At 39.5% G+C, this 72,089-nt stretch overlaps 2 protein-coding genes across 2 annotated transcripts in view; one reads left to right on the top strand and one right to left on the bottom strand.

Moving 5' to 3' along the window:
• kdelr3.S (KDEL endoplasmic reticulum protein retention receptor 3 S homeolog) overlaps window positions 1-145 on the bottom strand; it is a 9,514-nt gene extending 9,369 nt beyond the window's left edge. Inside the window, exon 1 of the mRNA XM_018261260.2 lies at window positions 1-145. This exon is cut by the window's left edge and continues 438 nt beyond it. The gene's annotated coding sequence lies outside the window, so the exon portion shown is untranslated.
• Window positions 146-21,631: 21,486 nt separating this feature from the next.
• On the top strand, window positions 21,632-59,638 carry kcnj4.S (potassium inwardly rectifying channel subfamily J member 4 S homeolog). The gene is made up of 3 exons (XM_018261259.2): window positions 21,632-22,118; window positions 48,750-49,354; window positions 58,220-59,638. The coding sequence occupies exons 2-3, from the start codon at window positions 49,335-49,337 to the stop codon at window positions 59,526-59,528; spliced, it is 1,329 nt and encodes a 442-aa protein (XP_018116748.2). The 5' UTR covers window positions 21,632-22,118; window positions 48,750-49,334; the 3' UTR covers window positions 59,529-59,638.
• Window positions 59,639-72,089: the final 12,451 nt, after the last annotated feature.

Genomic DNA, 72,089 nt, shown 5'->3' with positions numbered 1-72,089 from the left:
GGCGTGGGCGGGGCTTATTATACAGGGAAGCTGCAAATTGGGAGAGGGGTGCGGAAGAGTAAATGTGCCCACAGGAATCGTGGCACGAGCCATAGGTGGGTATATGTAGTTGCAGGGACTCCAGCAGCGTCTCCCCGCAGATGTTTTGCTTTGGTATTTCCTATAGGGACCCTAATCCTCTACGTCCCGCCCCCAACCAAACCCTCTGCATGTCGGGACTGACACAACTCGGATGATGTGGAGAAATTACAGTAACAACTGTATTCATATCAGCTTGTCACTTCACTTGTCTGCAGCCCCGGGCCTCTCGCTGACTCACAGGCTCATCGTGTATAGCCGTAACACACTTACACGTTCCTATATATATTTATCTACCCCCATTCTTCACTTTATACCCTGACTGATCCCCCCAAATAAGCCTATAGGTCTGCCCCACAATTGGTGCTGTCCCGTGGTCACGTGATGCTGTGCGGCTGATAAGCAGGGTTGCTAGGTTTCAAAACCAGCCCAAGACTATCTAAAAAAAAAAAAAAGTAGCCGACGTCCATTTTGAAAGTACCCCAAAAATGGCATAATTTGTGCACTGAAAAATCTTAAAATAATGATGCAGACTGACTGCAGTCAGGGAAGAACGATTTCCGTTTGCTTCTGTCGGATCCGACGCCGGGCGACAAAACGCTTGCGTCAAGTCGGATGCGATGGGAAACAAGATAAGTCATACAAAAGGCGGATTGTGTTGCATCGTTCGTGACACGACTGTCGGATGCAGACGCAGCGCCCAGCGTTGGATCCGACAGAAGCACGGGCGGAAATCGTCTATAAAGGTGGCCATACACCTGCTCGTTTTGCCCATGTTTGTATCGGGTGCAGCAGGACACATAGCGGCCCAATCAAGTGCTCAGCAGCTCCACCGCCCCTTACTAGCCCAGCAATAGCCACGCTGAATCCTACCTGCACCAAGCAGTGCCCACTGGACCCTGTTAAAGGAGACATTTTGTGTACCAGTGCATTATACTCAATTAGATATAGAAGAATTGTGCTTAAAAAAGTAGTGTTTCAGGCTGATTTATTAAATATTTCTGCAAATATCCTTATAATCCCTCCCTTCTCTTCCACTTCCTGCTCTCTGAATTCCCAGGCTGTGCAGGCACAGCTCACTGCACTGTAGGACAGGAACCAGCAGCTAGAAGGACCTGATACCCCTCCTACTGACAGGGCTGTATTCATGTTCGATGCCACCCTAGGCATCAGACCTAAACACCCCCCTATGTCGTGCGCGCTGATGTCACACTACTTATGCAGTGGAAATGACGTCAGTGCGCCATGTGCGTGACGTCACTCCCGCATTCTTCCTCGGCCCCCTACCCCTCACCCCCTCAGCTCCATCACCGGATTTCCTATGGAAATCCGTGAGGGAAGGTGGGGAGGTTTTTTTTAAAAAAAAAAATAGGCACCCCCCCAAAAACCGTGGGGCCTATGTATAAATAAGGCCCTGCCTACTGTGCTTCTTGTACGGACCGTTAGGGTTTAATTAAGGGTTTGGTTCTCCTTTAAACTGCTACACGCAGATCCTTTCTTTTCCTCGCCCCCAGAGCGTCCCACCGGTTGACGATAATGACGCTGGCATTTAAATAACCTTGGAGGGCCGTATCTGGCCCACGGGCCGTAGTTTGATGACCCCTGGCATAACTGAATGTGGTTACTTTATATAAATAAATAATTTATTTATTCCATAATCAGAGCAAGTGTACAAGTGGCAGGAGACAGTATTTACATGGAAGCAGGAATGAGTTTGTTCACTGCACTCAGTTCATTAAATTCAGTGTTTGAAAGTGCCCGCTGTTTGTATATTTGTACAGGTCGGCACTTAGGCAGTTGATCACTACTTGCTGCTCGTGCCATGGCAAGAATGTGTCATCTGTGGAGCCAAACTGAATGATACGACCACACGGCTGAAATATCCTGTGTATACAGGGAAAAAACATCTGAATTGTATTTCCTTTAGAAATTTGTGCATCAAAAATAAAAAGCCGAGAAAGTACATGTATAGGATACATTATCTGGAAACCAATTATCTCAAAGAGCTCCAAATTGCAGGAACACCATCTCCCACAGACGTTATTTGAATCAAATAATTACAATTTTTAAAAACAATTTTTTTAAAATCTCTTTGATAATAAAACAGTACCTTGTACCTGAACTCGATCCCGAGGCAAAAAATCCTATTGTATAATGTTTAAATGATTTTTTTAGTAGACAAAGTATGGTGATTCAAATTACAGAAAGACCCGTTATCCGGAAATTCCCAGGTTCTGAGCTTTCTGGATAATAGATTTCATACCTGTAATTTGATTAGGGACAACATCCAGGATTCAGTTGCCTGGTTGCACCAAATCCTTAAAATCATAAGACTTTTCATCACACTAATAAGGATATTGTGGGAGGTTGTTCAACATTGTGTGTGCAGTTCTTTTTAACCCTTCCTTTCACTAATTGCAAATTAAGGTTTGAATTTGGCTGAATACTTCGTGAAAGATTCAGGATTTGTCCAAATCCCAAAATAGAGGATTCAGTGAATCCCTAAATTAGATATCAAGCATGCAAAGACAGCCATGTTAGCAATTTCTAAACAAGTCCTGCAGTATACATCAGCTCAGTCAGAACTTGGCCAAAGTCAATTAACAGCAACGGCCATTGTTTCTACATACAGTATTCTCCTGTAAAATGCAAATAGAAAAATCTGCTTATTGCCATGGTGCAAGTGCCTACATATATTAAACTAGTCTGCCGTGTTGGCTGCACCGTGTGAAACAAGGATGGATGATGACAGACAATGCTGCAAGTCTCTGTCTTATAGTAAACTATCAAGAGACCATGTTGTTGTGTATCTATACCATCTGTTGTACGAAACAGAACAAAGCAATACAACTGGAAAGCACCTTCAGTTTATAATGGATCTTACCTCCTTGGTAGAAATGGAAGGTTGAGGCTAGAAGTTAAAGGGATTCTGTCATTATTTTTATTGTGTCGTTTTTATTTCAAAATTACACTGTTTCCATTGCAAATAATTCACTCTACAATATAAAATTTCATTCCTGAACCAGCAAGTGTATATTTTTTAGTTATTGGTGTGTAGGCAGCCATCTCAGGTCATTTTGCCAGGTCATGTGCTTTCAGAAACAACCAGCACTTTAGGATGGAGCTGCTTGTTTCTCCTACTCAATTTAACTGAATGTGTCTCAGTGGGACTTGGCTTTTACTATTGAGTGCTGTTCTTATATCTACCAGGCAGCTGTTATCTTGTGTTAGGGAGCTGCTATCTGGTTACCTTCCCATTGTTCTGTTGTTAGGCTGCATGGGAATAAAGGGAGGTTAGTGATATCACTCCAACTTGCAGTACAGCAGTAAACAGTGACTGAATTTTATCAGAGCACAAGTCACATGACTGGGGGCAGCTGGGAAACAGCCTTATGTCATATTTCAGAATTAAATATAAATAAATCTGTTTGCTCTTTTGAGACACAGATTTCAGTGCAGAACTCTGCTGGAACAGCACCATTAACTGATGCATTTAAAAAAAAAACATGTTTTCAATGACAGTATCCCTTTAAATATCACCAACTGACAGATTGCTATGGGCAAGGCCTCTTGTGAGTGAAAAAAAAACTAGCATTGCTCAGTACTGAATATGCACGGAGGAAAATATTAGATATACCTACCTCATAGCTGCAGTGGCTCCAGAGCTGTGTCCAATTATTATGGTTTTGTCGTCGCACCTAGAGTTGCCACTGTCAGGGGGCCTATCGGAAGTCTGGACCAAGGAGGAAGCTTAGGGTTTAAGTCCAAGTTTGCAGTATCCAAAAGTGTCAGGGTAAGCGTAGTCAAGTTCAGGCAAGAGTTCAGTAGGCAGGCAGCAAGAATCAGAATCGGGGTCAATGCAGAGGTCAGGAATCCAGGAAACAGCAGAATAGGAATTTAGGGAACCCAGGAACACAAGTCAGGAATTTCTATATTCGGGCGTAAGGGTGCCGGCATCGACCCACTAGGAACATGGGCGCCGTCATCTTGCATGTGGCGGCGCCAGAGACGGGAGCGCCATCGGGCACTCCTGACAGCCACCTTTTCTCAAAGTTTTCACCGTTCGGTGGGGGAACAAAAGGGGTGTTCTGTGATGCAGAAGGGGTGGAGCCACGACACGCGGTAGCCAGAAGGCCGGAAAAAAAGGTAAGTTCTAAGTGAATTGGGGATTCTTTTTGAAGCGTATTACAAATTTACCGGCGACCATCAAGGTAATAAACATGTTGAAAATGTCTTCTGGAGCCTAGGCTGTATGTTATCCAAGTTCTGTGACATCTAAGCAATGAATCCTTCCTTATCTATTACTGAATAAAGTCAATGCAGCAGAGTGGCAAAGGTAGGCTCATTACCATTCCTGCGACTGGCACGGATAATGACACTAAAGGGGGTAACAAATTTTCTACTTACCTAGTATCCCATAGAAACCAACTAGCAGGTAGCATTTACAGACAGAAGTAGATGCACAATTCCCAGGCACACCTTAGACTTCCACAGACTTGATGTGATTGAGTTTGACTCAGGAAAGCTTGCAGTATGCACGAGTAATTAGATACTAGCTGGAACATCTTGACGAGACCTGATCTTATTTGTATTACTTACATGGATCCGGCATGTTTTTAAGCAAACACCTAAAACTTGGAATCTGCGGAGAGAAAGAAATAGCCATTAAATCACCAAACTTGGTTGAAATCTGCTTTTCATAATCAAACACTTTATTTGAGCATTACATTAAGGGTATGGTTCACCTTTAAGTTAACTTATAAAGGAACATTTATCAAAGGTCGAATTTCAAATTCATGTGAGTTTTTTTAAACTCCTTTAAATTCGAATATGCTCGAAATTCGATTGGGGGGTTATGTAATTTAAAAAATTGAATATCTAAAACTCCTAAAAATTTTACCGACTCAAAAACTCAAATCGATTTTGACTAAATTCAGAGAAAAAAACTTGAATGTCAGGAAGGCTAATAACATGTCCAAATTGGTCCCTAGACCTCTCTCACTGACTTATACATAAACTTGGCAGGTTTTAGGTGGTGAATAGCCGAATTCTACGTTTTAAAGGGCCAGAATATGATAAATCTCGAAAATTCGAATTAAAACTCGAATCAAGTTTGGATAATTCACAATTCGATTTTGAGAGTTTTGACCAAAAAAAAAATTAACAAATTTTCAATTCGACCCTTAATAAATCTGCCCCGTAGTATGTGCTAGCAACTTTGCAACCAGTTTCCATTTTTTATTCTTTTATATAGTTTTTTCTACCTCTTTACAGCTTTTAAAATGGGGGGTAGCCATAAAACTATTGCTCTGTGAGACTACACTTTTTGGTATTGTTACTTTTTTTATTAGTTATCTCCCATTCACCTCCTCTCCTATACTTAATCCAGTCGCTCACTCAAACCAGTGCCTGGTTCAGGGGAAAATAAGACCATGACAAACAGCTGCTAATATACCAAACTGGAGAACAAAAGGCTAAATAACTTACAAACCACAAAAATTAAAAATCACTGTCTACATCATGATAAAACTTAATCTAAAGGTGAACTGCTCCTTTAAACTAGGACCAGGATGAGATTGTCTTAAAAAGCAAAACAAAAACTCCAAGAGCTTAACAGAGGTTGGGCACTATTGTTGTACGATCCAGCCTGACTCACCGCCATTTCAATTCACCCCATAAGTATTGGGTTGAGGTCACGGCTCAGGGCTAAACTTTCCAAAATAACTGTAGATAATTACCAAAGCTGTGTCCTCCTATGATCAGTGGGTTTGAATATTTAGGTCATTTATTGAGAGCCTATCATGTCTTATGACACACCCAAAGGTCAAGACTTTCCGTGTTTTTGGGGGAGTTAGCACAATTTTGCTAAACCTGTTGTATCAGAAATCCAGTCCCCAGTGGCCTAACTAGATTGTACTGGGGCTCACAGTAGATTATTTTCTTGGCCCCCAAACCTTGGGCAAAGTATCCTTTGACAAACATATACAGAAACCATAACTAGTTTCTGCCCACCCCTGCTACCATAATTGCTCCATTGGCCTCAAGGGTAACCCCATTGGTGGCCGTTTCCCCCCCCCCTACAAGTTAAAACAACCCACTGGTGGCAGGGTCTCCCTACAAGTTAAAAAATCATTGGTGTTCAGGCTTCCCATAAAAAAGTCAGGATCCCCCTACAAATAAAAAAAAAACATTGGTGATTGCCCCCCTACAAGTTAAAAAAAACTTGAGTCTCTTCAGTGGTTTTGGCTGCCTTAGGCGGCTCCTGCTCCCTCCGGCTCCTTTCAGTAGCTTCGGCTCTGGCTACCTTTGGCCCTTGATTGTCTTCCTAGGCCCCCCTTAAAAAACAAAATACATCAGGCCCAGTATGACTGGGCAACCCTGTGATGGCGGCCATGCTCTAGCTCATTGTCATCACACCAGCTGGATGTATTACCGCTTGTCCCTTTAAAGTCCAATTTAGCTGCTGGATCTAGTGATACAGTTACACTGACATTTAATTGCATGCAATTTTCAGTTTGACAGAGGCAGCAAAAAAGCCAAAGCCAAAACATTACAGTTACAGTGTTTGTCATGCAAACCTTGAAAACAGGGTCACACTGTGTGAATTGGCCACTTGCTGAAACTCACTTTAGGAAAAGTAGAAAAAGGCAGGCAAAGATCTCCATCCCCTTTCCCTAATGCTCAGCCTCTCAAGAGTCTGGCTATCCTGTCAATCTACAGGATAGCCCCTAAACACATGCATTTTTTTCTGTTCAGTAATCTCTATTGAAAAGTTTAAGTGACAATTGTATGTTGTAATATGCGACTCAGCTGATATAGTTAACAATATTGGTATGGAACTCCCAGGCAGACTATTACCCCCCTCTTCTTCCTTCCTCCCTTTCCATTAAAATAAAAATAAATGTTTATAAAAGATCCTGGCATGACGTGCATCCTTTTTCTATTACTTTCCATGTTCTTATTTGAATAAACATAAACATGAAATCTTACTTGTGACTTCTAATTTTGTGACTCATTTTTTGTGATTTCTATTGTGTGATTTAATAATTTTTCCAGGTGAAATTGGGGAATAATTCATGTATCACACTTTCATGTTTATTTATGATGTGTTTACAGCCTCCTACATACCCTGTTATACATGTAAATGCCATTACAATAGGAACAAATTAGACTTGGAGGTAGACTGACCCTCCAAAATGCATTAGGGCTATCATAAGCTGTGTTTGGGTCCAGTGCAAACGTATTTGACTTTAAAAAATTCTTGAGTCGTAAATTTGTATCCTAATTAGTACATAATGCAAAAAACAACTTGATCAAACCAATTAAGAAGGACAAATAAATGGTAGGATGCACCAAATTCCACTTTTATGAATGGAGGTGGCTTATTTGCCTCCTGAGATGAATTCATCTATTTCATTCATTTAAGAGAGACTTTCCTACTGCAAAATACAGCTTAACAGACATGGCCCTATTTGCAGAGGATTATGTGCTGAAGGGTCATTTATACATTTCAAACTTAGGAAGGTATGGGGGGAGAGAAGTTGACAACATTTTCTCCCGATCTATATTGGTCCTCTCTCCCCACCACGCAGCGCCTTCGTTTCCACGGAAACTGGGCCCTGCTTTAGAATTATTTCCACAGTGACCGAATTTGGCAAAAGATCTTGTTTTTTTCAGTATTTTATTTTTTTCCTGAGATGCTAAATTTATCTTTTTTTTTTAACTGAGTTGATATGTAAAAGAAAAAAATAATCATCTTTTCTGTGGGAGTCATATTGCCTCTAACATTGTTCATTTTCCCAACACACTGCGTATATAGCAAATAATAAAAAGATATAAAGATAGATCTTTTCTTATTGATGCTAGCCAATAATAATTCTTTAGTGAGGCTAAATATTTCGCTTAACTGGCCAATGACGTTTAGAACCCACAACACACTGACTTTTATTTTACAACCATAGGTGCAAAACTGCACCATCACCATGACCAACAGCAACCCAGGCTTAGAGCTGCAAAATATTAGGGGTGGCATGCCACCCAGCCACTTTTCCGGGGAGTGCAGCTCCCCAGTGCTCCTGTGCTGGCGCACATGCGTGTTTGCAGGTAGGGGAGTATGCGGGCAGGCACTAGGACCGCATGATCGGCACTGACATCAACCAGTTAGGTGGCTTATTGATTGGTGTTTTGCAATTAGAATTATGAAGGCAAACAGGTTGCAGCTCTAGTGCAAACCACTCGCTTCAACAGTTCCTTTCTTCCTCAGAAATAAAATAATCATACATACTTTACAAAGGGAATAATGTACCCCCTATTGTAAAAATTTTAATTCACCAAGGAGTTCCGTGAACATATAAAATCAGGAGACTGGTGCCTTCTAATAGGGTCACAGTTTTGCAGTGGGGGTCCATTATTTTTTTATATAATAAACACGTTTCAGTGAATTAGAGACACAACCTAAATCCGTGAGCACCATTTATAAGGATATAATTTATAGGATATTCATGTGTTTTATATACATTTTATAACTACTTCTCGCCAGATTCTCAGCACTGTACAAAGACAGCCTCACTTACTGTTATGTTTTGGTTAGCCGAGGAGGAGTAGAGTATAACAGTGCTTTATTAGCAGGCTCATGCAGCCATTACACAACAGTAAGCAACTCTAACACCACAAGCTGCATAGAAAGTATGCACAGTATAAGTCTTTAGCACAGTGACACCTTCAGGCCATTTGTATAAACACCACACTTACCCCATAAAGGTTATTTAGAAGCCCAGTACTGCCCTGCAGTCAGAATATTTTATTATTATTAATGAGCTCTTTCTCTATCTGTCCTTCAGATTATGCAATGACTCTGTCACCCTGCATTACAAAGGAAGCCAGCACTTTTCTATGCGGCAGAAAAAGTAAGCATATATATTATTCTAGCCCCCTGCAAAACTTTGCCATAGCTAAACCTGCTCTGCTCCTGCCCTCAGTAATGAGCTCATTGCTCTACAAAGCCATGAAGGTGACTCTACAAAGCCGTAGGTTTATTATTAGGGCAACACCTGCCTCCTGTAATAAATGATCCCTTGTTTTTATTTCTAACGTAATACATGTGTTCAAACATTAAAAGGGCTGTTCAGATTAATTTTAGTATGTTATAGAATGGCCTATTCCTAACAATTTTGCAAATGATCTACATTATTTATTTTTTTATTGTTTTTTTAATTATTTGCCTTCTTACTTTGCAGCTTTCAAAAGGGGGTCACTGACCCCAGCAGCCAAAAAACGATTGCTCTGCTAGGCTACAAATGTGTGTTATTGTTACTTTTTATTACTTGTCTTTCTGTTTGTTCTTTTCTATTTATATTTCTGTCTCTCTTTCAAACCACTGCCTGGTTGCTAGGTTAAATTGGACCTGAGCAACCATATAGCTGCTGAAATGCCAAACTGAAGAAAGAGCTAAGTAATTCAAAACTGCAAATAATCAAAAACGAAATCCAATCGGAAACTGCCACAGAATAACATTCTTTATAGCATACTAAGTTAATTTAAAAGTGAACCACCCCTTTAAGTGAATAGTATCACCAACAAGTGTTTTAAAGTAATTAAAATATAGTGTACTATTGCCCTGCACTGGCAAAACTGATGTTTTTGATTCAGAAACTCTACTTTGGTTTATATAACCAATCTGGGGGGTAGCTGTGGGGGCATCCATTCAAAGCTGAAAAAGGAGAAAAGGCACAGGTTACACAGCAGATAACAGATAAGCCTTGTAGTATACAATGGGATTCTACATAGCGTATCTGTTATCTACCATGTGTCTTGTGCTTGAATGGCTGCCCCCATGGCTACACAGCAGCTTGATTATATAAACTATAGTAGTCTCTCTGAAGCAAACACCCCAGTTTTACCAGTGCAGGGCAGCACTACATTATCTATTTATTCTATTAAAACACTTTAATTTCTTTATGTTTCTGTGCCTTTTAGACTGTAAGCTTATAAGGTCTGACTGAGAAAGGCTAAGAACCACTCGTCTAGCCTATAACGTAGGCCCTCAGCTGACAAGGTGGAAGGAGGTCTATATAAACAACTCGATGCTCACAGAGGGAAACAAAAAAGAGAGGAGTATATGGTGTCGCACTATCTATTTGTGAATTTAAGTAAGTAATTGTGTGTTCAAAAATAATGATCAGCTAGTTGATCATGGACAAAGAGTAAATTGATTATGTTAATTGGTGAAATGTACTTGTGTAATAAATAAAGTTAAATAAATAAAGTGGAAAATCTTCGGAAATTCATTGTGAAGTGAGAACTATTAAAGTCCAAAGTGCTTATTGTGGACAAGATAGGACCCACGACTAGTAACCCATAGATGGAGAACCTGATAAAATATAACTTTTATTAACTCCTAAAATTCATCAGTAGTGAGAGGGAAAAATTCATAAAATCACTTAAAAACACTTAAGAAAAGGGTGGGAATTCGATCTGAATTATGTATAAATAGGGGTTGCAGCGTAATTAATTCATTAGACTGTTCCCTTCTAGATCTTGCGTCACCCAGTATCCCTATAGTGAATCGATGGGGTATATTGAGAACAATGCTCAGCGTTCGTGATGATGGTGGATGAGAGGAGAATGGGGGTTCAGTAATATAGTGAGAGTTAACTTTTGGGTCAAGCCCTTAAACTCTCTCCTGGGGGTGAGTTTGAGAATGGAACTGTTTAATGACAGTATTAAGTGAGCACAACTGTGATCCAAACTGCGCTGTGTATACACTCAGGACACAAACGCCCTGTATAAGATGTAGGTGAAAATGATCCACCACTGTACAGTATGGTGTGCAAAAATTAGTTTTAAACTACCACTGTGTCCTCTCAGAGGCACCTATAAGGTATGGCCTATTCCCTAGACGCTAAGAAAAGCAACACCTTGTACCGACAGAGTGGCTAAACAAGTGCTTCATTGAAGTTCCAGACCCCCGTTAGTAACAAGTTTCCTCCATTCCACCTCCCCACATTTTAAAACCCACTAATGAGCTTTCGTTGCGGTTCTCTTTTTCCCTGTCTAAACCGCTAAAGAACTTAGCGGCGGAGCTGCAGTGCCTGACGCACGTTTCGCCGAGTATAGGCTTTTTCAAACAACTACTATAAACAACTATAAACAACTATATAAACAACTGCTGCAGTGGCATAACTAGAGGACACCGGGCCACCCTACAAAAAAATTTTCAGAGGATCCCCATCCTCCCGCCCAATTCCTGCCCAGACTCCTCCCCACCAGACTCCACCCACTACAGTGCCTAGACTCTGCCCACTATTCGCCAGCGCCAGTTCTTGTTGGCTTCTGAGGAAGCAGACCCTGCAGTCCGGGCCTCCCCTTTTCCCTGGGCCCCCCTCAGTGGTGGAACTACCGGGGGAGCAGGGGGTGCGAGCGGGCCAGGGCCCGCACCCCCTCAGGGCCCACCCCCCTCTAGGATCGCTACTGGCCCCCTGTAATTGTGGAGTCTGCTTGCTCTATAGTTACGCCACTGAACTGCTGGTTTGTATCTTGTTGTTTTCATTGCCCTTAAACACAGGAGCCAAAACCTGCAGCCTTAAAATACAAGAAGGCCAAGGGCCCAATCAAATAAGTAAAAGGCATTATCTGCCCTCTACATCAGGGTAGTAACTACATAGGAAGCAGACCTGTGGCTGCAGGGGGGTCCTAATTAATGAGGAATTTCAATACATATTGGTCAAACAGGAAAACCTCTGGATATCTTGGGGCCCCTAAAATTAATTTGCTGTGGGGCCCAGTAACATCTAGTTACGCCACTGCTCTACATGATCCTACATGATTAATCTTTGGTAAAACTGAACTTTGCATAGGCACATAGACAGCCTGTTGTGTGTCTGTCTGTATATCACTGTGTGTCATATGTTTCTTTCTCCAAATGAGAGGTTATTTTTCAACTTTGGCCTTATTAAAAAATTATTCCAATCATTTTAGGAGAATATGTTTAGACATGAAGCAGCTTTCTGGCAGTAATTAACAGAGCAATGAGAAAGAACAGTATTGTACGGTGATTGTATTTTATTCTTTCATAACTCTAGCAACTGGTAATTGGTTACTAATTATATAGTAACAGGTGTGTGTGAGGAGGAGGTTGGATATGTATGTGCATCTGTATACACTCACACACATACACACATTAGCATTAAAGTGCAGTTATACATGTAGATAATAGCACTAATTAATGTAATTGCCATAGCCAACATACCTTTGGTAAGAGACACTTTACAATGGCACATGGCCTATTTTGGGCAATAGGACCAGGACTGGTGCCTGGCAAACAAAGGAAAGTTATTTACTGCAGTGTTTCTGGTGTTGCTAAAATGTCTGAATAACAATTTCCAGTTTTGCTACCAGATGTCAAACAATGGGAACAGATCATGTTTTTTTTTTTTTTTTTTAAAAAAACATCTTTTTTTATTGATGAACAGACATTATTACATGTCTCAGGCATGAAGTTATTAGTACAGTATTTTTACATGTCACTTTAATTCTTAATCTCTGTATACAGTTTTGAGATTGCATATATGTATTATTGATATACATTGTCATTACTACAAACTTTTGGATCCTGAGTTAAGGTGGCCATACATGGAGAGATCCGCTCGATGTCGCCAAACGAGCGGATCTCCCTCCGATATGCCCACCTTGAGGTGGGCAATATCAGGCTGATCCGATAGTGGTCCCTAGGGCCCAACGATCGGATCCTAACGATGCCCAAACGGGCGGTCGGATCGCGGGACCGCATCAACGAATAGATGCGGCCGCGATCCGACGGGATTTTCTGTCCCCCCGTCGGGGGGCCCCATACACGGGCCAATAAGCTGCCGACACGGTCTGTCGGCAGCTTTTATCAGCCCGTGTATGGCCACCTTAAGGATAAGGTAGTGCATATCTATTATGGAGCAATATACTATTTCATGCAATATTAATTGTATATGTCTAAAACTTCCTCCTTTCTTCACTAACAATGCTTAGTATTGATTATTGTAATACTATTGGGGGATCTTGAAGAATTATTTTCTGTGTATACCAGGAAGTTCCTTGGAAGCACTGCGCTAAAGCGTGTTGTTTTTCATTTGGTAGTGTAGTAATATAGCTCTCCCATGTTTCAAAGAACTGTTCAACCCTTGTTTCTTTCTGCATAGAGGCTTCAATCAAATCCATATTAAACAAGTGGGACAGTTTTGACCGAAAGAGAGGAATGGATGGAGGTTGTGGTTTGATCCAGTCCTGAAGGATAGGTTTTTTTCACTACCAATGATATAATAATTAGAAGCCTTTTACTACCTTTAGTTAATTTGGATGGGAGGCATGTTGTGAGACCTAGAGTGGCTCATTCTGGAGATATCGGGGTATAATTTAGGAGGTTTGCATTAAAAAATCTCTCCCTCCAGAATTCCTTGATGATTGGGCAATTCCAGAGAGCGTGGAACATATCTGCGTCCTTTTGGTTGCGTTTCGGGTATTTGCTATCTTGCCATAATTTTAATTTTTATAATCTTAGAAAGGAATAATAGAAACAATGGAATATTCAAAAACATTTCTCTATAAGAAGGTATGGGTAGTGTCTTTATGCAGCTGCACAGTGCTTCCAGGATGTCTGCCATATGTAGATCAGGTAACCATTGTATCCATTCCCCTCCTTTCCTTTGGTATAGTCGTATAGTCCAATGTTTCTCTTATAGTATTGAGAGATTGCTCCCTTACCTATGCCCCCCTTTTCCAAGAATCTGTCTAGGGAGTTGTCCCAATCTGAATCTGATATGTATGTGCAAACCTTGTTTTGCGTAGCTTTGTAATTGCATGAATGCGATATTGTGTGAGTGCACAATTAGGAATTTTGGAACAGTTCTTATTTATAGGAAAAATTATCTTCCATCAGTTTGCCCTTTGCTTATATGGTGGGGCTTCTGTACGGCTCATCCCAGGCAATGGCTGAAAACATGAGGTTCAAGCAAAGTGCTCCAGTTCAGTTCTGGCATGTTGAAGTGGACAGTCTAGGGGGCGAATTTACTAAAGTGCGAAGTGGCTAACGCTGGCGAAAATTATGCTAGTGAGGGAGATAGACTCTGGCGCAACTTCGTACTCTAATGCCAGGCGAATTTTTGCTCTGGCGAAAGAGCGTTACTTTGCAAATTCACTAAGTTTTTGATTTTACTGAACGTTACCTCTTTCGCCAGACTTGCCTTCGCCACCTCAGACCAGGCGAAATAGAATAGAGTAGATAGGACTTGGTCCAAAAAAAGTTTAAATTTTTTCTAAGTCCCGAAAAACGCTGGCATCTTTTCCTTTTTATAGGGTGATAAGCTGAAAAAGATTGAAAATATTTTTTGGGGTACCCTCCTTCCCCCCTACATTTGATAACATATGGCACCTGAACTATACTGTGGGCACATGTGTACGGCATTATAACAACTCTATATAATTTTATTAAAGTTCCCTGGCCTTATGTAGTGTAATGTATTTGCTGCAGCATATACGGCCATTATATTTTAACCGCAAGATGTATCAAGATAACTTCCATTGAATTTATGCAGCACATAAATATTGGTTGAATTATTCAGGTGAGGATCTCCTTTCATAGCAAGTATATAAAGTAGGGATACACCTAATCAAATCTAAGATTTGGCTGCGGATTTTACCAAATCCTAAAATTATTTGCATGATTCAGCCAAATCCTAGACAGGATAATTTATTAAACCACGCCTTTTTCAGAAGGGCTTTTTGATGGGATTTATTATGCGACAAACTGTGACAATTGCAAACACAAACATACTCCAGCTAAAACCTGTTGAAATCATGTAGAAGTCAATGGCAAATGTCATGTTTAGTACTGGAAAAGGTTTTCGAGTGTTTTTAAAACTAGCTTTTGTGCAACAATATGAAAAAGTCCCAGGTTTTCATAACCTTTCTGTGACTTTTCCCATTTGTGCTTTTTCAGTTCAGGTTTTTTAATAAAATTCATGATATTTGTGGTTTTAGAGAAGTGAGTTTAGTCATGGTTTCAAAAACCTCTAAAACCATTAAAATGAGACTGTTGATAAACAGGCTTCCACGTGTTCAACCAAACCAAATCAAGTTCTTGACAACTGAATGACAACTTTGTTTCCAGTTGATGTAGGGTTTTTGTATTGCTCATTTAAATATGCAAATAAGGATTCAGTTTGGGTTCCTGATCTGGCCAAATCTTTTGTACAGGGTTCAGCATTCGTCTAAATCTAAATGTTATGGATTCAGAAATTTCTATATAGGCATCTCCATGAACTCAAAAATAAGGTCGCCCAGCCACTGCACTGTAAGTTACTGCAAAGCATAAGAATAGAACTAAATGGAGCAGAGGGGACATGAAGACAAAAGGGAAGAAAATAAGAAAAATGTGACTGGTGAAAGAAGAGTATAGAGAAGGAAGGAAGAACAACAGAAAAGGGGAAGCATTGACAAAATTATATAACAGAAGAGCTTAAGAAAATAAGTGTATAAGATTACTAGGAAGTGGGAAAGCAAGGATAAATTGGCAGAATAGAGCAAAAAAGAGATCTAGAAAAAAATTAAGAAGTGATCAAAGTCAGAACGCAGCCAGGAGAGAATCAAAGGTGAAGAGAATGTGACAAAGAGAAAGGAAGAGAGAATAAAAAAAAATGTATAAGCAAAATGAGAATGGCAAAATGCCACAAGGGTGAAAGGTGGAGCAGGATAGAAAAGGGGCAAGAAGAGAAGGTTAAAGGGAGAATTAGAGGCAGAGATGAAGAAAAAGGAGGAATGCAGCAGTTCAAATGAAAAATAGAAGGAAAAGAAAATTAGAGATCATGGTGAGAATAAGGAAGTTGTTGCAGAAATACATGCATAATGAATATATGTGCACAGCATTTGATTGTGGGTCTCTGTAGACATATATATATATATATATATATATATATATATATATATATATATATATATATATATATATATATATATATATACAGTATCTATATATATTTATGTAAAAAACAAAAGTTTGCACTCTATTTTGAAAGCAAGAGCCAGGGTGCCAGAATCATTTACAATAAAACAGCATATTGTTCCGCCCCTGGCCCTCCTTAGATCTACCCCTGGTCCACCTCAGTTCTGCCCTGATCTGCCTCAGATCCGCCCCCACAACCCTCTCTCAGCTCCTTCCAACCCTGCCCACTCACCTAATCCAAGTTCCACAGTCCCTTCCTTGCCAAGCGGGCTTTGATTTGATCACGACCCCTCCCCCAAAATGTAGTGACCCCGCCCCCAAAACGTCACAACCCTGCACCAACCCTATCAGCAGGGAGGAGTGGTTCATAGCAGCAGGGCCCTGAAGGTTAGATTCGACATTGGGCCCAAGGGTCTCCAGTCTGATGCTGCATATGAAACAGTCACATATGGTTTGCCCCAGGCCATTGGGTCCAACTTGAACCTGATTTGTCAATATGAAGAAATGCATTTAATCCCAAACCATCACATTCCGATGATTTATCAGTGAAAATAAAAAAAAACTGGATTTTTTTTTTACAAATTGTACAATTATTGGCACGCGAGTGGCTCTTTTAGCTGTGTGTTGCTTAGATGTGACTTATACTCAATAAACCTATTTTGTCTATGAGCAAAAAAAATGTCAAAGCATTAAATGTTTATCAATGTATTCTATAGTAATGTTATAGAAATGATAAAATACTTGTATGGAAGTTTCTACTTTATGTTCTGTGTGGTGGTATGGAGTACTTTGATCCTCAGAAACTTGGCTGATATGTTTTCATGATGTTTATTCATAAACCTAAGTTTATAGCATAAGCACATTTGTCCCTTTGAAAAGGAGTTTTCCATAAGTGGATGGCTCGTAACTAGTTTTTGGCAAATCTGGCTCGTTTTGCTTTGCCGAAAATTCGTGAAAAGGTGAAAATTTGTTAAAATGCATTGAATCTATTGGAGACAAAATAATGTTTTTGTGCGACAAATTTTTTCACCCATTAGTCTATGGGCGTCATTTTGCAGTGAAATTTGCCAAAAAAATTCACTCATCACTACTCTTAACTTTTTTTGTGAAAGTGGAAAAATGTTAGTCCTCTGTCTCCACTCGGTGCCCTAAAGTGTAAAAGGTGTGGGCTTGTATCTGGCATGTCTGAGAATAGACTCCATATGGTATATATTCCCAAACTCCTTCTCATTCTTCCCTCGGATGGAAAAGAAGCTGGCACGCCGCCACTGAAGAGCAGGTGCAGAGCATTTAGTTGACAGGGGAAAGCACCAGACCACAGGGAAATGGGGTTTATCCCTAACACAGAGTATACTGTAGGTGCACTAAGGAAAAAAGTAACATTGAATGGTTCTTATTTGTAATGGTTCTTATAGACATATGATTATGATTCTTAAAGACACATGATTGAAAGCATTACATTTATTTATTTAGTTCTTAATTATTTATATAGAGCCAAAACATTTCTGCAGCACTTCACTGGGATTATACACCATTCACACTGGTCCTGCCCTAGTGGAGTTTACAATCTAAAGTTTCTATTACATATAGTCAATTTAACCAGAGACAATTACCCTGTCTGTATATTGTTGGAAAGCGGGAAGAGACCAGAGTACCTGGAGGAAAGTCATGCAGAAGTACAAGCAAACTCCTTACATTGCCCAAGTCACCCAAGCTACCCTTTAAAATGACCATTCACCTTTTAGAAAATAAACACCATTTTGGGCGGAAATATGTCACTTAAATAAAATGTATACAATAACCAAAAAATGCCCGTTTTTAAGTATATACATTTCTATCCTTCACTGCCTGAAAAGGAAGAATGAACCCACATTTCTGGCTGGTCTAATCTGTAGCACCTCTTGTGTACTAATGAATGTATGACTTGGAGAGTTAATAAATATGTTTTCCATTTTCATGTCATTATTCTACATGCACCAGAGAATGAAAAGCTCACGGCTGGCTGTACGAGGGAAAAACAACAGAAAGTGTTGCTTGCAGTGCTTGTGTGTGAAACTTTGTGGTAGAATGCCAATCAGGTTCCATGGGGTCTGGATTTGTAGTAGAACCTAATCACCCCAAATCAATCCTGTATCCAAACCTTTGTCTGCTATGCCAATCACCTGAATATTTGCCGACCGTCCTTAGTTACGTTACTGCTCTCCTCCCCCATGACATCATCACCCAGCATTAAAATGGCTTGGGGGGAGACAGCACTAGGAACAGGCATTTTGATTAGCCGAATGCAAAAGCCATTTATAAGCTGTGCTTAAGGGGGTGTTACTAAACACTGACTTACAAGGGTCCCAAATGTTGGCACATGCCCCAGTGACTATTATTTCTGTTCCTATGTTTTTCCATATGGGAAAATAAGATGTAACTGTGCATTAATGTTTGCAGACTTTTTTCCTGCATTAACACAAAAAAGTGCAAAAAATTATTATAAATGTGCCTATTCTTTATGAATATAAAATGATAAAAGTATCATTTTGCAACCTTTTACTGCTTGTATTCTAATAGTGGCCTATCCTCTAGTTATCATTCCTCTAGCCTAGCACTGGCCGACTCTTTTCATGTAGTGGGCAAATTAGCTGACATGCAACATGTGAGTGGGCCAGGTTATATAGACGATGAAATAAAGCACAGCAGTGTATGGAGTGTAATGCACAGGGGACAGGGGACCATAAAAATTAATTGGAGGGCCACATCTGGCTCATTTGCCTATATCTCTTGAGGCTCAGTGGTACAGTGGGTACCTACAGTTTTTTTAGGATTTGGGTGAATTTCTAATCTTTTATTAAGGATTCAGCCAAATCCCAATCTATATCAGAATACTAAATTGCACATGCAAATTTGGGTAAGGAAGGATTAAAAAGAAAAAAATTTATTTCCTTGTTCATGTGATGAAAAGTCAGGTGTTTTCAAGGATTTGGATGTGGTTCGGCAAAGCACTTAGATTTGGTCAAATCTGAATCTATCTGAAAAAGGCCAATTCTGGATTCATTGCTTCCCTAGCTTAACTAGGTACTGCTGTGTTTGGAAATCTTCTTCTTACCAGCTGCATAGTGCTGCTTCAGTATCCAAGCATGGCCAGGAGTCCTTTGTATGCTGGGAATACCCTTAAGTAAATAAATCTGTGACTCATGTTAAGTGATACTCTAATATAAAGGCAGCATTAATCACAATTTTTACAGCATTGCGAGATTTCTGTCTCTTGAATGGAGGAGAGTAGATTCAAGCGACGTAGTGACTAGAAGTACAAAGTAACTCATGCATTATCATCCCTATCCTGTTTTTACTGAACATTTCATATCATTTTCCTTCAAACACAAATGGAAACTTGTATTTCTTTTTGTATGGCAATAGTTTCCCTTTATAATATAATACCTTTGGAAAGACTAGTAGATGATTATTCATCTAGACTCTTTTTAACCCTTTTCCCCTCAAACCAAAATTCAAATTAATCACTCTGAGACATGTGACCAGGTTTTCTGTACATGCCTTTCATTTTGTTGGAAGAGCAAACAGGAGTCAGAGCCATTTACCTAAACTATTTTTGGAAAGTCTCCTAGCAACATCTGATATAACTGTCTTGGGTTCTTTTCTACATACTCAGAAAGGTCTTTTATTATCATCAATCTGATCTGAGCGGGGAAGGTAACTTATCCTAATCTTAAACCTGTGTTATTTCTTATCAGATTGTATATAATATTCTGCTTTTAAAACTAGGGCACTTATAGGGAGATCAATATTTCCCATATTCAGGGTAAGTCCACACTTGGGCGTTTTGGAGAGATTTGGTCACCTGGCAACTAACTGCCTCGTCTTTGCGGCGACCAATCTCCCCAAATGCCTTCCCTCACTCTGCGCCAGCTAAAATGAAAAAATGCCGGCGCTAATCAAACCCGGGGTTTCGTTTTCCGAAGTCGCCCAAAGTTTGCCTGAAAAGCCAGAATTTTTCATATTTTTGCATGAAAAGCCCGAAATAGTCCGATTTTCGGGCTAATTCCAGCGCAGAACACAGAAACTTACAAATAGGATAGGGACCCCTCCAATCCTTTTGGATTTTGCAGCATCTGGCTTTAATAAATCCCAAAAAGTTTGAGTTTTTAAAAAAAACATGAAAAATTCTAATTTTGCACCAAAAAGCCAGACCGGAGTTTAGTAAATAACCTCTCCTGAACCACTAAAGTTTTACTGAAACTGTGTCTGGGCCAGTGCTGTAATTTTATTTTAAGATGGGATATTTCATGAACTGAATTCCCTTCTGCAATACGGATTTTTATCATTCTGCACTCATAGCAAGCCCAGAGGCATCATCTATTATTCTGAACAACTGAAAAGCCTGTTCTAAGATCCTTTGTTTCTGGGAACATCTTCTCACAACATAAAAAGTCAAAATGTGAAGATTTTATACAATACGAAGATTTTATATAATACAAGATTTTATATAATGAAACATTATGAAATGATGAAACTGTGTTTTAGAACCACATCACATGAGTCTGACCTAAGACATTAAATCTCTAGTTGGAAACCTGATTCTAGCTCCAAGTTGTTTGAATACAATGGATAAACAGTGGGTTGACTGGCTACACTCACCGTATCTAATACTTTTGTATGGATGCTGGAGACCCAAAGCCCAGGGTTAAGGGAGCAGCAAGAAGACATTGTTTATGTGTAATGTATATTAAATGTATTTTAGTAATGTAAATGTATGTAAGGTAGGTGACCTCCTTAAAGTTGTGAAACAGGTGAAGGCAACATAGCCTAGAATGGGGATCCACAACCTTTTTCACCCGTGAGAAAAATTCAGATGTAAAAAGCACATTTTGGGAGCAAAAAAACGTGTTCCTGGGTGGGACAAATAAGGATATTGCCCATTTAGTGGCCCCTATATGGACTGGTAGCCTAAACAGGAATTAAAAAATATGCACCTGCTTTAAGGCCACTGAGAACAACATGTTGCTCACAAGCTACTGGTTGGGGATCACTGGCCAGGAAGATGGCTTTAGAGATAGATTTTTCAATATAGGCCAGTTGTTTGAGAACCATTATTTGGCCATGGAGAGCCCCTCTTCATATCAGAAAGTAGAAGTATCCAACCAATATATAATACATCATGAATTTCCTTGATTTTACATTTTGTTGGATTTTACATAATTTTTTTTCTGGTCCCCTGAAAAGCTTAAAATATGGGTTCTACTGTAAAAAAAATACATAATCATTATTATTACAGGTAATAATAGTCTTTTAAACAAAATTATAACATGTTCAGTAGAACTTTCAGAAGCTGACTTTGCTCAGGAGTATAAAGGGGTATAGGGAACATGTGTGATCCTGAGCCCATGCAATGCTATTCCTCTCTCTCTGTTCCACCAGGATGCAGTGTGAATACACACTGTGATCACATGTAGAGGGGAGATCATCCAGCCCAGCGTTGTCAGATTCCTGTGCACAATCACAAACTGCTCAGATACAGAGAGAGAGTGGGGCAGAGAGCAGAACAGATTGAATGGGAAACTGAGGCAAAGGGAAGTGTCTAAAGAGGGGGGAAAGAAGAAGAAACACAGATAGAAAGATAGCAAGCATAAGGTCAGAAGCAAAGAGGAAAGAGAAGAGAATAATTGCCAGGGAATTAGAAAGACAATGGAGCCAGATGGACAGACTGGGAAAAGACAAAGGGGACAATTATAAAGAGGCAGAAGAACCAAACGACAGGCAGTAAATAAAATGGTTGGGGATATAGAGAATATTTGCAGGGATCTAAATTTAACTGTGGCCATTTGAGTGGAGAAGTGCAAATAGGGACTTGTTCAACTCTGGGCAAGTGGAAAGCAGACTGAGGTCAGAGTCAGTGAGGAACCTGGAAGGTGATACAACGAGATTCACAGCACATGGAGGCAGACTGAGCCGAGGCACAAGCAGCAAAGTTAGGGAGCAAAAGTCTGAAGAAGAGAGACAGGTTTTAAATAAGGAGTTTTGAGGAGATTGGAGCAGCTCAACCAACAAGCTGGTAAGAAACCTTTTTTTATCTTGGTTAGAATAATTTGTGTATTTTGTGAGACCTTACTAATTTCTATGGAGGGGAGGGTGAAAGGTTTGCTGAGAAGTGTGAAGGCTCAGGGAAGTAATTGTAAAACAGCTTCTATTTTATACTAATGGAAGGATCTTGACATAAGGAGAATTAGATGCAACCCCCAACCCCTCACCTTCACCAGCAGGACAGACTGAACAACAGAAACCTTTGAATAGAAATTATTATACAGGCACAGGATTACATGTTAATAGTTACACATTTGCAAAGCAAGAAGGCAAATGCCTTCATATCTATCGGTGTGAGTATTGCACAGTCTTTACTTGCATAACTGCATCTCTCCCATCTCTCTCCCTTCGCTGGATCCCTACAGAAATCTTCCCACAAGCGATACACAGACAATACTGATATGCCAACTTACTGTGCAGTAATTATACGGATTCCATAGTATCATAAAGAAACAGGTAGAAAGGTACTAATTATATTTCCTTGAAATAGTTATTTTTATACCATGCGGGTAGGCGTGTAATGCTAACCATATACTCAGCTGTACTAGTTACTGCACACAGTGAGCTCTATCAGCTGCCAGGCTCCATACAAGTGCCGTATAGCTGCAGGACAATAGCCCTTATTCAGGCTTACTACTTGTTGTTCTTTTTTATTTTTGCAAATATTTGACGGTGATTTGTTTTCCTGGTTTTCAAAAGGAATTCATTTGACATCCAATATAGGTGTTATTTCTTGAACCTTTTCCTAGATTTTATGATTTTAAAATAAAGAATGAAAAGAATGAAAGTGCAGTACTTCCCTGGACTCTCTAATGTGATTAGTATTTGGTGATGATGAACACATTATATGTAACCAGAACACTGTCACTTACACAGTTAATGAATAACTACAGCTTCACATATTCCTCTGATCAGAAGTTTTAGACATTTTTGGGCTTAGTTCCCCTTTGAGGTCCAGCATTTGTTCCCCATTATGTGGGAATGTTCATATAAGGAAATATTGCTCAAGAAGTCACCCTGCCATAGTTTCCAGAATTCAAATATGTATTTATTCCTCCCTTACTGGCCTTGAAATTAGGCCTCCAGCAGCCGATGCTTTACCAATAGTGATGGGCGAATTTATTCGGCAGGCGCGAATTCGCCCGCAAAATTTCGTTGGTGAAAATTCCGAAAACGGACGCCGGCGTCAGAAAACGGGCGCTGGCGTCAAAAACGAGAAACATTTCACAAATTTTTCGCCGTTTCGTGAATTTCGCAGGAAATTTGTGTTTTTTTTCGGCGAAATGGCGCAAATTCGCCCATCACTATTTACCAACCCCACAGTTTGGGATCCCCTGGTTTAGAAGAAGAATATACTTCTCTCCCTGCTGCTTTCAGACAAGACTGGAGGCATGTGGATTAAACCAAATTCTAGGACAAGGCTGTTTAACCTGCAGCCCGCTAGCAATAAAAAGTTTCCAGTTATGAAATGTAGGAGGAATAAGTAAGAGATAACACAAAAACTGAAAGTGTCATTTGTATCTGACTGCATTACTAAAGATTGGATCTTTATTCCAGCCTTCCCTCCGTGACCTCCCTGTGCTCAAGGGGTTGAGCTAAATACCAAGGCACACAAAAGCAAACCATCTCTCATATATTTCCATAGAAACATAAAAAAACCCTGACAGATGAGAACGAATTTTCACACCCAGCCTGTCCATTTAGCAAAGGGTGTAAAACCCCTAGATTGCAGAACCATAACCTCCTCATTAACATTCTGCATTAATCTTTTCTCTGGCTTCTGTAACACATTGGCTCTCGTTACCATCTCTGTTGGTTGGCTCTGCCCTGCGTTGGTCTCCCTTCTGTAAAGTTTATATATTTGATCATGCCATCTCTCTTCTGTGCAGTATATTAAACATATTTCCCTGTCCCTTAAAGGGACAATATACCTTCCTTATAAGTAGGGATAATGTAGGAATACATTATTGAAGTTCCACAACATCTATTTCTCTATATTTGATTACGAACTATTATTCAGATATAATATATAGTCATATAATTTTAAATGTCAAAGTGGTTCACCACAAAAGATAAAAAGTGTTTTTGAATAGGAGTAGTCCCTCTGATTACTCCTATCAACCGCATTCTCCATAGATACCAATGCAATAACACCTCTAGTGGTCCTATATGACAACTGCATCTTCTATAGGCATACATGGTATATATGGAAGATGCAAAGCATTGCAACTCCCCCACCATATTCCTTATGGTTTGGCAACGGTATAACATGGACACCTGTAAAAGCTCTTAAAGACAGGGTCGGACTGGGCCAGCGGGACACCTGGAAAAAACACCCGCAGGCCCAGTCCCGCGCCCTGCACTCCTTCTCCTAACCAAGACACCAGCAGCACTTGCACTCCGTAAAAAGTTAGATGCGCATGCGGAGGGGGCCATGGATGGACTTTGCGGCTGGGGGACCGGGGGATGGTGTAGGGGGGCCCTAAAGCTGCAGGCCCGGGGGGCCCTGGGCCCCCCAGTCCGACGCTGCTTAAAGAAATCAATAGGCAAAATGACCCTTGTTTAAAAGAATATTTATCTAAAAAAAAAACCACAAAGCATCAGTGCGATACAAACTAAATCAGACCCAGTGATGATCATAGGGCTGCTGAAGGATCTTATAGAAACATAAAGGGGCATATAATAGAAGGTGCAATGTTTGTTACTGGTCTAGTAACCCCAAGCAACCATTCAGTAGCTAATATTTTCTGGTCTCCTTTTCAAAACTAACATCTGATTTGCTGATTTTTTTTTTATCTGGGCAAACCAGAACTAGGGAGGAGTGATGTCATAGAGAAGCTAGCAAACCAAAAGTGTCATAGGAGAACAGATGTTACCAGGTTAGGAAGCAGGAAGTGAACAATTTTAAAATTAGTAACCAGGGGCAATGCACAAATAATAAGGCGAGTTGAAAAACTCACCTCAGTCAGCGCTGGGCAGGTTACCAAGGGAAGCAAAAACAAGTTGCTCCTTGTACCTTTAAAAGACGAATTTCCGGTTTATTAGTACGATAGGGTACAATTGATAGACTACAACCTTTTCGCCAGGTGCAATCCAGGCGGGGCTGTGATGCAGCGGGGCAGTGACGTCAGGGCTATGACAAGATTGGCCGGTCACCGAGTGAATCATAGGAAATCCTGCCCGGTTTTCCTAATTTGGAAAACCGGGCAGGCAGGTTTGACCCGGCAGCCATTCAAAAAGCCGGGCTGTCTGGGTCAAAACCGTGTAGGTGGCAACCCTATCTCTGTACTACCAATGTGCACCCTGTCTGGCGCAGGAAAAGGTAATCGCCTTTTGCCTCAGGTGGCTCCTGCATTAGAATCACCTCTGATACAACCACTCCAAATAATAAAAAAAAAACAATCCAGGGGAAGTGAAAGAAAAGGGTAAAGAAGCAGCAATTTCAAAGACAGAGAATAATACAATGAAAAGAAAGCAGAAGTGGCACACTCATGTAAATGAAGATAGAAAAGGGAGACTTGCAGGCCGATGTATGGAACAGATGGGAACTGGTTAGTGGGATACAGGAGACAAAACTCACACAGAATTATGCCCCAAGGCACCAGAGACGCATTTGGTTCCTTCGACATGGTCAGCATTAGCCTGCTGTAGCGCCCAGCAGTGACAGCTTTCTTGCCCCATTTAAGTATTTATAACATTCACATGTATATATACAATGATTTTACTGGCTGAATATAATGTGTCAGAAATGTCAATGAAATCTGGAAGTTCTTGAACAACTTCTGTACATCACTCGCTGTTCCACTGTTCAACCGTTGATATTAAAGGAACAGCTCAATCTAAAAATAAAAACTGGGTAAATAGATAGGCTGTGCAAAAAGATGTTTCTAATATAGTTAGTTAGCCAAAAATGTAATGTCTAAAGGCCGGAGTGACTGGAGGTGTAACATAATAGCCAGAACACTACTTCCTGCTTTTCAGCTCTCTAACTCTGAGTTAGTCAGTGACTTGAAGGAGGGCCACATGGGACATAACTGTTCAGTGAGTTTGCAATTGATCCTCAGCATGCAGCTCAGATTCGAAAGCAACAGGTATGACCCATGTGACCCCCCCCCCAAGTCACTGATTGGTTACTGCCTGGTAGCCAAGAGAGCTGCAAAGCAGGACGTAGTGTTATGGCTATTATGTTAGACATCTAGGCCAGAATTTGCAGCCACACCATAAAGGACAGGGCCTAGGGCGGCATGCCGCCCAGCCGCATCTCTGAGGAGCACTGGGGACTCAAAGCTACCCAGTGCTCCATCGCAAGCGTGCTTGCAAGCTCCCCGCTAGGCCGGTGCCAGGACCATGCCGGGGGGGGGGCATGTGCTAGGGTTGCCACCTGGCCGGTATTTTAAAAATGATGGTTGATCCCAATGTTATTAATAGGGTAAATATAAAGGATAAATATAAAGGAAGGCCGATATTTTTTTCCAGGAAACATAAAGGGGCCAGCACTAGGACCATGCGGCCTTGGGGTGCGGATTCGCAAAATCCAGCCCTGTAAACATCTAGTCGCTCCAACCTTGAAACATTACATTAAACTTTTTTTTATTTTGCACAGCCTATCTATTTACCCAGTTTTTATTTGTATGCTGAACAATTCCTTTAACATGTGCATAAACAGACACAGATAATCATGCTCTTTACTCACAATGCTTGTGTTATTTTCCCAGATTCCAGCTTAATATCAGGAACCCATTAAACATCATGCAGCAGCCTGAGCATGATTTAATATTACGCTGATAACAGTATCCGCTTTGGTAAAGCACACATTGCAGTACCATTTTTTCTTAGTGGAAATTGCACCATTTTGTCGTTGCACCAATGTGCTTGCATCAGTAACAAGTCAGTTGTGTTTTGGTGCAACTTGCTAAAGGGACCATGGAAGTAACACCTCCTAATGGCAGTAATTCCAGGGCTCCCTATAAATTGCAATAATTTATTAGTGCCTGATTGTACACAGTCACCCCCCATTTAAAAGCTGGACAGATGTAGAAGTGGAAGCCAAAAGAAATAATGAAGACCAATTGCAAAGTTGCATGAAATAGGTTATTCCATAACAAACTAAAAGACTTTAAAGGGGTGGTTCACCTTTAAATTAGCTTTGTTATAGAATGACTAATTCTAAGCAACTTTTCTTTTGGTCTTCATTATTTTTTTTTTATTTGTTTTAGAATTATTTGTCTTTGTCAGTTTGTCACCGACTCCATCTAAAATACAAATGCTGTAAGGCTACACATAAATTGTTATTGCTACTTTTTATTTCTCATCTTTCTATTCAGATCCCCTCCTATTCATATTCCAGTCTCTTATTCAAATCAGTGCATGGTTGCTAAGGTATTATGGAGTAGATTGCTGAAATTGCAAACTGAAGAGCTCCTGAATAAAAAGCTAAATAACTAAAAAGCTACAAATAATTAAAAAATGAAAACCAATTGCAAATGTTCTTATAATATCACTCTCTACAGCAGTGACTCCCAACCTTTTTTACTTGTGAGCCACATTCAAGTGTAAAAAGAGTTGAAGAGCAACAAAAGCATGAAAAAAGTTCCTGGGGTGCCAAATAAGGGCTGTGATTGGTAGTTCCTATGTGGACTGACAGTCTACAGGAGGCTCTGTTTGGCAGTACATCTGGTTTTTATGCAACTAAAACTTGCCTCCAAGCCAGAAATTCAAAAATAAGCACCTGCTTTGAGGCCACTGGGAGCAACATCAAAGGGGTTGGTGAATAACAAGTTGCTCACAAGCTACTGGTTGGGGATCACTGCTCTACAGTGAAAAGTGAACAGCCCCTCTAAGTATGGAGATCCAACAGCCCCATTATCTGGAAAATCCCAGGTCCGGAGCATTCTGGATAACAGGTCCCATACCAGTAGTATGGTAATTGGTCACTGACTTGTAATATCCTAATTATTTGCATGAAGCATATGAATATCTTTAACCGGTTATTCTTAGCATTTATGCTCTGCGACTATCTGGGCAGGGCTGCCATTAGGAACCCGTTTTTTTATTCAGGGTCTGACATATTCAGCTCAAAATGGTTTTGGGTTTTAGGGGCCTTGGCAATCACAGCACTTTCTACAGTTGTACCACCTAATACCTGGGATGGCTTCCACCTAGCTGGGTGTATAGACTTGCGTGCAAAAATGATGGTATTAAACAGCCCTGTGGCATTGCATGTACACAATATACGAGTCCTGATGTCTCAAAGATATTAACAGATCACTGGTCACATTCTTAGGGAGGCAATAGAAGCCTTTGTTCAGCATTGGCATATCAGTAAGATATGAAATGGGTATACTCTTTATAAGTTTTTTTAAAATTATAACATATTTAATGGATGGTTTTGTTTCTTTTATTAAAGGAGAACTAAAGCCTGAAGCTGGCAATAGACGTGCAGATTTTATTCTTTGTGCGATGAATGCTTGTTTGTTTTAGTCTAATAATATACCATTAACCATTCAGATTAGGAAAAATAACAAATCTGAAACGACCGGTTGCCATGGTACGAAAAATGTCGGGACACTCCGCACACAATCCTAAAATCGCAAGAATCTTAATTTCTTATGACTGCATCTTTGTGGCTATGGCCTAGCTTAACTAAAGAAGTAGGCTAGGAATGTTATACATTATGTTTTGTGCTTCTGTACCAGCTAATAGTAACCTCAGCCTTTAGCAGGAAAGACCTGTGTCTCCAAAGATGCCCCAGTAGCTCCCCATTTTCTTTTCTGCTGATTCACTGCACATGCTCTGTGCTGCTGTCACTTACTGAGCTTAGGGACTGACTCACAATATATAGTACACATAGAATAGAAATGTCACAATATAAGGCTGATTTATAATCAATACAGATAATTACTACATCACAGCACAGAAACCAATGCAACTAGCATTAGAATTTAAAAATCAGCCTTATAGCATCATCTTATATTACAGGCCAAACTCATTTTCTGCTGGATAATTAGTGACGACCCCTAAGTTTAGCTTCTCAACAGCTGCTCAGAGCCCACTGAGCATGTGAGTGTCACAGACACTTTCCAAGATGGTGACCCCCAGTGACAAGTTTGAAGTCCTGGATCATTGTTTTTATTGAGATGCTGAAACTTTAGGCTGGTACAATAAGCTTATTATGTAAAATATAGCATTTATTAACCATATACATTTTTAGAGTTTAGTTCTCCTTTAATACCTGTTGCTTCATTTAAGTCAGCCATACACTGCTCTGGTTAGAAATACTAGTCAACAATCCTGCTTTGATCCTTTACCCCAAGTCCAAATGACAACATTTAACCTCACCTCTGTATACAGAAAATCTGTAACTCCCAAAGGGCATTTTAGTGGTGGTCCATATATGCCCACCTTTAGTTTAGTGAGAGACAATGAGCTCTGTATAAACAAGCCACCACCCCAAGACATTGCCTGTTTCTTAGTTTTACAGATAACGGGCAGTTTAATATACAGGGGTTCGACTGCAAGAGATAATATCAAAGAACAAAGAAGCCTGGTTTACGTGGGTCATGTTGAAAACGGGTGCATACTGCTGCTTTCAAAAAAACTAAAAGGAATAAGTTAGGGCTCTTGACTCTTGAAACTGGACATCCCTGAGCTAAGACACAAGTAAAGTAATAGATAAGAGAGGGAAGATGTAAATAAGAGAACAGGAGGCGCCATGTAACATTTATTTGGTTTCTAAGGCAGTTCTATTAGCAGTCGAGAAATGCTTTAATGAACTAAAATGTCCATCTTTAATTTTTCTAGTGCTTAGGCTTTCCACACACCAGAGGTTTCTTCATCACCAAGCAATGACCTTTCAGAAACACTCCTAACAAAATACATAATATCATTTATAAAAATAGCTGTTACATAATGCAGAACATGACAACTAGTCTAAAGCAAACTTTGGAGCAGAATAATGAACATGACGTGGGCTGGTATCTTTTCCCCTCATACCAAGATGGACCATTAGAGACAGAAGACCCAGCCAGGGCTACTGAACTGTAATGGATCCAACAAGGCAGGACCTTGCCCAATGCGCATCATGATGTAAGGATATAATTGTTCATATAGCATGGGATACTTTTCTATAGAGATGCATTGAATCCTCAAATCCATTGTGATAGATTCAGCCGAATACTGAACTGAATCTAAATCCTAATTTGCATGTGCAAAAAAAGTGGGGGGAAAAAAGTCTAAATCCAGGCCAAATCCCGAACTGAATCCTAGATTCGGTGCATCCCTACTTTTCTTATTATAATTTTTACAGATTACAGAATCCCAGACAGACCTTGTTGTAAAATTATGATCAGCGATGCTGCACTGTAAGTCTATAATATTTACGATCAGTGGCCTTGCCTTGTGAAGGTGTTGCTCTACTCTGCCCATTTCACTTAAAGAAAAGCTTACATGGAACAAGCTGGAGCAAAGCCATAGCTTCACACATTGTAGGCAGAAAAGTACTGCTGCAGGGGTCATTTCAAGTCCCATATGTAGTGCAAAAACTATGTTAATGACCCCAAGAGCAAAATTATTTAAGGCGTTTACTGCCTAAATGGTGCTGTGGTTAGCATGTCTGCCTTGCAGTGCTGATTTCCTAGGTTAAATTGCAGCCAGACCACTACCTGATAGCACTTTGTATGGTCTATGTGTGGGTTTCCGCTGGATACTCCATTCTCCTCCTACGCTACAAAAACATACAAGCAGCTTAATTGGCTCCTAATAAAACTGACCCTTGTGTACGTGTGTGCATGGTGGGGACCTTGTACTGTAAGCGGGAAAATCTCGAAATTGTTGTTCAATAAATCAGCAATATATAAATAAGAATTTTACATTAAGGTTTAATACTGTAGCACAGTGATCCCCAACCAGTAGCTCGTGAGCAACACGTTGCTCTCCAACCCTTTGGATGTTGCTCTCAGTGTCCTCAAACCAGGTGCTTATTTTTGAATTCCATGCTTGGAGGCAAGTTTTGGTTGCATAAAAACTAAGTATTGTGCCAAGCAGAGCCTTTAGTAGGCTGCCAGTCAACATAGGGGCTACCAAACAGCCATTCTCAGCCCTTATTTGGCACCTAATGAACTTTTTCATGCTTGTGTTGCTCCCCAACTCTTTTTACATTTGAATGTGGCTCACGGGTAAAAAAGGTTGGGGACCCCTGCTGTAGCAGATATGGATCCAGCCCATACAAAAAATGAAATATTTAGTGGAGGTTGCCTTGCTTTCTCAAAAACCTTTTTCCTGTTTCAAATAATTACCGATTGGGCTGACTAGAAACATTTTTCCATCTCTACGTTGTTCTTTTTACCTTCACCAATTTTTAATCCAATTTGTATCCTTCCTGAGACATCTTGGGTCACAGGGCATTACTGTTTCCCTCTGTTTTATTTAAAAGCCCACTGTTTCCGGGTCTCACAGATCACATTGTTACTGTTTTGTCTGTTTCACTTTACCTTTGATTCTGTCTGTATTCATTTGTGTTTTAATCTGGTTCATATTTCACTTTTTACTTATTAACTTTTACTATTACTTTTTGTTGAGCAGTAACAATATCAGAGGGGTCATTTACTACCCAAGGGAAGCAAGTGGAAGAGTGCTAAGGGTGGTGCCACACGCTGCTATTTGGGGAGATTAGTCACCCAGTGACAAATCGCCTCTTCTTCGGGTTTTGGCATTAATTGTGATGCAACTTCCGGAGACTTTGGAAAATGAAGTGTTCCAAGTGCCATCCCGCTGGCGATTTACATTCTCGCCAGTGGAAAGGCATTTAGGGGAGATTGGTCACGCAAAAAAGAGGCAATTTGTCACCGAGCAACTAATCTCCCCGAGTAGCCACGTCTGCCACCACCCTTTGGGGCACAAGAATGGACCCTTTAATGTTTACCCTACAGTTGCTGCTCTCTGCACTGAACATTGGATCAAAAACCCAGAGCTCAGTGTCCAGAGCAGTATCAGAGGCACAGCTCAACCGTGTTTGTAGGGCAGGCAGTAAGGATGGGGCCCAGATGTTGACAGTACCTACTGCTGCTGCCTACCTTGCCCTTGCAAATGACACCCAAGTTAGGTATGGGTAGGGGGTGGGCGAGGGGTTACCCCCCCCCCCCGGCCTGCTTCTGTCTAAAGGCTGTGCCAAAGGTCTCTACAATCTGGAAATGAAGTGCAGAGGTATGTAGTTGTTATTTGCACTCAGCCAAACACAGTAAGCAACAATATATATATCTGATTGTGGTCTCTTTTTACACTTTACATGCTGCGTTCAGATTCACAAATGATGATGTTTAACAATTTCCTTGGGTGTATTTGGAAAAGAATAATGTGAATCCTTTGGCCCTGCATGCAATGTGCATTGGGGTACAAGGATTGGGACAAGTGATAGTGCTGCTGAACACTACCATTTCCTAGCTCTGAACACATTCTGCCACACCGACTTATCTATCTTGTGTAAAATAAAGTGTCAATTAGTTAAATCTTTCCTGACAGTGACTTGTTGTGAATTGTTTTGATAAAACCTAAAACAGGTTCCCCTGTGAGGGTCTGTGCCTAGGGCGGTAGCTATTGGGGGTGGCCCTCTAGTGCCTATATATTGGAAAGATTATTTTCAAATTAACATTTAAAAAATACCCCCTACCCGCCACTGAGACATACCAATGAAATCAGGGAGCGAGGGGTACAGGGCTTAGTCTTGGAGCGGCGGAAGTGGCATCATTATGCACATTGGGGGGTGCTATATATCATCAATAAATCCCTACAAGTACCCCATCTATGTGTGAATATGGTTTTCTTTTGGCAGCAGTTTTTCATTTTATGTCTGGCTCATTCCACCCATTCCCACCTAGTTTTTTTCCTTTCTCCCCTGTTATCCTTCCTTTATGCCTAAACTGGTATGTGCCTCTCGCCTTCCCCATATCTCTTGCTGTTCCTCTTTGTCTTGGGGCTATAACAGCACAGAAGGGATCAATACGCTGACGCTATTATTTTTCCATCAATGATGGCATTTCACAGAGATACACACGAGGGGCTGTAAATGGCCACACAGCAAAGGGACTCACATCTGAGGAACACAACTGCTTATTGACAAGTACAGATAACTGAACAATTCCCCCACGTGTCAGCCGCCGCCGCTGGGTCAACACGCTGGGCATAGAGGTCACAGCCACAAAGGAGTCAGTAGATGGCAAGCTCATGGACTGTCATGGGAGGAAAGGAAGGGAGATCTCTATAGCATTGGGAATTCTGCATGGCTGTAAATATAATTAGATTAACCAAACCAATTAGGTAGAGTTCATTATTTTTACGAGTTGAACGTAAACCTATGGGTGCACTATTCAGCCCGCAGATTCCAAGCAAATAAATTGTGATAGCAAGCAGCATTCGTTGGTGAAATTGCAGGCGTTTTATGTTTCTGAACCATGGTAGATAAAAATAAACATTCTCCCACCCTGTTACCGTTGCTCAGTTGAAGGCTTCCAATTCCAACTCTCAGCAACAGGGTGATTTGTACTGTACTGTACTGTAACCCCCTTTAAAGAAAGATTAGCCTTGGAATATTACATGGGTATTGGTGCTGTATAGTGTTTAGTATCAATGCACATACCAAAGTATAATCAAAGTATAATCAAATCCTTATTCTCATGGTTAAGTCCCTATTTCTCATAAAATGCCCTAGAAACATTTGTACATAATTTTCACTTAGGAGCAGATTAATTAGGAGTCGAATAGTAAATTAGAATTTTCTAAAAAATTTGAAATCAAAAGTCACACATTCGAATTTTAACCCCTCAATTCAAATGTATCATTTTATGCCAGATTTATCATACCTCGACCATGAAAACAGTTCTAATTATACTATTCACCGCCTAAAACCTGCCGAGTTAATTTACAAGTCAATGGCCCTTGAAGCATCTGAATATGTTAATTGCCTTCCTGACATTGATGTTTTTTAATGTTTTAATGAGGGAAAACTTAATTCAAATTTTCGAGTCGGGACTATTCAGTCGAATATTATCCATTCTAATTCTATTTTTTTTTTAAATAACCTCCCATTTGAGTTGTAAGTATAAATTCAAAATAGGACCTTTGATAAATCTGCCCATTATTGTTCACTTCAAAGCATTACATTCTGTTACATCTGAAAATACCTGGAGATCTTCTGCTAGGACTTTTAGGGACTGATCACTAGTGGGAGCTTCAATTAGAAAACAAACCCAGGTATGGGATCTATTATACATAATGCTTGCGACCTGGGATTTTCTGCATAAAGGATCTTTCAATAATTTGGAGGACCATACCCAAAACCACAAAAAAAAAAAATATAAACTAGAAAAACCCAATAGGATTACAATCTAATACAGGGGTCATCAACATTTATACCTGTGAGCTACATTCAGAGTTAGGGAGCAACACAACCATGAAACATGTTCCTGGGGGTTCCAAACAGGGCTGTGATTGGATATTTGTTAGCCCCTTTGTAGACTGGCAGTCTACAAGAAGCTCTGTACAAGTACACAGTGTTTTTTATGCAACTAAAACTTGCCTCCAAGACTTTAATTAAAAAATAAGCACCTGCTTTGAGGCAAGTGGGAGCAACATCCAAGGGGTTGAAGAGCAACATGTTGCTCACAAGCGACTGTTTGGGGAACCCACAAAAAATATATATAGGCTCAAAACTGTATATTTGGGAGATAGCCTTCCTGTATTTTTTACCTATCTGGATAAAAGGTTTCAGGATACAAAATGGAGTTTTTTCCAAATGATCTCCACCCGTATAGCTGCTCACTCTCCTATTAAGGCCACACCAGCCAGGCCAAACTTTTTACTCATGCAATACTATAGGATAGGATGGAGCTGACGATCCGCAGGCTTTGCTGCAAAATTCATTTATTAACACAACATGTTTTGGATCATCATGGATCCTTTTTCAAGTGAAAAATACAAATGGCAAAAAGACCAACTTTTAACACTAAACCCACATTTGTTACTCCTCCCTCTGTGACATCACATATTATTCAATCAGTCCATAGTCATTTCTGTTAATCCATGGTAAAAGTGCAGTTCCCATCCCCAACCTAAAATCTTATTTGTCCACCAGAGGAAATGTGCACTTTGTAACACACTGCAACATTAAAATGTAACCTTAATAAATAAATGCAACAATTGTTACAATACCTAAAACTGATACAACTTCCTGATAACACATTACAAATTACTTGAAAAATAGGCACTACTCTTTTGAGAGTCTACCTACCATATGTATCCAAAACTATGTCACTATTTTAGAAGCACTTTAGTTTAATCTGTCTGTTAGATAGTGTTAATTAATTTCTCAAAAGTTACTTTTATAAAATATAAGCAAGTACATTTAGGATCGATAAATAAATATTTCTTACCGTACCTACACATAAATATATATGGGAGTCGTGATCAAAGGAGTCTAGAAAAAGAATATCCATAATTCAAGTTAATACAATTCATAGGAAGCATTTTACACGCCACGCTTCATTTAAACCTTTAGGGGCTAGTGCATTTAACCTCAAAATCCAATTAGCTTCTCTTTGGAGCATTTTTTGTTTGAAATTACCCCCTCTATTCAATGGTTCTACTATTTCTAAAACCATGTCTAGCCCCATGTCAGATTTCAAAATTGAATATAAAAAAATCTGTTTGCTCTTTTGAGAAATGGATTTCAGTGCAGAATTCTGCTGGAGTAGCATTATTAACTTATGCGTTTTGAAAAAAACATGTTTTCCGATGACAGGATCCCTTTAAAAAAAATTAATTAACAGAGGAATTGGGATGTTAACTTAGCAAGGCATAGGAATCTAACATTATGCTAGAATTATGATAGAATAATATGATTAACAACAACTGTAAGCCCTTGCGGGCATTGCCCTTGTTAGACCTACTGTAAGGGCTTGTCTGTTATGTACAATTGTCTGTTGTTATGGCACTTATAATGGATTAATAAATATTAAAAAAATATTTTGCTAGGGACTGTTTTCAAATGCACAAAAATGAAACAGAAGTATGTATAAAAAGAAAACCAGGAAGATAAATAATCAGTTTTATGATTCATACAGTGTGGGACAATTTTTAGGGTTTTGGCCCACTCGAACAAAGCTACAAATCACCCTGTGTGCCATTATCCTTACACCTGTAACTCCCTCTCTGCACATACTGTTGCCTTGAAATTGGCGCTACTGACATGCTGTCGTGGCAATTGAAACAGTACATACATTGCTAAAAATTGAATGCAAAACAGAACAAAATGTGAAAAAAGGTGTTTTTTGTACACTCTGAGAAAACAGAAGCTTGTAGAAATGTTATTTATAGAGTGAAGTTCAATTATTCCAGCACATGTGGGAGATAGAGAAAGTTTGGTGCACCAGATGCTCAGTGCCACCACATAGAACTCTAATCTGAATATTCAGAGGATTATAATGTTATACACAGCATTTACTGTGCTATAGACAGCATTTGCCCCCACACTTAGGGGGTTTGGCTGGAAAAGCATAAAATACATATTTAAAGTATATGTATAAATAATGAAATTCAATAATTTTCATTAATGTTACCCTTATGGCTTTTCTTAACATGTGGTCCTTTAGCTGTTAAACACAAACCTGAATTCTTTTGTTCTCAAATCTCATGCCCCAGAATTCTTGTACAGTAACTGCAGGGGCGCCGTGCAAATGAGAAACTCCGTCGACATTGTAGGGCGGCAGCAGCAGCAAACTGCCTCAGGTGGCCGAGGGGCCAGAATTGCTCCTGAGCACATTATGGTTAAAAACATTACTCAGTACTTACTTTGGCAATATACTGCTACTAGAGCCATCATCATTTATTGATGTATCACCAGCAATTTATGCAACACTTTACATTAATTTATAACAAATACTCATCTTACAATAATTGAACAAACAAGGAATCTATTTTTTTAATAAAAATGGGATCAGAGGACCCTGCTCACAAGAGATGCCAAACACTAGAAATGATGCAGTACCAGAATGCAATCAGTAATATTATAATATTGTTCACATGAGAAATATTTTATATTACCAACTTGTTCCTTTCTCCAGTTGAGGGACAAAAAATAATTTAGTGAATTTGCCCCTGTGTGTGGCAGAAAGGAGCACCTGATACACTTGCAGCAGCTGCATTATGCATTATTTCCAGGAGAAATCTCTGTCCTGGCCTGAGCAAAAGTTGTGTGTGTTGTGAGGATGCCCACTTTACAAACAAATAAATCCTACACATCCCTGCATTAAAGGCTCCTCCTTTTGTTTGGAAAAATGTGCAACAATCGCAGTACACTGCTGTACAAGTTTTGCACTAACCAACATGGCCACTGTTGGCAACTCAGTTGATGTTCTTGTACACAATACCCGGCAAGGTGCTGAAAGGATAAGCTTTGACCAGTTTGTAATTTGCTGTTTTATTGCTCATTTAAAGGGGAACAGTTCAGTGTAAAAATAAAAACTGGGTAAAAAAATATCATCTAAGGCTGGAGTGACTGGATGTCTGACATAAGAGAACTTCCTACTTCAGCGACTTTAAGGGGGGCCACATGGGACATAACTGTTCAGTGAGTTTGCAATTGATCCTCAGCATTCAGCTCAGATTCAAAAGTAACAGTTATGACACATGTGCCCCCCCCCTCAAGCCACTGATTGGTTACTGCCTGGTAACCAATCAGTGGAAACCAAGAGAGCTTCAGAGCAGGAAGTAGTGTTCTGGCTATTATGTCATACATCCAGTCACTCCAGACTTTAGAGATTACATTTTTGCCTAACTAACTATATTAGAAACATTTTTTATTTTGCACAGTCCATTTATTTACCCAGTTTTTATTTTTACACTGAACTTTTCTTTTAAGTTAATTTTTAGTATTATAGCATGTCTTAATGATCCTCATTTTTTTTTATAGTTTTTTTTAAACTATTTGTCTTCTCTTTATGACTCTTTCTAGCTATCAGATGGGGGGTCACTTACCCCACCAGCCAAAATCTGCTGCTCTGTAAGGCTACCTTTTAATGTTATTGTGACTCGTTATAAATTATCTTCCTGGTCACTTTCTGACAATTTGTTTCAGTTCATTTGGTTTCAGTTCATCAGAAATAAAGACTTTTTCCAATTACTTTCTATTTTGTCTTTGTGAATGCTTTTGTAATATTGAGGTGTAAAGTTAAAGGGGAACTCCACGAAAACATAACTTAAGCTTTTTGAAAAGTACAAGTAATTTTAAGCAACTTTGCAATATACATCAATTAAAAAATATGCAGACTTTTCATGATTTAAGCTTAGCCCCCTGCTCTCCTGCTGAGCTGACTGACTACTTTGCTGAGCTGGCTGACTACTGTTACTTTGTATCAACAGCCATCTGTCCTCAGCCTGCATCCTCCAAACCCCACAATTCCCTGCACATGTGATTTTAATAAGGAACAGAACATCACAGTGCAATCCATTGTGGGTTATGTAGTTCCTGCATCTGTCTGTAAACTGTGGAGAACAGAAATTGATTAGTCCCTCCTTCCCTGCCAGGATTTCAAATGATGCAGAAAGAGAAGAACTGTTCAACAGCTGGATTGCAGCATGGCATTTATTCATAGTTTTTGAAGAAACATGTGATGGATATATTAGGGGTTTCTGTGTTATGTGGGCCTCTTTATTTTTTGGGTTGGAAGCCAGAGTTCCTTTTTAAAGCAGCTCACCAGATCACCAACTGTAACTGTTCTAAATTGATAAATGAGGCACGTGAGGCAACTTTGGGTGACTTTGAATTGATACAATAGTTGCTAATATTCCACAGATGCTGCTGAGAAATAAACTAATGCAGCAAATTGTAACAGTTCAGAATCTGCTCCTGGATCATCAGTTGCCAGACTAAAACGCTTGAGACTTTAAATTTACTTTTAAAACTTTAAACTTACATTTTAGGAAAAAAGTAAAAAATAAAAGATGGAAAACAATTGAAAAAAATCTTTGTTTCTGGCGAACAATCTGAAAACAACTGAACTGCAAAAAGTGTTTGGAAGTTGAACAACCCTTTTGAGGCACTCTCCTATTCATATTCCAGCCTCTTATTCAAAACCCTGTCTTGTTGCTAGGGTATATTGCACCCTAGCAACAAAATTGCTGCTGCAGTTCCACACTGGAATACTAGCTTAATAATTCAAATAAAAATAGTGTAAAATCTTGGAAACCATTTTATAAGGGAAATACATTATTTATTGGTGGGTGGGACCACAAAAAAAGGTGGGGTGATTTAAAATCAGGGTATGTAAAATTGAGGTTTCACTGTATTTACAATGCTAGTTTGGTCACTTAATTCATCTAAAAAGTCTGAACTGACTGTATTTTATTTAATGCAATGAGTATAAGCACTTTCCATGGCTGGGACAACTCTCTAGGTCTGTTGAGTATGTACAGGGTAATAGCAGGAGTCAATGAAGAACAATTCTTCTGGCAAGTGAAGGGTATGGTATTTTTATTACTGTTGTCTTTTGAATTTTTATAACAAAAAATATTATTTACCATCCAATTTGATTTGACATTCAGGCAGTATTTTAGCCAATATTTTGCCACCGAGCAAGCATCGGCATTACAAAAAGTGATGTCACAGGTCAATTGTTGTAGGTCTACAAATACATTATACAGGTATGGGATCAATTGCCCAGAATGCTCAGGACCTGGGGTTTTCTGGATAAGGGATCATTAAGTAATTTGGATCTCCACACTTTAAGCCTACTAAAAAGTATTATAAACATTAAATACACCAAAAAGATTGTTTTATCAAGTGTTAGGAATAGCTTTGTTAGGATCAAATACAAGGCACTGTTTTATTATTACAGGGAAAAATAATTATTTGATTAACATGGAGTTTATCAGAGATGGCCTTTCAGTCATTCAGACCTCTCTGGATAACGGGTCTCCGGATCTCATACCTGTACTAAGTCTTGCCTCTCGACAATTACATCACCCACAGCTGTGTCACTTCTGCACATAGGTGCACCCTGATTGAGTGGGGTGAGTGGGACCCCCTAAAATATTTTTCTGTGAGGTCCAAAACATTCCAGATATGCCACATAACTATGAATTACTGGTCTCTGTAGCAAAATCTTTTAAGGGCCCACAAATTTGGGGAGAAAATCAGTCGAGTCCTAACTGAGCCTTCTATACTCAATGAGTCTGAAGTCTCAATAATTACATGCTACTGTCCGCAAACACAGAGTAAGCGTTTAACCCATTGATTTATGGCAGCCTATAAGTACTGGGCTTCCTTGGTAATATAAATCAGCAACCCCAGTTAGACTATACACAAAAAACATACTGCACACGCCTGGCCAGGGAAACAGCTGAACAAACTCAAAAAACAGTTGCCAAATCACCAAATAAATATTGCACATTGTTCCCCACTGACACTATTTGTGTCTGATGCTTGTGGGTTTCGTCTCATATATCCCTTCTCTGCTTATTATTTTTAAATGCCTTTTCAAACTATCTCATATCTTGGCCTTGCATTATAGTTTCAGTGGTACCAATGTTGTGGTTACTCCAGAAGCTTGACCAGTAGATTGACCCAGCTTCACTAGCCCTTAGAGATTTCATGCTGTGAAAGCCTGCACCCACTGAACATAGCTCTCCTAAGCACAGCCATAAACGATGTTGCTCAGTTCATTAAGATGCTAATTGATATAATAATATGCCTGAACCCCTGAGTTGACGACACAGCTGGTTGTAGGAGCTATGAATATCTCTGAGTCAGGCTGTGCCGGCTGCGGCTTTAAACTCAAAATTAACCCATTTTCTTCTATCTCTCCTGAAAAGATTTTAAAAGTAATTTAAATTTAAGTGGGAAGCTCCTTATTTGTAGGTTAACCATGAGTGAGGGGTGGTAGATCTAATGTATGTTGATAGTACAGGTGCATTATAACATTGCACCCAGAAAGCCTTGCCTGATGGACCCCTGAAGAATGGGCAGAGTAGATTGGACAGCAGGTTCTGATTGGCAGCCAGTTTGGTGTGGAAGAACAAAGGGCATTATCAGTGGTGGAAGGAGGAAAAACATAACTTGGTGACAGAAATACGGAGCAGAAAGTCAACTGAGAAAATGAAAAAAATGTGTTCTTGTGGTCTCAAGGGGGTCTCCTAGATCCATTAGAATAGTGAATTTGAGTTTCAAATAGCCACTCCAATAACGTTGCATATGCTGCAGAGAAATGTTACATTCCTTTATTTTATGCATCAGCAGCCTGCACTCCAAGCTCCGTATTCTTGAGTTACTGTGTTACTATAGTAGATTGGAGCATCATGTAGTCCACAGGGGTATAAGAGTTAACTTTGTCCTCCTTCTTCTAGTTTCGACGGGAGAACATACGTTGGTGACAGCTTGTTCTGAGCCTGCGTTGGCGAAACAAACCTTTACTTTGATATTATTTTGGACTAGCGACATATTTTTACGTCATTACTAGTCTCGGAATATAAAAGTAGCAAAAAAAATTAAGACTCTGGAGAAGCTTCTTCAAAGTGCTCTTTACCTCCTGATCTGGGACATCTATTAACAATGGATATTTCATCAGACTCTAAAATAGAATCCCATAGCACTAATAACACAGTGGAGTACCAATCCCAGCCAGTGAATAAAGGAAGCATAATCACCTTTTTCACTCACAAAGTAGCAAGGAGGTAATAAAAAGAGCATGAGCTAGATGAGAATTAGGAGGATTAGATGAGAATTCTAATTACAAAGCAAATAGGACATATAAGTGTTAATACAACAAGCTAGAAGTCCATGAGCATATATCTGCCATTTTTTTTACTGCAAAATGAGCATATATCTGCCATTTTTCTTTACTGCAAAGTTGTGTTGGATTTGTGGTCTGCACCCAGAGCTCAATGACATTGTTAAGGCTTTCAGACCACTTTTACTTGCTCCATCCCTCTACTTTGTACTAAATTACTATTTATTATTTATATTGTACTTAACCATTGGTCCACTATTATATGTTGAACAGTATGGTAGAATTCTGCCCACTAAAGTGCAAGGTTTATTAGAATCTATGTAAGATATTGTGTAGAGGAAGATAAACAACACCCTCTCAACATGGAATAAATTAAAATATACTGTGTATTTTATTACAGCCATGACTTTTTATTACACTCCTAGAAAGTTACTGGCTCATGAGTAGTCCCATTATAAGATACAAAAGCCAATATATCAATTTAGAATCAGTTATCACTTTCACATTTTTTATCACCATGCTCTGCCACGTCTGACTCACAGAAATACAAAAAAAACCCCCACGAATTCTTATCTGTCAATTACATAAAACCTGTTGTTTATTTTCTTATTATTATCACATGATTCACATAAGAATAGGAAGACAGGTAAGAGAATCTTAATCCACAGGCAAGTATATGATCGTCTGTCATGTGGAAGTGGAGGAGCTACAAATAGATAAGAGCCCAAGTGTAGAACTTAAGGTGGCCATATATGCACAGATATTATCATACAAAAAAATTTTCATACGATATCGGCCTGGATATCGGTTGGCTCGTTGGTCGGCCCAAGAGGAAAATTTCGATCAAGTGCCTTTGAAGGCACCAGAACATCAACCACTCTTAGTGCTGAATCGTCAGATACAGGTAGAATTCTATTGTTTCTACCTGTATATCTGACGATTCAGTTCTACATGTGTGTACTGAAACAAACAATCTTACTTGGAAAGATCTTGGAAAAATCATAATTGTTACGTCTATGGCCACCTTTATAGTAGTTGGCATACAACAATGTAACAGAGTGCCAGAAGTAAGGTGAAGATATAGAGTAGAAGTAGAATGGATTTCCTCAGTACAGGTATTTGACTAATCTGATCATCTGTAGATTCTGGCAAATGCCCGAGGGGCTGCTATAAGGGGCCATAGGCAGTCACTATTTATTGGGCCTCTAGGGGCTGTTGCTGGGCATCTGTGTACTTGAAATGTCAGGGCCTATTTTAAATCCCAGTCCATATCTGCATGTAATTGTAAAGTACAAACTTCCAGTCTAGAAGTGTATGGCTCTAGGTCCATACTCTCCTCTACCCACAGGAAATATAAGCATGGGATCTGCACAATATATTGGTCATTGAATGTTTTGGAAAAGGGATCTTTCCATAATTTAGACCACTGGCCTTTAAAGGGGAACTTTTGCAAAAATGAAAATGTAATATACGCTCCATCATACTAAAATAAGAAATTTGTAATTTAATTCAATCCGTTAAAAATTCTGTAGTGTTTCAGAAATAATCAACTTTAACTTCACTATCCCTCTCTCAGCATCTGTTTCTCTTCATTCTGTCTTCATGCAGCAGTTGGGTGTCAGATAATCATTGACAGTTAGATCCAATATATCTTATAGGGGGGCTCCTTTAGCCTAAAAGATGTATTAGAGCTTACTCTTAATATCAACAGACATCATATCTCTTTACATGCAGGATTTGTGCAAAAGGCAGTTATTTTGTTAGATTTAGCTTGTACTGGAATCAGTTATTTGAGTCTAATACATCTGCTAGGAAAGGAGCCCCCCCCCATAAAATATATTGGATCTACTGTCAGTGACTGACACCCAACTCCTGCATGAAGGCAGCATGAAGAGAAACAGATGCTGAGAGAGGGATAGTGAACATAAACTCGATAATTTTAGCAACGGTGCAAAATATTTAATTGATTGTCTATGGAAAGTTTCTTATTTCAGTATGATGAAGCTTATATTACATTTTCATTTTCACAGTAGTTCCCTTTTACGGATAATACATGCTAAAATATATTTCTGCAGGTGCCATCAAATACAAAGTGCTTTCTAATTATAACAAAAAAAAAGCTAATTTGTAAAAATGAATTGTTTAAACAGACCTCTATGTGAAATGACAATGCCATATTTCAAGAGAATTTGGAATATCTGGTTTCGGGAAAACAGAAACTGTTATTTCTGTTATATCTTAGGCAAAGCCAATTGAAGTAAATGACGGGCAACTCCATACAAAAATAGTTTTTGCATAATGAAGTAAATTCTAAGCAACCTTCCAATATACATTATTGAAACACTTTCAATGATTAAGTTGAGATTATTGCCATTGAAAGCAGTTTATCCATTTATGTTCTCCGATTCTCAGTGCAAAAACATTTTTGGGGGAGAATCCCTTTAACGAGACAAATCGAAATCAAAATAGAGTAAGTTGTGTTCTAATGAAATCAGTCATCTGCATCAAAGATTACATCTTATAAATAGTAGGAGCAATTGGTGAAACCTACAAACTCTGATAATTTTACTACTATGAGGGTCCACTAAATTGCAATCCTTAATGTACTGATATGGCTCCAACATGTGTACTCCACCTAATAGAGCTAGTTTGGGTTAGATTTATGTAGAAGGCCTATTTGCTCTTATAGAAACTGCGGCTGAAAAGCTAATACAGCTGTGTTTTCATACATCTGGAACCTTGTTATGAACTAAAAGGGGCGCTGACCATATGCTGGACCTCAATGAGACAAATGAAACACCACTGATTTAGGGGTAATAAAAAATCGACTATTTCTGTTGACTTTCATACAGAAATGCAAATACAGGTATGGGACCTATTATTCTGAATGCTCAGGACCTGGGGTTTTTCGGATAATGGATCTTTCCATAATTTGGGTCTTCATGCCTTAAGTCTACTAGAAATTAATTTAAACAGTAAATAAACCCAATAGGCTGGTTTTGCTTCCAATAAGGATTAATTATATCTTAGTTGGGATCAAGTACAATCTACTGTTTTATTATTACAGAGAAAAAGGAAATCATTTTTAAAAATTTGGATTATTTGGATAAAATGGAGTCTATGGGAGACAGCCATTCCGTAATTCGGAGCTTTCTGGGTATCGGGTTTCCGAATAAGAGATCCTATACCTGTACAGGTATGGGACCTGTTATCTGGAATGATTGGGACCAGAGGTTTTCTGGATATCAGATTATTCCATAATTTGGATCTCCAGTAAGGATTAATTATATCTTAATTTGGATCAAGTACAAGCTACTGTTTTATTATTACAGAGAAAAGGGGAAAAGAAATTAAGAAATTGGATTATTTGGATGAAATGGAGTTCATGGGAGAATTCCTTTCCATTATTCCGAGCTTTCTGGATTACAGGTTTCCAGATAACCCATACATGTATATCAAATTATACGGCTGCAAAATGAATTCAATGTACTGAATGCAGCAGTAATGGAAAGAAGCATTAGAGAAGAAGAGCCCTAGGTACAGCAGGAAGGATGCTCTACGCCTTACCCTTTTACATCAATATTTGTGTGTGTGTTGGATGTCTTATGTTGTATGTCTTTGGTTAGTGAGGCAAGCAAAGCCCACCGAGCAGTGGCAAGTAAATTAGGAAATAGAAGCCATTTGCAAGACAGAACTGAAGAATAATTAGTTGTGTTGGGAAGTGATTGCACCGTATCTGTGCTAAAAAATAATTAAAGAGGAACCACTTTGCTCCAGAATTCATCCTTTTTCCACATCTACATGTCACAGCCACGTCTTTGTAATGATTTGCGCTTGTCTAAGCAAAATAACTCTATGTATTAAATGAGCGGCGCAGTGATAAAACAGATGGATGAGGCTGACAGGAACTTTCATTACACAATATAGTATAGGCATGTAATTCATGAATGTTCTAAATATGTTTAGGTGATGTCTGAGTGAAAGGACTGAGTAAGTCCCTTATACGAAGGATTCTGGAAAGAGAACGTGAGGTTAGAATGAGAGGACGGAATCAATTATTTTACCCAGGCAGCTGCCTTAGTGACAACAGTATGCTTATTCAAAGTAAAGGGGTTTCATCTGTGGGTTTCATGGGGGAAGAGAATATAATCGACTTTACTGTTGTCAAGTTGATGCTTAAACAAGTTGCCTTCTTAGCAAAGGTGACACTAGACCTAAGGAAACTGAAAAATATTTTATTTCTAATCTATCAATAAAGACATGGCACGGAAATACATGCAATTATAAATAAGATGAACAAGGGAAGGGGAAGGTGAAAGAAGGAGAGAGTGGGGGTGGAATTAGTTGATGCACAAATTGGTGAGGACAGAGTTGTGTAAATGGGTAGATAACAAGCAGAGGATTTATTAAACTAAAGTAAATGAAGAAATTGAAGATATGCAAGCCAACCTAAGGGGGCACATTTACTTAGGGTCGAATATCGAGGGTTAATTTACCCCTCGATATTCAACTGTCGAAGTTAATTCTTTCGACCTCGAATATCGAAGTTGAAGGATTTACCACAAGGAAAAAACAATGAAATCCTTCAAATCGAACGATTCGAAGGATTTTATTCCATCGATCGAACGATTTTCCTTCAACCAAAAATTTGTTAACATTGAGGTTTGGTAGGTTTTACTTGGCGAAGTAGGGGTTCGAAGTTTTTTTTAAAGAGACAGTACTTCGACTATCGAATGGTTGAATAGTCGAACGATTTTTAGTTCGAATCGTTCGTTTCGAAGTTGAAGTCGTAGTCAAAGTAGCCAATTCGATGGTCAAAGTAGCCAAAAAAATCATTAGAAATTCAAAGTTTTTTTTATTCTATTCCTTCACTCGAACTAAGTAAATGTGCCCCCTAAGGTGTTTGATATTTAATCTAATTAATTTTTGCTATAGAAGGTTAAAAAAATTGGCCCTAAAAATGCAAATAATGAGCAGAGTTCTTGCTAATTACTATTCTGTTGATGCTGCTTTGTGCATTCTCTCATATTTTCCCACCCAAAATGAAAACAAGAACAGTGAGTCAGCACTTGCTTTAGCATGAAAAGGCCATCAGTGATCCCTTCCAATAGCTTGATTTAAGTTACTGATACTGTGTGCCAAAATAGCAGCAGGGCTGGATGGTGTTTATTTAACCTGGTAGTTTATCAGTCTTATTGTGGATATGCAAGGGCGGCTGCAAATACTAATTAGTGTGCTGGCAGTTTGTGTCGTGGCCAAGGCAAGAATGATTAAAACTGACGAATGTGACCATACTTTTGAACGGAATACACGGTCACATTTTTAAAAACAATTGTTTAATATTTATATATTTTTTTTTATATTTTAAATTTTTTTATCTTTTCCAATTTGCTGATGTTTTTTTTAAAGTTTGCACTTTAAAAAAATTCTATGATTAATTCTATGTTCCATATATATATATATATATATATATATATATATATATATATATATATATATATTATTTTTCCTTCTATTTTTTGTATACTCTTTTCCTTTTACTCTATTATTTTCAAATATTTTATCTCATTCTTCAGCCACAATGTTTCCCAAAGCCTATTCTCTGCATTGATTTTAGCATGTTTCTCTGCTATGCCTGCTATCCCACAGCCACATTCCCTTCCCAGAGACTATTATCCCACTGTTACTATTGTCACCATATCTCCCTACTATACCTGCTATCCCACAGCCACACTCCCTTCCCAGAGACTATTATCCTAATGTTACTATAGGCACCATCTCTCCCTACTATACCTGCTATCCCACAGTCACACTCCCTTCCCAGAGACTATTATCCCAATGTTACTATAGGCACCATCTCTCCCTACTATACCTGCTATCCCACAGCCACAGTCCCTTCCCAGAGACTATTATCCCACTGCTACTATAGGCACCATCTCTCCCTACTATACCTGCTATTCCGCAGCCACAGCCCCTTCCCAGAGACTATTATCCCACTGTTACTATAGGCACCATTTCTTCCTACTATACCTGCTATCCTACAGTCACAGTCCCTTCCCAGAGGCTAGTATCCCACTGCTACTATATGAACCATCTCTCCCTACTTTACCTGCTATCCCACAGTCACAGTCCCTTCCCAGAGACTATTATCCACTGTTACTATAGACACCATCTCTCCCTACTATACCTGATATCCCACAATCACATTCCCTTCTCAGAGGCTATTATCCCACTGCTACTATAGGCACCATCTCTCCCTAATATACCTGCTATCCCACAGCCACAGTCCCTTCCCAGAGACTATTATCCCACTGCTACTATAGGCACTATCTCTCCCTACTATGCCTGTTATCTCAGAGCCACAGTCCCTTCCCAGAGACTATTATCCCACTGCTACCATAGGCACTGTCTCTCCCTACTATACCTGCTATCCCACAGCCACACTCCCTTTCCACATATAATTATCCTCACTGCCACTATAGGCACCATATCACTATGTCCAAGGGTGTTAATGAATAAGTAAGGGAGTGGTTTACATTTAAGCCTAAAATGTTTTTCTAACCAGTCGTTTTTATGCTACTGAAGCTCCAAGGCCTCCATTTTGAATGTGCTTAGTACAATCCCAGTATATCAGCCACTCTTAATTCTCACAGCCCTTGAAATGCATCTCCATATGCAGTAATGTCTATCAAGAATTATTATGCAACTGAAAGCTGAAGAAACAGATAAAAATAACTCACATTTTCTAGCATTCACATTTCAGCAGATGGTTTCAGAGGCAATTGGCTTACAGATTCTTTTATCTGTTGCTATTTTTCCTCCCCCCACAGTGAGAAGAGCGTGGATTGTTACCCTGAGGACTGATAAGAGATTATAGTGCTAATACTAAGTTAACGCAGAGACTTATTGAAGCTCAATACTGCTATTAACGTCTTGCCACTGATGCAAAGAAACAGGTATTTCAGTGTGGAAACATCAAGAGAAGTAAGGCTCTCACCGCTGGCACCACTCAGATTGCATAGCATCCCTGAAAGAATCGTTTCTAGACGACAACAAGGAATTGAGATATCGGCATTCTGTACCTAAAACCAAAGACTGGCAAATCAAGATCACATAAATAAGGGTACTTTTCATAAAAAAGTACTATATTAAATCTCAGCTCTATTTTATTTGTAGCACTGATCTTATTTTACAGCGAACTTCCGTACAAGTATTGGAGTATTGCAAAATTCAGACTTTAGATTGAAGTGCATTCACCATTTCAGAAAATGAGCATGGACATGTGAGATGTTGCCATGTCTCCAGTTGGGTCTCAGATTGTCGCCCTGGGAGGGCCTTAGCTGAGGAGCGGCTTTTGCTACAGAGAAAATAGATTCTCCTCTTGTATCAGCGAGCAGGAATTCCCAACATTTGTCATGGATACTATTCGTAGCAGGTAAGGTTTTTTTTTTTTAATAAGCAGTCCCTCTTTGTCCAAACATGATGTTAGACCCTATAACCCAGTTCTATCAGTAACTAATCCAGTTCATGCAAGAAGGCAGCCATCTTTAACACAATCCGAATGTGTTAACTTGACTTAGTTGGGGTATAGTTAGGCTTTTATACTTGGTTTCATTTAGAGGCAGGTGACCCTATTACTAGCTGAGGTAATGTGTTCTTCTGTCCCCTAATTATCCATATTTTCCTGAGGGTTAGGTGAGAGAAGAGGGCTACAATAACTGAATACTGCCGCTCTGCAATTAAGTCATTTATATACAATATAAGTGACTTCATATTTTAATCTAAATGAATGCAGCACTGGTTAAAAACGATTTAGCTTGGGCTATCGAGTAGTGGCACGTGAAGATCAACCAAACTTGCTCAGTAAACATTAAAAAATATTTTCACTACTCATCTGAGTAGCTTCTTTATTTCAACTGTAATTCAAACCCTTAAGGGTAATGAAATCACTATTGTGTCAAGTAATTTGGTAAGGCGGATATTTTTTAATCAAGTTTTATGATTGTATGAGTGAATGAAACGTGTAGCAGCAGGCGTTAATTGTTTGAATTACATGACTGTAGGTGTGAATTGTTAAATGGGAACTATCACGAAAACTTAATATAAGCTTCATCATACTGAAATAAGAAACGTTCTAAATACCATCAATTAAATATTCTGCATCATTTCTGAAATAGTCACGTTTTCCTCTCTCAACGTCTGTTTCTCTTAATTCTCTCTTCATGCAGCAGTTGGTTGTCAGATATTCATTGACAGTTAGATCCAATATATCTTATAGGGGGGCTCCTTCTGCCTAGAAGATATATTAGAGCTCTCTCAATTAAAATCACCAGACATCATGTCTCTCTACATGCAGAATGTGTGCAGTTATTTTGTTAGATTTTGTTTATACTGGAATCAGTTATTTGAGTAAGCTCTAATACATCTGCTAGGAAAGGAAGCCCCCCTATAAGATATATTGGATCTAACTGTCAATGAATATCTGACACCCAACTCCTCATGAGGACCGAAATGTCCGATTCTTTTAAAATGTGTGTTTAATAAAAATCTCCACATAACAAAGGGCTCAGCTTCAAATAAACCCACAATGCAGTTTAAAATTACTGCCTTATGCTGTTTGATAATTTTCTTTAATGGTTCACTACTTGATGGTACACAGACATCGTTATCAACAGCTGGAACGCTCTAAGAAGAAATTACCTTATCTGAGAACTATCATTATAATTCAATATCCACTAGCCAGCAAGTTATTTTCTGATGTTTTTTAGCTGCAACAAAACAAAACACACAGGGAGTTATTTATCAAAATCCAAATGTATCTAATTTATTTCTGAAACTCCGACCAAATCCTCACGGTTTATTTCCCCTTATTTATCAATACATTTTGTTAAAAATGTAGTGTGCGGGGAAAAAACTCAATCGTTCGGATCGTACAAATTTTTTGGATTTTCCTCAAAAAAACTCGGATTTTTTTGGGATTTTTACCTGCAAACCACAAAATCTTTGGATTATTGCATGATACCAAGTGCAGATCAGGATATCTTCTGGACTTCTCCCATTGACTTATATACAACCTCGGCAGGTCTAAGATGCCTGATTTTCAGATTCAGACTTTTTCCATCCCTGGAATATAATAAATCACGAAAAAAAAATTTCACTAAGAAATCAGATTTTATAGTAAAAATTTAAAAATAGTTTTTGGCTTTTAGACTTAAAAATATAATCCCCTACAGTGTGTCATTGTCCCAACTCTTACACCCATTTCTAATCTTAAAGTTACACTTTTAGGGCTAGGGTATAGAAGAATGTTACAGTGAGGTGGAAGGAGGACTAAGAATGCATGCAGGACAGCCGAGCTTACATAGGAGAAAGGAAGGTGGAGACCCGCATGCCGATTACTGGGAGGGAGCAGAATGAATCACAATGTGTGCATAACACATGTTCTGATAACTGGGACCTGACACATTGAAAGCTCATGTGGGATAATCTAATTGCCAGAGGATGTCCTATTATGTACACTGTAAATAGCATGTCTGTAAGGCATGAATCATAGTTTAAATGATCGGATAGTGTATAATGTACCAACAAAAAAGAAAAGTTTGTAGACACACTGTCCCATAAAGTAAAGGGATACTGTCATGGGAAAAAATATTTTTTTCAAAATGAATCAGTTAATAGTGCTGCTCCAGCAGAATTCTGCACTGAAATCCATTTCTCAAAAGAGCAAACAGATTTTTTTATATTCAATTTTGAAATCTGACATGGGGCTAGACATATTGTCAATTTCCCAGCTGCCCCAAGTCATGTGACTTGTGCTCTGATAAACTTCAATCACTCTTTACTGCTGTACTGCAAGTTGGAGTGATATCACCCCCCTCCCTTTTCCCTCCAGCAACCAAACAAAAGAACAATGAGAAGGTAACCAGATAACAGCTCCCTAACACAAGATAACAGCTGCCTGGTAGATCTAAGAACAGCACTCAATAGTAAAAACCCATGTCCCACTGAGACACATTCAGTTACATTGAGAAGGAAAAACAGCAGCCTGCCAGAAAGCATTTCTCTCCTAAAGTGCAGGCACAAGTCACATGACCAGGGGCAGCTGGGAAATTGACAAGATGTCTAGCCCCATGTCAGATTTCAAAATTGAATATAAAAAAATATGTTTGCTCTTTTGAGAAATGGATTTCAGTGCAGAATTCTGCTGGAGCAGCACTATTAACTGATGTGTTTTGAAAAAAACATGTTTTCCGATGACAGGATCCCATTAAGCCATTAGAAACAAGTGGCTGCTGTGTAATGGACCCCTGTGCTTAACAGAAGCAACACCATTCTTCAGTTTCATGAAGCAACTGAACAGTCAACACTTAAAAGGTGACTTATCCAAAGTGTTGCACAGCAGACATTACAGATGTTGGTTATCAACTGGCCAACTGCCCCCACACCACAACCACAAGCTGAGCAACAAGACCAGTGCAGGAATATTGTTTTTCACCCTGATTAATATTATCTTGTATTTAAAGGGGTAGTTCGCCTTCAAACAACTAGTTGTTTTCCAATAGATCACCAGAAATAACGACTTTTTCCAATTTTTTCCAATTACTTTCTATTTTCAATGTGTCACCGTTTGAAGTGTAAAGTGTCTTTGTTCACCTTTTAAAGCAGCTCTGGGAGGAGGGGTCGACGACCCTGTAAACTTTTCTTAATTGATACATTTAGTTGATACATTTCTTAGCTTTGGCCCTGCTGAGCAGAATCCCTGAGTTTCATTAAAGTCAGCTGTTAGACTTGATACAATAATTACTAATACTCCAGAGATGCTGCTGAGAAATGTATCAACTCAATGTTGCAAAATTGTAACAGTTTAGAGTCTGCACCTGAATTAATGAGCTGCCAGACTCAAACACCAGGGACAGGAAAATTAAACTTTAAAATTCAATTTTGGAAAAACAGTAAAAAAATAAATAATGGAAAGTATTTGAAAAAAGTCTTTATTTAAATTTCCAAAGTGAAAAATGTTTCCTTTGCGAATACGTTGCCCTTCACACGACAGTAAGATAACGATTGTGAATTTTATAGCTTGCGATAGTTCACAACGTATATAATATAACTTCTTGATGAAAAAGTTGTCATGTTTGTGCCAAAAGTTTATGCCACCTTCAAGCAGGTGTTAAAGTTTCGCAATGCGCAATTAAGATTCGCAATGCAATAAAATGAAGAATACAGGTATGGGATCCGTTATCCGGAAACCTCAGGATTACAGAAAGTTGGTCTCTCATTGACTCCATTTTATCCAAATTTTTAGATATTATTTCCTTTTTTCAAACAGTACCTCGTACTTGATACCAACTAAGATATACTGTAATTAATCCTAATTGGAAGCAAAACCAGATTGTTGGGTTTATTTAGTGCTTACATGATTTTCTAGTCTAGTTTTCTAAGGTATGAAGATCCATATTATGTAAAGATCCATTATCCAGAAAATCCCATAGTCCCATCCCTGTAGTACATTGCAACATGCAAATTTTTATTCGCAAATTTGTTCTCTTTGCAAATTTTATTACATTTTCCCCATAGTGCTGGAACAGCTGACAAGCCAAAGGAAACAAAGTCCAAGGCAAGACATCAAAGGAGCACACAGAGTAAAAGCAAAGTCTTAATACAGAAATCCAGCACCAAATCATGCAGAACAGGTGCAGCTTCACAGCTTGGTTGCTCTTTTAGTAAATTTGGATTTTCAGTTAATCTGGATTCGATCAGATAACATAGCAAGCACTGGATTCCATTAGTGCTTCTATTGCAGTGGAATACCCTAGCTGCATACCTCCCAACTGTCCCGTTTTTGGTGGGGAAGTCCCGATTTTGACAGCTCAGCCTGCAGTCCTGGGTTTGGTACTGAAATGTCCCGACTTTCTCTTTGATCTCCTGCAATGAACAGCCAGAAAAAGATACAATGGTTCTAACTTAATTGGCTTTTAGAGAGCCCAGAATATGTGGCAGGTGCACTCATAGATACTTTTATAACAATTTAAGATAAGCATGAGGAAACTTCGGGCGACTTCGGAAAACGAATCGAAAGCGCCGGCGTTTTTTCATTTTAGTCGGCGCAGAGTGAGGGAAGGCATTTGGGGAGATTGGTCGCCGCTAGGACGAGGCGATTAGTCACCAGGCGACCAAATCTCCCCAAATCGCCAAGTGTGGCCTTACCCTTAAGATAAGCAGGTCTCTTGGAGAAACTGTGACTTGCAGCATAAAGGGCAATTCAACTTCATTAGCAAAACTGTAATATCAGAAACTTTCATAACCTGACAAATTTTGTAGAATGAACATGGTAATTAGGCGGTGTGGCCACAAAATGGGCATGGTCAAAACATTTGCTCCGCGCTCAGCGCAGCAATTTTTTATCCCTCTTTCTATTTCCTGAATGTTGGGAGGTATATAGCTAGTGCAAACTGTTAGACAGTAAGTTCAGTATACCAACTTAAATAATAATCACTCCTTAAAGTAAACTTTAAAGTGAATGGGGGCCACTGATAAAAAGGGACAGTGAAAAGAAGGGGTAAAGGAAAGACTGCCTTCTTTTTTTTTGAGGAACAGAAAAAAATTATAGTTATATGCAAAGAGACACACAGAAGATACTGCACAAATTCACCAATATGATCAGTTACCATGGAAATGCTGAACATTTCGGGATGATTTCATAATTCTAGATGCAGTTATTAATTTAATTAGAAAAAAATTGAATCCTTAATTGTGGTATTTTAAACTTTTAACAAAGCGGAATTTAAATTTTAACTCGTGAATGCACAATCGCTTTATATTATTTTGCATCAGTAAGCACATAGCATTTGTGTCTGGTAACAGAGTCCTAACATTGAGAAGCCAATATGAAACACATCCATGATGCGACTAGCCATCCAGTTGTGTGCACATGCCCTACACCTGCTGCCCTTTAAATGGCTTTTTATTACCTAGCCAGTGTCATATATTCTATAGTTTGAAAAAACAGATTTATGAAGATGATGTCCTATTATCCTCATAAATGTAAACTTTTTCAATATGCAATTGTTACTATTCGGGGCAGATTTATCAAAAATCGGATTTGATTTTTTTCTATGATTCGAATAGTTTTTGCACCCAAACTGACACATTCGAGTTATATTTTCAAACATTTGAATGTGTGGTATTTATTAAGCTAAATAGACTCGAAAAATTGAATGTAAAAATTTGCCATCTAAAGCTGGCAAGGTCATGTAGAAGGCAATGGGAGTTGTCCTAGGCAAAGTTTTTTTTGTTGATTTGAGGGTTTTCATCTGAAAACTCAATTTGAGTTTTTGGGACATAAACCCCTTCAATTTGAGCGATTTGAGTTTTTTTCAGGACATTAATCAAGCATTAGAGTTTTTTCCTCATTTTTCATTTGCGTTTTTGACATTTGCATTTTTTCATAAATACTCAAACATTCAAAATTTGAGTTTATCCGAGGTAGAAAAACCCTCACAAAATTCACAAATTCAATATGTCCCTTAATGTATGAACACAAACATAAGGGATGTTCTGAATACCCCAATACTTGAACCTTAAAGCGATTGTTCACCTTTAAATAAACTTTTAGAATGATGTAGAGGGTGATATTCTGAGGCAATCTGCAATTGGTTTTCATTATTATTTTTTGTTTTTGAGTTATTTAGCTTTCTATTCAGCAGCTCTCCTGCTTGTTTTTTTAATTTCAGCACTCTGGTTGCTAATCTCAAAATTACCCTAGCAATCATGCGTTGATTTAAATAAGAGACTGGAGTATATGAATAGGAGTGGGACTAAATAGAAAAAGTAGTAATGAAAAGTAGCAGAAACATTAAAAAAGGGAACCACCCCTTAAAGTAAAACTATACCCCCAAAATGAACACTAAAGCAACAGATAGTTTATATCAAATTGAATGACATATTAAAGAATCTTACCAAACTGGAATATAGATTTACATAAATATTGCCCTTTTACATCTCTTGCCTTGAACCACCATTTCGTGACTCTATCTGTGCTGCCTCAGAGATCACCTGACCAGAAATACTACAACTCTAACTGAAACAGGAAGAAGTGAGGAAGCAAAAGGCAGAAATCTGTCTGTTAATTGGCTCATGTGACCTTACATGTGGTTTGTATGTGTGCACAGTGAATTTTACGATCTCAGAGGGCGGCCCTTATTTTTTAAATGGCAATTTTCTATTTATGATTACCCAATGGCACATACTACTAAAAAAGTATATTATTATGATAATGGTTCATTTACATGAAGCAGGGTTTTACACATGAGCTGTTTTACTCAGTATCTTTTAATAGAGACCTACATTGTTTGGGGGGTATAGTTTTCCTTTAAACAAGCTCATTTAGAAAAAAATAAGTGTGCAAAGCAGATAAAAAGGAGCAAATAATTGGGGATGCAAGGTGCTAGGGAACCTTTGAAATGGAGGTGTGATCTGCACCATTGCTGGATTTTAATACACTGCAAGGTTTAGCTATAGACTACAGTTAGCTCTCGCTGCTACTGTTCTGTTTATTCATTTTTGTTGCTGATTTCTCTTTTAAACCCCACCCCCAGTAAATTTTCATTGTTACAGACTTTTCCAACTGAGCAGGAGTCTAGAAATGAGAAATTGTGGCTACAGTTAACAATAGGGTTGGAATGGGAGTAACCTTAATACCCAGCAGAGTTCCTCAGTAGATTATAAATCAAACAGCTGATTGCATTTGTTAACTCCTTCACCACCACTTTTTCCCCCATCATTTCATCATGATGTCATGAAGATGACATCATTTTCCTATTTCAGAAGGATGAGTCAGGGTTGCGTGGGCCTCGAGGTGGGGGATGCGAAAGGAGAAGGTGCAGTGGGTCCCCTGTTGTGTCCCTGCCTGAGACTGATGCCAAAATTACAGGCCTGAGCTCCTGTTAGACGCCACCAGGGCAGTAAGTTGCCGTGGTAACAGAGTTGTGCTGAGTGTGTAACAGTCACAGATGGTTCTTGCTATGAAACCTCTGAGAGCAAAAAATAGGATTCTGTGTTACATAAGATGAAGAGAGGTGAAGAGAAGGGTCCCCCAGTTCTGATTTCTTTGTATGTTCTGAATACCCCTCTCAGCCCAGGTCTTAGGTGGAATATGATAAGACAATTAGATATATTATATACAGTTTCTATATAAAAGCCCTATTTTTAGATCATGAAGAACATTGTCTTGCATTATTATTATGAGCTGATTTGAACATTGGAGGGAGATGCGATAGGCAGTAAAAACAATATGTTTATCCCAATGAACTCAACAGTTGCACATGCCAATCCACTTCACTTGGCTCAGTGCTGTTTGTACATGGAGGCATCTTTATTTACACAGCCAGAAAAAGATCTCTGACACATGAATATGACAAGGCATTATGAGAAATTCACACATGCAAAAAGAAACCATGGCAGGTCATTTTAAAAAGCAGACTTTTATATGCATGTTTTCTGCAACTTTATTCCAGGCACACACTAAATTGTAGGGACTGCTGTTTTTCAGTCATTTCTATGGTGAAATAATGAAAAATAATAGCGGATTCACTTGGAGCAAGGCAGTTGCAGCTATTGACCAGGGCTGCATTTAGGTTTTGCCCTATGCAATTCATCTACCATATTTCACCAGAGCAGACTAAAGAATGAACGTTGCAAAGGATCATGTTTTGATACAAGTACTTTTCTGAATAGGGTCAATACTTGTTTTAACACTTTGTATGTCATAAATGAGCTCTAGTAACTTTAAATATCCTAACACCATGTTGCAAAGGTCCTTCATTTCAGAGAAATTTGAGGTACAGTGTACCAAAATGTTTTTACAACCCCTACTTTTAGCATTAATGTTTCTTCCCAACATTCCTTCCCCTTTGTCTTTGATTGTCCTTCCCTTCTTCTTCCTTTCATACACAAATCTTCTCTACACTGTCTTTCCCTTCTCTTCCGTGTTCTTCTCCCCATCAAAACCTTGTTCTTCCATCTCCTATTCTGTGTTTGCTTTTTCTTATTCTCTTTCTGTCTCTTCCTAGCTTTAATAACAACCCTGAAATATGTAGTTACAAACAGTTGAAGAGGCTTTAGGATAACACAGTATTCATCTCTTGTTTGGCTAAAAGTCCCAAGTTGAAATCTATTCGCATTATACTTTTCCTAGTGTCTCTTACTGATATTTATGACCAAATAGTGATCAGATAAATAATATGTGCCAAACAAAAGATTTACACCTATTTAATTATATTTTTCTCTCTTTCTCTTGAAGTAGGTACAGCATTGTGTCAACTGATGAGGAAGGTCTTCACATGCCGTCTTTGGGTCTTAACGGTAACTGGACATCTTCTCTCCACCATCCCCACTCACGGCGAAAACAGCGCAACCGTTTTGTAAAAAAGAATGGTCAGTGCAATGTCTACTTTGCTAACCTTAGCAACAAGTCACAGCGTTACATGGCAGATATCTTCACTACCTGTGTAGACACCCGTTGGCGTTACATGCTGCTCATCTTCTCTGCCACTTTCTTGGCCTCCTGGCTAGTCTTTGCCTTCCTTTTCTGGTGCATTGCTTTCCTGCATGGGGATCTGGGCACTAGCAGTGGAGTGATAGGTGGAGGTAGGCAAGGACCACTAAAGCCATGTCTGATGCATGTCAACAGTTTTGTGGAAGCATTTCTCTTTTCTGTAGAAACACAGACTACTATAGGTTATGGATTTCGTTACGTAACAGAAGAATGCCCATTAGCCATTCTTGCTGTTGTGGCTCAGTCAATACTTGGATGCCTGATTGACTCCTTCATGATTGGAACAATAATGGCAAAAATGGCTCGACCTAAGAAGAGGGCTCAGACATTGCTATTCAGTCACCATGCTGTCATTGCACTAAGAGACGGTAAGCTCTGCTTAATGTGGAGGGTAGGTAACCTCCGTAAAAGCCACATTGTGGAAGCTCATGTGCGGGCACAACTGGTTCGACCCTATGTTACCCAAGAAGGTGAATATCTACCTGTGAATCAACGAGACCTAAATGTAGGATATGACAGTGGTTTAGACCGCATCTTTTTAGTCTCACCCATTATTATTGTTCATGAGATTGATGAGGAAAGCCCATTCTATACAATGGGTAAAGAGCAGCTGGAGGGAGAGGACTTTGAGATTGTTGTCATTTTGGAAGGTATGGTTGAAGCCACAGCTATGACCACTCAAGCCCGCAGCTCCTATCTAGCTAGTGAGATACGCTGGGGACAACGTTTTGAGCCTGTAGTATTTGAGGAGAAAAATCACTACAAAGTGGACTATTCCCATTTCCATAAGACCTACCAAGTTCCAGGTACTCCTGTATGCAGTGCTCGGGAACTGCACGAAAGTCGCATTACCGTATTACCTTCTCCGAGCGCCTTTTGCTATGAGAATGAACTAGCTCTTTTGAGCCAAGAAGAAGATGAAGATGAAGAAGCAGTTGGTGGTGTGCCAGATGAAGGCGTGTTACATGTCATGGGAAGTCACATGGAGCTAGACCGTCTCCAGGCCTCAATGGCATTAGATAATATTTCCTATCGAAGGGAGTCAGCCATATGATGCCAGAGATCATTTATGGAAGCTTCCTTACCAGTGCTGACATGACTTTCTTATTCCTGTGCCATGCAGAGTGTTTTAATAAATTTGTCTGTCTGCAGACTACGACCCTATGAAGCCCTACAAATGTCTGTTCTGAACATACTGTATTCCACTAAGTGTGTTCAGTCTTTATAAATGGAAGGTAAATGCTCTCTGTGCAAAGAACCAAAACAATGACGTTTCTGGTTGTCAGATAGTTAGACAAAGTAAGAGAGGTCACATATTGAGGACCTGTGGGCTGTCAATCATTGTATTTAAATATTTTGTACAAGTATGAACTCTAAATAAATCTTGAATATGTGCTCTTCCAAATTCTACATTTTATACCATAAAATTCATACACAAGATGTTTCGTACAGAATGGTGTACAAAAGCACATCAATTTGGATTTACAAAAACACCTGAAGAAATAGCCTAGAAGAAAGAAACCCACTAACATAAGCTATTCATTGCTGTTAAACCACATCTCCCATCATCCTGTGCAAAAGATGCAGAAAGCCATTGACTGATCATCCAAAGTCTCAGCCCAACTGAAGTGTTTCTTTAAACATAAATTTTTTTCTGACTGTTCCATGCGCCTTACACTACAAAATGCAATAATCTCACTTCCATCACATTTAATACATCTTATAGGTGAATAAAAAGAAAGAATAACAAATAATTTTTAATAGCTAATTATAGAGGAGAATGACAGTTGATCTACTGTCCTATGAAAAAGTTTGGGAACCCCTCTTAATTGGAGCTGAGCTTTCAAAATAGCAACTTCCTTTTAATATCTAACATGCCTTATGGAAACAGTAGTATTTTAGCAGATAAAGTTTATTGGATTAACAGAAAATATGCAATATGCATCATAACAAAATAAGACAGATGTTGGGTCCAACAGAGATATTACATCAATACTTAGTTGAGCCTCCTTTTGCAATCATAACAGCCTCTAGACGCCTCCTATAGCTTTTAATGAGTGTCTGGATTCTGGATGGCAATATTTTTGACTATTCATCCATACAAAATCTCTCTAGCTCAGTTAAATTTGATGGCTGCCGAGCATGGACAGCCTACTTCAAATCATCCCATAGATTTTCCATGATATTCAAGTCATTGGACTGTGACGGCCATTCCAGAATATTGTACTTCCCCCTCTGGATTAAATGCCTTTGTAGATTTCAAAGTGTGTTAAGGGTCATTGTCTTGTTGGAATATCCAACCCTTGCGTAAATTCAACTTTGTGACTGATGCTTGAACATTATCCTGAAGAATTTGTTGATATTTGGTTGAATTCATCCTACCCTCAACTTTAACAAGGGCCCAGTCCCTGAACTAGCCATACAGCCCCACAGCATGATGGAACCTCCATCAAATTTGACAGTAGGTGGCAGGTGTTTCAATTGGAATGCGGTATTCTTCTTCTGCTATGCAAAGCATATGATCAAATAACTACATTTTTGTCTCATCAGATCTTCAGATATTTTGAGAGTTGCTTTGAGGATCCCATGCTGTCTCTCTTCAGAGGAGAGTCAAACAGAAGTACAACTTGCAATTGGCCACCTTAAATACCATTTCTCATGATTGGACACACCTGCCTATGAAGTTCAGGGTTTAACGAGCTAATCCAACTAAATTGGTGTTGAGCAGTTACATGCATTCAAATTAGCAAAATTAAATTACCCAAATTTTTGCACAGCCAGTTTTTCACATTTGATTTAATTTCATACAATTGAATACTGCTTCACTAAAAATCTTTGTTCAGAAAACACCCCAGTACTGTTCCTGGGAAATGAAAGACATACCACTGGTATCTTTTTTGTTGAAAGTGGAGTAAATTATTATGCAGACTGAGAGGGGTTCCCAAACTTTTTCATATGACTGTATATCAGTAATTAGCAGTATGTCTGTGGTTCACGAGGCGTCTTATCTGCATGTAAAATACACATATTTTGCATGGGCAAAACCAACCACTAATGCAGATCTTGAATGCCATTTGCTTGCCCTTAGGTAAGTGACATCTAGTGCTCTGGATACCACTCCCCAAATAATGAATCTTCTACAGGTACAAATATGCGTTATTCACATGACATTTTGTACTTTCTTGGGACTGGAAAGATTAGAAGGGGTTTTTAAGGGTTATGTTTCTGGTCTCAGTGCCAGATAGGTACCACACAGGTAGCTTAAATTGTGGCCCAGTCTCTGGTTAGGCATTATCGACACTTAGAAGAGTAGGAGCAGGGTTTTGGGTTATTTGACTGGGTACAGGAATTTCCAAATAACGGAGTCTTTGTGGCGTTAGCAATGGAGCTCGGTATTCACTGTTCATTGGACAAGCAGTGAGTGTCATCAAAGGAGTAATACTTCTTCAGTGTCTCAAGTCAGAGCATCCCTATACGGCATTTAGAGACGTTCTTGCAGCAACAGCCACAACATTTAGTGCCAGATCCTGGCCAAATTTAGTTGAAATAGTAAACATCTGATGTTATATTGCCACATAGAAATATAGGCGATTCTTAACTGTATTGGTAATGGATTATGCTGTCAGTGTTTGATAGCTGACATATCTGTTATACATTGCAGCACTCAGCAAAAGGCACGAGTCATACCTCTGGGTCTGAATAGCATCCAGGATGAAGAAAATTGTCTATACTGGATACTGAAGCACTGTCATATTGAAGTATCAGAATCAGGTCAAGAAACAATTGTGTAGCTTTTGATATAGGGATATTCTTACTTGTATATGAATAGATCTGCAATTTACAGTATATTATATGGGTGTGTGCTTCATGGTATGCTATTTTACTGCTTTTGAATGTAACTTTTGTGTATGGAAGAAGAAAAAATAATGCTCTTTGTGTTGTCTCTGTGCCACACTTTTCCAGAATGTTAAAAACTTGCAAGCTTTTCACTGCCTTAAGGTTTATGCTTTATGTTGCCTTAATGTCACGCTACAAAGAAAAAAAGAATAGCTGCATAGAATATGACTGCAGAATGCACCTTTGCTTCCAATCATATGCTCTGCCTCATAAGATTGCATAGTGTTATTGCGCCTGGTAATAGTAATTTAATGCTTTTTACTCACATAGCTTGGGTCCCTAGTTTCCAAGGACAGCCCCTGGCTTTTACCCTCCCTGCCACTGAAAATATCTCAGATTTTAATAATGACCAGCTGTACAGAAGACTATGAATGATCCTATGAGCATAAATCAGCGATAGTATTTTCTCCCTCTGTTACCTATACCTACTAGACAGGGAGGCCTTAAGGGGTTTGCTTTAAAATTAGATTTATTGTGTTATAGACATCGGTATTTGAAGACAATTACTGTTGGTCTTTTTTATGGTTTCTAAATTATCATTAGAAGGCTTGGTAACCCCCTGTGACAGGTTTGAATTCCTGGATCATTACTGCTATTGAGAAGCTGAAACTTTAGGCTGGTGCAATAAGTTCAGTATATGAAATATGGAATTTTTAGCCACATTCATTTTTAGGATTTAGTTCTCCTTTAAGCAGTTCATATATATCTGTTAATTGTGACACATTTCACCTCATTTTAGCACACTCCTTGTACAATGCAAAGATGAAGAGACAAAGACTATGGCTACTATGTATTCAGGTTGAGAACATTGTCTTCTGCCAGAGACTTCAGTTTCTAGCTGCAGATTTTCTAAGTGAATTGAATGTGGCCCACTGTAGGCAAAACAATATGAAACGTGAATAAGAAACAACAAAAAAAGGTTAAATTGTTTTTATATAAACTCTTACTTATGAACGCTGCCAGGAGAAGTTCAGAAGTGACAGGGGATGACTGGCTATGCAAGGCTACACATCTCCACCTGATCCTACCTATCTTGGTGGGCTAAAATAACGGGGAGCTACTTCCCAACTGTGGAACCCCTATAGCAGAAGTATGTGTAATGGAAATGCAAAGAATCTCCATTGTGCTTGACATATTAGCTTTAATTAATTAATTTTCTAGAACTGCAGATAGTATGGGTCATTTACGAAGCTCACAAGCACAAGTGCCCTCGGGATTGCAGCTCTGTTCTCTCTGGTGCTCAGTGCCGAGAGCAGCACAGGGCCATGATGTGAGCTGAACCTCCTGATGCTCCTTTACCTTGCGTCTCTGAATCACATGCAAGGTAGAAGGCAGGAGGGTGGACACCTACGCTACCCCATCACCAGCCCTTTAGTAATACCTGAGATGGAGTGTAGAAGCCTGCAGCTATTTGCACTCTATTTTGCCTTTTTTTGCACTATAAACATTGCATGGTGCATTGAAGGGGCTATATTTGTGATATTGTGTGTATAGAGAGGAAATATGGTTGAGGGGTCAGCAAATGTGGGATAAATCGGTTAGGCAAGGGAGTGTAACTGGGGTACAGTGTGTACTGTAAGGCACTAGGGCAGAGGCGTTTCAGGGGTCCTTGGCGCCCCAAGGCGGCCTTTCTGATGCCACCACCCCCCTCGCATACCATTTTGAGCACCGGAGAGGGTGTGGGAGGGCCACATCGCTAGTGCGGAAAGTGTAATTATGCTCTCTGCAATAGCAGAGCAGAAATTCCAATTTAAAAATCTGAATTTCTGCTCATAAATTGACCGGGAGCAGCTTTTTTGCCTCCTCCGGTAACTCCAGAGCATCCCCTGCACTAGGGTGTCAACACTTTGGATCTTACCTGCAACCCCACATGTGGTTAAACTACCAGCCAGTGATTGCCTCCAGCTGCTAGGAGTTATAGTTAACCAATAACAAATGAATACATTTGGCAATGTTACACCATTTGTTCCTCAGAGACAAAATAAACAAATAGCAACAACATGAGATGAGGTGATAAAGGCTGACTATAACCAATTATTAAGTGAGCCATTTTTCCATGAAGCGTGCTGATGTGCTGCCCACATGAATCTGCACAGACAGTACATTGTGTCACGGCACCGTGCTGCACTGGCATAGAATGTGTGTGCCACTAAACTTCTAATCTATATACGTTATCATCAGAAAATCTCTCTCTTTATAGAGCTCAGTTTATTGTGTGCAGCCATAGTAAGTCACTGCCCTAGAGTGTTTACAATCTAATGTTTCTATTTCTAAAAGAAATACTGCTTTATAGTAACACCTCAGGTTATGTGTAAATTAAAGGCTCTATTTAATTAGAATATTCTGAAATTGTTTTGCTTTTTTTGTATAACTCTTTATTTGTGATAATTATAAGTATATATCAACAAATGAATAAAATCATAGAAGTATATAAAAAGGTAAATGAAAAGTACAGAAATAATCTAATCCAGACTAAACAAATCTAATTAAATCAGTGCATAGTTTGATCACAGACAATTATGGACATAATCATTCCTATGGCAGTATGAATTTTTTCCCATAGTGACCATATGGAAGTATGGGAATCAAGTTTGTCCTCTAAGAGAGCTGATAAATAGTGCATATTGTATATTACGTCTGTTGATAACATGCATGCGCACCAAGCGGCTTCCTCGCTGAGCCGGCGCATCACAGTGGGGGGACTGTGGGCTGGAGGGGGGTCCTTGGCAGCACTCCCGATGGGCCCCGGTCCCCCCTTCCAGCCCCCAGTCCCCCACTGTGATGCGCCGGCTCAGTGAGGAAGCCGCTCGGTGCGCATGCGCGGGCGGCACTGCGTAGTGCCGGGAAATTTTTTTTTTCAAATCTAAATATAAAGAGAGGGGTTCTGGCCTGGCAGAGGCCCATGAGGGTCGAGGCCCACCGGGTATTTTCCCAGTGTCCCGCCGGGCCAGTCCGACACTGATAAGATGTAAGATAGGGAGAAAGAGAGCCAAACAATGGTTTTGCTTTTTTAAAGAACATCTTGGCTCTCATTTATTGGTAGAGATGTGAATTTGCCCCACTGTACCGATCAGAAATTTGCTGTAATTAGCACATATTTCCCAATATTTCTTATGTAAAAATAATCAGGACAATTCTAGCCAGGTCCCTGAATTGTCTGCAATCCACCCAGCCATAAACTACCTATTCATATTAGAAGGATTTGAGTCTGTTCCAGAACAAGTGTGGCAGTTGGGATTAGTTTGGGTTACATGATATTGTCAAACCTGTAGCAATAAAATCTCTTGTAATCCTACCTGCAGCCCACAAGCGCTCCTTCTGGATGAAACTGTTTTTCCTGATTTAAGAAATCAAAGAAAACTGGTAACTGGTTGCTATGGGTTACTGCACTGGTGCAAGCAAACTTTGATGTTAATATAAGCAGATACTTTAAAAACTGCCAAATGTTTTTACAATTGCAGATTTGAAATAGAGAGAGTGAAACTAAAACCATAACCACATAAATCCAAACGTTAGTACCATAGTCACTGTCAGGTATCTGTTTTTTCACATGTATATCTCTATTGAAATGAAATGAAGTTGTCATTTGAACTTTAACATTTGACAATGTTCATATGCTGATGTGGATCGGCAGCCATTCTTAGGTTTTTATAAAGTCCTTAATCCTCCACAATTGAGAAGACTATTATAATGGAGCCTAATTTCAAACCTTCAACCTTTGTGGAAGTCCAACATTAGAGGTTCCAGCTATATTGTACTGGCACAATTCATTATGACAGCATTTTACAAATTCACTTGATGGATTTATAGCCTGGATCTGCCGTGGATGGTTTGGGAGAAGAACACTAATAAAATGGCAATCCTAAATGTAGCCGTGGCTTAGGTTCTGCTGATATTTCATATCTTATATAAACTGCTGGTGAAAAGCTTCAAACTACAAGAGATTAGACAATCTCACTGGTTTGTCAACCTCTGCCAGTGCCAAAGGAATTCCTCTTTCTTTCATGTTAGCCTTTCCTTCTTAGGTGCTAACCACATCAGGGCATGTTAACTAAAACAAATTCTTATGTACAACAGTTCAGTTATTCTTAGGCCATTGTGAAACACCATCAGCAACACCATCCTCTCCCTACAGCTTTGTTTCACGCCTGACTGAACACTAAAGGCAGCAAGGGGCAAACAGTGGTGCAACTAAAGTAACTAGAGTGTGCCACCCCCCAGCAAAAAAATTTTGGAGGGGCCTGTCGCACTATAATCACCAACGCCCTCTCTCTCCCCACCCCACACCTGCCCACACCCCACCCCACATAACTTTAGAGACAGACCATTTGGTCCAAGCTTCCCTTGTCCATCGGGACCTCCCGCAGGTTCTGCTTCCTCTATAGTTATGCCACTGGGACAAAATCTTCATTTGTTTTTTAATAGTGTTTCTCCACCAGCAGAGAAAAAGCAGAATGGGATATTGGCCTTAGTAATCAAACAGGAAATTGTTATTATAAATTATTTTTATTGTGGCATTTTGCCTTAGTGTATTTTAGCACTTATGTTAGTAAATAAGCCTCAATACAAAGGATACATTTGTGCTCCATATGATGTTGATTTCTGTATAATGGTGATGTCACTTTAAAAAGTTGGCTGGGCATTCATGAAGGGCATGAAAAAAAAAAAACACAAGATAAACTTTCCCATTTCCTATTAAAGGAACAATAACACCAAAAGGGAGATTTTCTTACCTGAAAAATCCTTTTCTCGTAGGCCCGTACTGTCAGTGCAGGACGACTGGGGTTAAAGGAGAAGGAAACCCCCTGGGCGCAAAACCTCTCCCCCCTCCCTGTTTTGCCCCCCTCCCTCCTCCCCCCTGGCCTACCTGTCCCCCTGGGCAAATGCCCCTAACTTGTTACTCACCCCTCTGCGCAGGTCCTGTCCACGGAGTTCACAGGCGCCATCTTCTCCCACGCGAAGTGAAATCGGAAAACCTCGTGACATTCGGCGCATGCGCAGTAGATCCGTACCTGTAAATGTTCCTACTGCGCATGCTATTTTTTAAAACCATTAGGCGGGGGTGCAATGAGGCTGTGACCACAAAATACATATAGACAAATACAAGAGTCCTCTGCACTCAACCCATTATCAATATATTTAAGACAGAGACATTTTGTGCATACTGCTACTGAAAAATGCCTTACCCTTTAAACAAAACAGGAATTGTTTGTCCATATATTGCAATATATTTAAGCTGGCCAATTACGTCAAAGTCATCCCATATCTGGCCAGTCCTATGCTCAATTTTCATCTGATTCATTAAGAATTCTATTGCTTCATTATACATTTTACAAAGGGACTAAGTTTTACCTGCAACTTACTTGCTGCTTTCAAAGTAAAACTCCCAAACTTGGCTGCCCTTTTATTAGACACCAGTGGGATCACCTGACTGTAGTTGGGAAGGGTGGGAGCTACAACATGGAGCTGGTCACTGCTCTTGTATAACTATAACAAACAAGGGAAAGTTGTGCTCACCACTATTTTTTAAAACCATTAGGCGGGGGTGCAATGAAGCTGGCCAGATATGGGATGGCTTTGACGTAGTTGGGCAGCTTAAATATATTGCAATATATGGACAAACAATCCCTGTTTTGTTTAAAGGGTAAGGCATTTTTTAGTAGCAGTATGCACAAAATGTCTCTGTCTTAAATATATTGATAATGAGTTGAGTGCAGAGGACTCTTGTATTTGTCTATATGTATTTTGTGGTCACAGCCTCATTGCACCCCCGCCTAATGGTTTTAAAAAATAGTGGTGAGCACAACTTTCCCTTGTTTGTTATAGTTATACAAGGGCAGTGATCAGCTCCATGTTGTAGCTCCCACCCTTCCCAGCTATAGTCAGGTGATCCCACTGGTGTCTAATAAAAGGGCAGCCAAGTTTGGGAGTTTTACTTTGAAAGCAGCAAGTAAGTTGCAGGTAAAACTTAGTCCCTTTGTAAAATGTACAATGAAGCAATAGAATTCTTAATGAATCAGATAGATTTAAGCATAGGACTGGCCAGATATGGGATGACTTTGACGTAGTTGGCCAGCTTAAATATATTGCAATATATGGACAAACAATCCCTGTTTTGTTTAAAGGGTAAGGCATTTTTTAGTAGCAGTATGCACAAAATGTCTCTGTCTTAAATATATTGATAATGGGTTGAGTGCAGAGGACTCTTGTATTTGCCTACTGCGCATGCGCCAAAAGACGCCGGTCAAAGCAGGAAGAAGACCGCGTGGGAGAAGATGGCGCTTGTGAACTCCGTGGACAGGACCTGCGCAGAGGGGTGAGTAACAAGTTAGGGGCATTTGCCCAGGGGGACCGGTAGGCCAGGGGGGGGGAGGGAGGGAAGGCCAGGGGGGAGGAGGGAGGGGGGCAACACAGGGGAGGGGTTTTGCGCCCAGGGGGGGGTTTCTTTTTCCTTTAAGTTGATCCTCTCTAGAGGAAGGACAGTGGCGGGACTACCGGGGGAGCAGGAGGTGTGATTGGCCAGGGCCTGCACCCCCTCAGGGCCCCCGGCAGCTCGTGCACTGCTGTTTCCGGCACGAAAATTGCATATGGAGGGGGGTGGGTGAGGTGGGTGGGGCCAGTGGGCCTGGCTGCACATCCCGCACCGGGGCCCACCCCCTCTAGTTACGTTACTGAGGAAGGACAAACTGAAAAAGCTTTCGCCAATTTCTTCATTTCTCCTGGCTTCACCTCTTCCTCCAGTTTTAGTACCCAAGCCTGCCAGTGGAGACAGAAGAAACTCACTACCTAACTAACGGAGGAACGAGCAGCAAAAAAACGGCACCCCATGGGAGAGATGCTGCACTGACAGTACGGGCCTATGAGAAAAGGATTTTTCAGGCATGAAAATCTCTCTTTCCCAGTCGGCCCTACCTGTCAGTGCAGGACGACTGGGTGGGTGTCCAAAAAGGGTGGGCATTAACAAACTTGAGGAAGAGATGGAGCCAGGAGGGCATGGAGAAATGAAGGGATGAAGGGATTGGAGAAACCTTTTTCAGTTTCTCCTGCCTCCAGAGAGGATCAACTTAACCCCAGTGATCCTGCACTGTACATTATATTTTCAATGCTTAGGACACTTTAATTTTTTGGTGTTATTGGTCCTTTAACTACTAATTACAGCAGTTTCCTATTTAAGAGCAGGGCAGTAGTGATATGCGGGCCAACCCGATAACCCGCACACCACTACAGGGCAGCTAAACCCAACAGCAACTTAATCTCAACCATTTATCATTTTAAGAATGTCTGTTCCACAGGGTGTACAAAACAAGTTGCGGCCTCATCTGTAACTCACTATCTCACTTTAACAGGCTGCAACATGTGCCGCTTACTAATTAGTGACCATGATTGGCCTTAAATACCAATATTTCAGGTCCTATCAGAGTTGTTTCCCCTTGTAAAACACTATTGGCCACCCAATAAAGATCTACAGTACCTGGACAAAAGGTGGCCTTACTCTGAAATGTAACCAACGGACACGTATATTCTCAATTCATACATTCATATATTACTAGAGCATCTGTATACCTGAGGAACGGACAGAGGGTAAAGCATGGAAGGTGATGTTGGACCAGCAACACTGTAAAAGCCTCTCGGATAAGGAGGTGAGATGTTTTCCAGACCAATCAGTTGCTTTAGACTTGCCACTATTAGATGCTACATATTGTGTCCTGAACAAATGAACAAATAAAGACCTTCAAAGACATATAAGCAAAACAAAAATGATTAGCTACAACCGCCAACATTAAAGGCATACTCATCCCCCCAAAAAGTTAATAAAAATGATTCAGACTTGAAAACGAAGTAAGTGTTGGAAAATGTGATTTACACAAACATACACCCAAATTTTCTTGGTTTCTATAAGAGATTTATTTAACAGTTGAATTCTACTTTATTAAATGGGTCTTTGGAGACCCCCCACCCAAGAGCATAGGTATTTTGGATCCCAATCCATAGGTTAAGAATCATTGAGGTAGGGGGTTATTATAATCATATGCTTTGTTTTTCCTGTTTTTTTTTCTTAAATGCATTTTCGATTGACAAAATATGACAGCTGTCATATTTACAGAAACACACAGCAATATCAGCAAAAATCATATGTTTTTGTTTGTTTTCTTGAGTAAACAAAGAATGGGACTGTTTTGCTATAATAGATCAAAGAAGAGCTGACTCCAGTAAAACTGAGTGACAATCACATGACTGAGAAGTAGTAAATAGGTCCAGATATAGCAAGACAGATACATGTAGAAAAGTAGCATTTTCAAAATTAAAGCACATCATTATTCTCAGATGCTACTGTTTACCAATTCCTATCAACCATCGCAATGCACAGGTAAGAAAGTGGGTATGTTCCTACACATTAACACTAAGGGATCCTTTATTTAGACTCCATCAATGATAAAAAAAAGAGCACTACTTATTACACCAGGAAATTTAGAATCAGATCAAGTTATATCAGTGTTTGCAAGGTGAAGAAAGAACCACTCATAGATGGATAGAAAACAAAAGTGCACCTTGCCACCAAGTAATGCAGTTTGTCACAGGGATGGAATGTTAAAGGGGTGGTTCAACTTTAAGTTAACTTTTAGTATGTTATAGAAAGGCTAATTCTTAGCTATGAGGAAAATCTTAGCTATGAGGAAAGACTGGCCAAATTGGAGATGTTCACGCTGGAGAAGAGGCGCTTAAGGGGTGATATGATGACTATGTATAAATATATAAGGGGATCATATAATAATCTCTCTAATGCTTTATTTACCAGTAGGTCTTTCCATCTGACACAAGGTTACCCATTCCGATTAGAAGAAAAGAGGTTCCACCTAAATATTCGGAAGGGGTTTTTTACAGTGAGAGCTGTGAAGATGTGGAATTCTCTCCCTGAATCAGTTGTAAAGGCTGATACATTAGATGGCTTTAAGAAGGGGTTGGATGGCTTTTTACAAGTAAGGGAATACAGGGTTATGGGAAATAGGTCATAGTCCAAGTTGATCCAGGGACTAGTCCGATTGCCATTTTGGAGTCAGGAAGGAATTTTTCCCCCTCTAAGGCAAATTGGAGAGGCTTCAGATGGTTTTTTTTTGCCTTCCTCTGGATCAACTGGCAGATAGGTAGTTAATAAAAAAAAAAAAAAGGTTGAACTCGATGGACATGTCTTTTTTCAACCTTACTTACTATGTTACTATGTAATTCTAAGCAACTTTTTTGGCTTTGATTTTTTTTTTTTTACTTATAGTTTTTTAATTATTTGCCTTCTTTTTGTGACTCTTTCTAACTTTCAAATGGGGGTCACTGACCCCATCTGAAGAACAAAAGCTCTGTAAGGCTACAAAGTTATCATTATACCCAGGGCCGGACTGGGGGGCCCGGGGCCTACTGTCCAGGGCCCCCCCATCCCCCTACTCCGGGCGCCTCTTGCGCACATGCATGGAGGCGCTCGTGTCTGTATATCACCATGTGCGGGCGCTGACGGCATGGCTAGGCGCGCAGGCGCTTACGGCGCTGGGTAGTGCAGAAAAAAAATTCTTTGAGTGAGGTCTTCAGGAGAAGGGGTCTGGCCTGGCAGGGGCCCATGAGGAACAGTCCAACACTGATTATACCTACTTTTTAATAATCATCTTTGTATTCTGGCCCTCTCCTATTCAGATGCCAGTCTCTTGTTCAAATCAATGCTTTGCTAGGGTAA

Source organism: Xenopus laevis, chromosome 4S, assembly GCF_017654675.1.
Source record: "Xenopus laevis strain J_2021 chromosome 4S, Xenopus_laevis_v10.1, whole genome shotgun sequence".
NCBI lineage: Eukaryota > Metazoa > Chordata > Amphibia > Anura > Pipidae > Xenopus > Xenopus laevis.
Note: the sequence above shows the minus strand (reverse complement) of the source record. Positions and strands in the feature narration are given on the sequence as shown.

Bases quoted from the DNA above. Each gene is read 5' to 3' on its own strand.
- kcnj4.S (XM_018261259.2), top strand. From the start codon at position 49,335: ATGGATACTATTCGTAGCAG. The intron at 49,355-58,219 runs GTAAGGTTTTTT...TTTCTCTTGAAG, and splicing joins ATGGATACTATTCGTAGCAG to TAGGTACAGCATTGTGTCAA.